This window comes from Ovis canadensis, chromosome 21, assembly GCF_042477335.2.
Source record: "Ovis canadensis isolate MfBH-ARS-UI-01 breed Bighorn chromosome 21, ARS-UI_OviCan_v2, whole genome shotgun sequence".
Classification (NCBI taxonomy): Eukaryota; Metazoa; Chordata; class Mammalia; order Artiodactyla; family Bovidae; genus Ovis; species Ovis canadensis.
Window position 1 is genome coordinate 58,124,634 of NC_091265.1, and position 51,626 is coordinate 58,176,259.

The window sequence follows — 51,626 nt, forward strand, 5'->3', positions numbered from 1 at the left end:
GTCAATGAAGCAGATTTTTTTTCTGGAATTCTCTTGCTTTTTCTATGATCCAATAGATCTTGGCAATTTGATCTCTGGTTCTCTTGCCTTTTCTAAATCCAGCTTGTACATCTGGAAGTTCTCAGTTCGGGGGCTGTGGAAACCTAGCTTGAAGGATTTTGAACATTACCTTGCTAGCATGTGAAATTAATGCAATTGTGTGGTAGTCTGAAAATTCTTTGGTACTGCCCTTCTTTAGGATTGGAATGAAAACGGACCTTTTCCAGTCCTGTGGCCACTGCTGAGTTTTCTAATTTTGCTGGCATATTGAGTGCAGGACTTTCACAGCATCATCATTTAGGATCTGAAATAGCTCAGCTGGAATTCCATCACCTCCGCTAGCTTTGTTTGTAATAATGCTTCCTAAGGCCCACTTGACTTCACACTCCAGGATTACCTACCTGTGTTTGGAAGATGATAGCTCAACCACACCAAATATCCTTTCCACACTTTTCTTAATATTAATATCTGGCTGGGTCCTCCTGTTTGGTGTCTGGGTAATGCTCTTAGACAAGCTCCACCCCAGCCCCACCCTTCCAGAGACCAGCCTTGCAGATTAGAAATCCTGAGTGTGAGCCCCTAAAAGGTAATTTCTTCACTGTTGGAATGCTGTTTTCCTATTGCCCTGTGAAGTCCCAGGGCTGCCCTGGCCAGCCACCCACCAAGCACAGACATATGGAAGAACAGAACCCTCAGTGTCTGCATGTGAGCAAGATATACTGAAACTTCTTGCTTTATCCCTGAGCCTAGATGGCAGTGAAGCCTGCTCCTGATACAGTGTGCCAGAATGGGCTCCCTGAGACTCCAGAGCACCCAGGCAAGCTCTGCCACAGCCACAGGGAGTCAGGCGAGGGGCAAGGGGCGGTGGCCGGGGTGGGGTGGGTGGCGGGCGGGGTGGCATGTGACTCTGCGCAGCATCAATCCTGAATTTGCATCAAAGAGGTACAAAAAGAAAAGATTAACTTTTCTCCCACCACTTCCCAGTAGATAGGACACACTTTGTTGCTTCAACCCTGAGACAGATACTGTCCATCTCCGTATCCTGCAGGGACTTCCTGTCCAAAGGTATCATGCCTGTGTACTTAGTCACTCAGTCACGTCCGACTCTTTGCGACGCTATGGACTGTGGCCTTCCAGGCTCCTCTGTCCATGGGATTCTCCAGGCAAGAATACTGGAGTGGATAACCATTCCCTTCTCCAAGGCATCTTCCCAACCCAGGAATCTAACCTACGTCTCCTGCATTGCAGGTGGATTCTTTACGGGCTGAGCCACCAAGGAAGCCCAAAGTTACCATAGATCAGCTCAAAAATGTATCCTACTCATGAATATCTGTGAATATTCATCCAACAGCCAAAGTCCGATATAAAGATTATGCGCAATTGATTTTGCCTTTGCAGTGGATGAGGAACCCTTTGTCCCTGCCCCACATAGGCTTTTTCATTATGCATCTTCTGGCCTTAATTACCCTCTTCCCGCATTTCATTATAATGCAGCTCTTGATCTCAAAGTCCTTATTTTGCCAAGTGGAGACATTACTGCTATAAACATTTACCCACTTAAAGGACTGGGCAAAGCTGGGTGAGTGGGTGCAACCTGTTCACGGTGGGCACAGAGTCTGTGACGGAGATAATGAACACATAGAGCCACGGGGTCACTGATGGTCATCAAGAGGCCAGGATTAACAGATACACAGCACTATATATAAAATAACAAGTACTTACTATACAGCACAGGGGAACTCTACTCAATATTCTGTAATAACCTATATGGGAAAAGAAGCTGAAAAAGAATGTGTGTATTAAATCACATCAGTCACGTCTGCCTCTTTGCAACCCTATAGATGGTAACCTGCCAGGCTCCTCTGTCCATAGGATTCTCCAGGCAAGAATACTGGAGTGAATTGCCATTCCTTCCTCCAAGGGATCTTCCCAACCCAGGGATCGAACCCGAGTCTCATGTCGCCTGCATTGGCAGGCGGGTTCTTTACCACTTGTGCCACCTGGGAAGCCCTGAAAAAGAATAGATAACATGTATTTTATATAAGGGAATCACGGTGCTATACACCTGAAACACAACACTAGAAATCAACTATACCCCCAAATTAAATTAAAATTAAAATTAAATTCACTCTAATAAAAAAAAAAAAAAAAAAAACAGTGCCTGGAACAGGGTGAGCACTCTGCTGTCACTATCATTAATTTACTCCCATGAACTGTTGGGAGCCTGTCCCTGAAGGCTTCGGGTCTAGCACACGCCCTCCCCCAAGACTAGCCGGTCGTGAAGTTTTGGACTCTGCTTCACCCACAGCTGCTCCATTTTTCCTGTTTCTGGCATTGGGCAGTTTCATGATATTCTGCCTGCAGGGAGGGTTCCGCTGCTCAGGCAAAGCTTGGAAAGCACTCCTCTGGAAAATCCCCTGAAGACAGACCTCCCTTGTTTTTCCAGCTCGGACTGTCTCCCCACCACCTTGGTCACAGCTCACAGGCTCACCCAAAGGTCGGGCGAGCCCTCCTGCATCGATATGGAAAGGCCAGGAACCTGTGGCCTCGATCAAATTTTTTTTTTCTCAGTCGATTGTCTTTTTCAAACACCCTTCTTTTGAAACACAACTGGAAGAATCCAAAATTACTCATTTACAAGGCATCCCCCCACACTGCTACAAACTCACATAGGCTTTACCTTTTAAGTTGAACTTGAAGCAATTTTTCTGAAAACATAAAAATTATCTTTTTTATATTTAACCTAGAAAGCTGAATGTTTTTTAATATCCACCACCATAATTTAACAAATTTTAAAAAATGAACCACTTTCTCTGCACCAAGAAACATCACCGGCACGGTCAACAAATAGCTGCCTTCTCATTAAAGCGTCTGCTCAGATGGCTGACAACCGGCTGGCTGGCTTCAAAAGCAAGGGAACAGACCCTTCCAGAGAACAGAACTTTGAGTTTGAACTCAGCCTTCTTAGAGTTTGTTTAACCGTGTATTGTTCTGCTACAGCGTTAACAGAAGTTTCAGTAGGAACAGCCTGGGGTCAGACTGTATCCAGCACCCCTTCTCCTTATGTTGTGCTTGACTATGTGCGATATAAAAATCCAAAATAAACAGATAAAAATCCCAGTCCTGCAGAATTGAGTCAACTTTCCCTTTAAAATCTTTACTTTTTTGAATGAGCTCCCCTCCCACAGGCCGGCAGGAAATCTGGTTCTGTCCCACAGTATTCCAGAGGACCCCCACGGAATCTCTGGTCAGCTTGCTTCTGATGCACTCCCTCTGGGGGTCCCTGAGACTCTTCTTCCCTTAGCTGCAGCCCTCTCAGGTGCTACAAACCATGCACACCGGCGCCTTCCTGTATGTGCCATACCCAGCAAAGACAAGGCTTGCGGATAACAATAAGTGATTATAGGCATAAGACAAAAACTTAAAACCTGGGAGCAGCTTATCTCTATTCCCACTATCACTCGGGGGGTCCCTTCCATTTCTCCCCTCAGGCTCTGGCCTGCTGCCCCAGTGGTGGGGATTCATTCCCATTGCGTCAGTTTGCAGCCTGACTGGCATATTTCCCCTCCTATCTCCCAATGCCTGGCCAGCAAAACCAGATTCCTTTGTTGTCACAGTAATCTCTGCAGAGGTTATTTGGGGTTTCCCAAAGTCCGTCTCTCCTCCGTCACTAAGCAAAATATCTGGGTTGTGCCTAGGAGCTGCCAGCCTATGAGTTGCTTAGAATGGGCCTCCCCACCATTAACAACACAGCACATTCGTGTTTTTTGTTCCATGTGATAGGCCAAACGAACCAATGCCATCACTGTTCCCACTTGCCCACGCCTGCCAAAGCAAAAAAGAACAGACTCTAAAAAAAAAAAAGAACACAAACCAATAGTTAACATCTCAGAAATATTTGCATTCATATGGCTTTTTCTTGGGATCTCCTCTTCAATTATGGGTATGTGTTTTATATCTACAAGACTAAATAGGCTCACCCAAGTGCTTTCCAGGTGGTACTAGTAGTAAATAATCCACCTGCCAAGGCAGGAGACGCCAGAGATGCAGGTTCGATCCCTGAGTTGGGAAGATGCCTAGAGAAGGAAATGGTAACCCACTCCAGTATTCTTGCCTGGAGAATCCCATGGACAGAAGAGCCTAGCAGGCTATAGTCAAATGGGGTTGCAAAGAGTTGGACACAACTGAGCGCTCACACACACACACACACACACACACACACACACACACATGGGGGGGAGGGGTCCCACTCAAACCAGAGTTCTTTTTACCCTAGAATGCAGCAACTGCTACAAGTTTTTAATGACACTTTAAGAAACCCTCCCCTCCTCATCTGCAAAGTGTGAGGAGTGCCTCCTAGAGCTCACGACTTTATGGACAGCTTGGAAGCAGGGGGAGCCCACTGTCCAGTAGGTGGTCTCTAACCCATGCTCCACTGTGCCTTGCATCCCTCCAACCATCTCAGAACTACTCACTGCCATCCCAGACCACCACTCCTGGGTTCAGACAAAGGTGGGCAGAGCCAGGGCTTGACACATGGCAGACATTCCAACATGTTTGTTGGATGAACTGAGGAACATAAGCCCTGAAGAGACTTCTGAGGGTCTCTGCCCCACCTAGTACAAACCAGAAAGGACCCAGGGAAGTGTCTTTCTGTTTCAAACGTAAGCAAGAAATAGATAAGTGCCTTATTTCAAAGTTACTAAATACATCCTGGCGTGAGAGAGTTGTTTGTTAATCAAACAACACCCTGTTTCCTCGATTAATGATTAATATGGTCTGTGAGTTCAAAGTGACCTTCAGATCAAAAGGTTTACTAATCTATCACTGAGTTCGTTCAAAGCTAAAATCTATAAAGTATAACCCTGACACTTGGGTTCTCCTCTAAAGGAAGTCTCCAACCTCGACCATATCATGAATAAAGAGACTGAAGGGAGGGATACTGGGAACTCCAGTGATGCTGGGGAGCAGGGAGGAGGAGATGGCAGCAGGGGCAACAACTTTATCCTAGTCATGATTCACAGAGATGGGGGCGAGCGCCACTCACCAGCACCTGAAACTGTTGTGCAAAGCAGAGAGAGAGGCACTTCAGGCAGGGCAGAGGGGAATCAATCAAAGACACACATCCAGACTCCAAAATCTAGGAGACAGGAAGAGTCAGTGAAGCTTGGATGGCTAAGAACAAAACAGAGCAGGGGAAACTGAATGGTTTCACCGCAGGTCTATTTCTTCCAAACGGGAGAAAGACTCACAGAAGATCTTAACGGACCTGATCTGAGATGCTCTGGGGGCTCCATTCCCCTCTCTTCCAAACTCTCATGCTTCCTAGGCATTTTCAGAGTCCTTCTCTGGCTTTCTGGGGTGGCTTCAACTCTCTGCTAGCACTGACGATCTCCAGCCATCATTTTAGCTTTACAGGCATGGCCGCATTCTTCAAAGCACAAAAATCACTCCTTTCTCTCCCTCATTCACACCAAAGTCCATTGATTAAATTATTTTAAATATTCCTCTGAAATTGGTGAAGATGGAAATTTCTAAATTTTCTGGTGCTTATGAGGCAGAAAAAGCAAGATAAATGGTCTCGTCAAATTAAACTTTACATTGGGACACTTTTTAGACAATAAAGAATAAAGATGATGTATAATTTTTAAAAGAAAATATTTCTTGGGATATTTCTGTGGCTTCTGGATGAAGGCACAGTTGGCCCTAAGCAACGAGTTACAGGTTTCCTTAAAGGCTTTCTCCCCTGAACTGCTCTGGCAGTGGGGTGGGGGGGGGGGGGAGGGGGGGGTGCGGGGAGGGTGTCTGAAAAGGGCAGTAAAGAGAACTTCTGAAAAGAGTTCTTTGCTCCTAGGAACATTCAGCAGATCTTCCAAGATGTTAAAAAGCATCACAGACTAGGTTCATCATAAGAAGCAAGTAAGTTCCCTTTCCTACAAAAAAAAAGTTAAGATGAGTATGTGAAATGCTTAGCTCAGTGCCTGGTGCCTAATAGATAACATAACAAATATTAGGTTCTTCCCACCCTGAGAGTCCAGGGGCCTATGAGCACATATATTGGATGTATTTCTGGAGGGGCAATTGGGTACATTCTAGATTCTTCCAGAAGCTCACAATTTTCTTATAAGGGGCCATGGAGAGAGGAAGGCAGGGGAGGGAAGGAGGCCTGGGTTCTCTCTGCCAGCTCGGCTGCTCTTCCTCTGCCTGGGGTTTTCAGCACCTTCAGGCCGTCGCTGGTTTGGGTCTTATGCTGTCCACCACGGCTGAGAGCACCGCCCCTGCCGCCTTCGCTCCCTCCATCAGCACGTGCTCCACCTGCAAAGGAGACCAGCTCACAGGACCCTCGGTGAGGCTCCTAGGACCCCGCCCTGCCCCACCCCTACCTCACCACCCTCTTCAGGAACTGGCCTGCCTAGGAGGAAGCAGCCCAAAGATGCTAGAGCCGCGAGAGACCTGGACAAGCCAGGATTGTCCAAGATGGACATCAGAGGCAGGAGGCAACCTGGGCTCCTAGTTCTCTTCCTCCCCCAGAGCCATTCAGCCCACGGTCTGCCTGTAGTGTGGCAGTCAGAAGGGCACAGCCACTGAGTCCCTTATTCTATGTACAGGGAGTCTGAGAGGTGGGGAGGGGAGCTCCCTAGGACACGGTCACACAGGGATCAGTTTCACAGAGACCTGGGCTTAGGTCTCCTGAACGCCCAGCCCAGGCTCCTTGGGAGGACCTCCTATCACCCCCTTGCTCCCTGGCGTCTTCTTTTCACATGCAAATGCTCGTGAGACAGGAGACCCCTCACACCAGGGCCCACCGAGCCTGCAGCACTAGAGCTAGGACTCCCGAGAGTGGAATGCCACACCTGCTGGCTCCTGGGCACGCCGTATCTCAGGTCGTTGACAAAGTGCTCGCAGTTCCCCTCGATCAGGCTGTACTGCACAATCTTGTTGATCATCTTCTTTGTCCGCTGGATGATCTTGTCCACAGGCAGGGGCAGGTACGTCCCATCCAGCTTGTTGTTCACCTTCCAGGAGCAGCCGTGCAGCACGTCCTCCAGACGACTATATTTCACCACTGCCCGGTTGCTGAAGACAGAAGTGATGCTGCCAGCCTCAAATTCCTCACCTGGCAGCCAAAGACAAGCCAGAGTTGGGAGCTGCAAAAGGCCACGGTACAGAGCCCCCAGCTCACTCCAGGGGCTGGGTGAATGGCTTCTCTTAGGGCCCCAGTTTCACTGTCTCTAACAGGCACAGAGAATGGGAGTGGGGCTAAATGAGACGCAAAGGGCCAGCTTCCCCAAGAAACCTTCTGCCCTGTTTTCTGCACTCCCCACTTTCAACCCTCACAGCAATCTCTTTCTCACCAAGCTCTGGAAGCACCTTATGGTGTGGTCCCAGATTCCATTCTGTGTACTGACTCGACCAAGTCCTAGGACTTGCTTTCCTTACCAGAACCCAGGGTGACAAGCACCCTTACATGTAAGAGTCATTGGCTCCTGGGGGAAGGATTATGGCTTCCTGCCAGGCCTTCCCCTGCCGCCCCTGCAGGGGCGCAGGTGAAGCCAAGAGGCCATGCCTCAAGAAGCCAAGAGGACTCTAGATGGGACCCATTCCAACTAGCTTCCACCAAAGCCATTCTCCCTTTCCACTCAAGCATTAGGATTCTCCTTGATAGTTTATTTAAAAACAGGGTTCCACAGCTTTGAAGAAAGAAACATTTGAAGCTGCTGTATTATCATACCCAGTCCTTAGAGGAGAGCCTCAGAGAGGGTCAGAAACCCACTCAAGGCCAGGTAAGTGGCAGTTTAATACAGGACTGTTTTCCTGCTACAACCATATGGATATTTAAACATGGGAACCCTCCCCGCTGTAAGTTATGTGAGTGCAAGAAATGTCCCATTTTCTTTGCGAAGCATTTGAAGTCTATCTGCTGACTTCACAAAAGCTGGCAGTAGGCAATTCAGCTTTGGGGAACAAAAATGGCAGAATTCATTTTTAGAAGAAGATCTGACGGGGAGGGTAGGGACATAACTGTTAACTTATCCCTATAACAACTCTGGTTGTACCAGAAGTTTCCTGGATTTAGCCTGGAAAGGAGAGGGGAGATGAATGCGATGTGAAATGATTTTCCATTTTTCACATAGGCATCCAGACAAGAAGTGGGACAGGCAGTCGGATGAGTGGGGAAGCAAAGCAGGAGAGAGGGACTCTGCTCTGCGGGAAGGTCCCAGCCAGGTGAGAGGCTGGGCCAACCGAAGGGGACAGGACATGGGCAGGAGAGCCAGTAGCTCAGTCATGTCCGACTCTTTGCGACCTCATGGACTGCAGCACACCAGGACTCCCTGTCCATCACCAACTCCTGGAATCCACTCAAACTCATGTCCATTGAGTCGGTGTGATGAAGGTGTGCCCACAGGCATTTGGTATCAGTGCCCTTTTGTAATCTCAACTTGAACAGGCAGTACTTGCGCAGGAGGCAAAATGCCAGAGGCGCCAAAGATTACACAGTGGAGCCCCAGGCCTCTCCATCTCCAGCTCCCCCAGGTACCATCTCCTGAGGACACCATGTGACCAATGGTTCTAGATGTCCAGTTTTAAGCTGTTTCACATTCCGTGCTGTAATCTTCTACTATTACCATTTCCACCCCCATCAAACCTCAACTAAAATTTAATTAGTCACCTGTTTAATCTCAGCCCTGTGCTCATGCTGAAATGAAAGGAGAGCAGTGTCCACACTGAGGGTGAAGCCACCTGGGATGGGTCGGAAAAGCAGGGAGATCCAGTGAGGGTGGAGCTGCCAAAGGTGACCAGGAAGCCGGAGGCGGCATTTGGGGACAACGGGAAGGAAGTGGGCAATCAGAAGGCATAAACATCTGCACCCCTCCCGGGGAATCCTCAGAAATAGAGGAAGATCTTGAACTAAGCTGTGTCTGACTTTGCGACCCCATGGACTAGAAGCCCCCAGGCTCCTCTGTCCATGAGATTTTTCAGGCAAGATTACTGGAGTGGGGTGCTATTTCCTTCTCTGAAGGATCTTCCTTGCATCTCCTGCTGGGCATACGGGCTCTTTACTACTGAGCCACCTGACATCTCTATTTTAAAAGAAAAGGTGGTCTAGGTGGTCAGGGAACTTAGGGATGTTCTTCACACTTGCATCTGTCTTAGGGCTGGACACTCAGTGGTTTTTGATGGACAGAGACCAAGCTCAATCACACAGTAAATTAAGGTCCAGTCATGCTTCTGGTGTTTTATTGCTGAAGTAAGGTAGCAGCTGAAGGACACCATAATTAACTGTCCCTTTTATGCTGCTAACTTCAATATCAATATTTCAATAGAGCAGTGGTCCCCAGCCTTTTTGGTATCAGGGACCATTCTCATGGAAGACAACTTTTCCATGGGTCAGGACAGGATGGCTTCGGGATGATTCAAGCACATTAAATTTATTGTACACTTTATTTCTGTTATTATCACATTGTGACAATTTGGAAACGTGAGCAATGGGGAGCCACTGTAGATACAGATGAAGCTTTACTCATTGGCCCCCACTCACCTCCTACCATACTGCCCAGTTCCTAACAGGCCACGGACCTGAATCAGTCCATGACCCAGGGGATCACTGCAATAGAGCATCCGCACTTACTTGGGGGAGCCAGATGAACCACACAATCGTCTTCCACATAGATGGCCCAGTGCTCATAGCCAATCCGAAAAATCTCAATCAGGTCTCCAGGTCTGGGTTTTGGTTTATCCTATGATGGAAAAACAAAATAAAATGAGACTTCACGTGCCCAGGGAACTGCAGAGATCCTGTTTGGGGATCAGCTACAACTCCGTGTGAAGACACTGCCTTTCATCACATTACAGAAACCCAGGCTGTAAGAGGATATCTCCACACGAATGACTGAAGGACCCACCCACTCCTGCCACCATCTTAAAGCCACAGAGGCTGACAGTGCCAGCTCCAAATGCACGCACGGCCTTCAGTACCTGATGGAACTCTTGCACACTTTCTCCTTGACGCTGAGCATCATGCAAACTTTTTCAATAGAGGGCGCTAGAGACACTGCAAGAGGAAGGAGATCTCCTGCAGGTTCTGGCTTTGTTACTGCTGCTGCTGCTAAGACGCTTCAGTCATGTCCGACTCTGTGCGACCCCATAGACGGCAACTCACCAGGCTCCCCCGTCCCTGGGATTCTCCAGGCAAGAACACTGGAATAGATTGCCATTTCCTTCCCCAATGCATAAAAGTGAAAAGTGAAAGTGAAGTCTCTCAATCGTGTCCGACCCTTAGCGACCCCATGGACTGCAGCCTACCAGGCTCCTCCGTCCATAGGATTTTCCAGGCAAGAGTACTGGAGTGGGGTGCCATCGCCTTCTCCCAAACTCTTAATTCTTGGGATAAATCTCACTCAGTAATGATGTATAATCCTTGGCATCACCGACTCGATGCACATGAGTTTGGGTGAACTTCGGGAGTTGGTGATGGACAGGGAGGCCTGGCGTGCTGCTATTCATGGGGTCACAAAGAGTCCGACAGGACTGAGTGACTGAACTGAACTGAACTTTTCTTTGCCTGATTTTAGTATCAGGGTACTTTCGTATTGGATAACACTGACCTCAGAATGAGTTGGGAAGCATTCCCTCCTCTATTTTTTAGAGTTTATGAGGAATTGGTAACTTTTCTTTTTTAGAGGTATAGTAGAATTCTCAAGTCAAGCCATCTGGGCCTGAGTTTTTCCTTGTGAAAAGATCTTTTATTTACAAATTCAATTTACTTGTAGGTCTGTTCAGATTTTCGAGTTATTCCTGAGCTAGTTTTGTAATCTGTGTCTTTCTAGGAGTTTGTTCATTTCATGTCTGTTTTCTAATTTGTTAGTATAAAGTTGTCCATAGTATTCCTTTACTATCCTTTTAATTTCTGCAAGATTGGTAACAAGCTCCCTCTTTCAGTTTTGATTTTGGTAATTTGAGTTTTCTCTCTTTTTTTCTTGGTCAATGAATGTAGCAAAAGTTTTGCCCATTTTATCATCTCAGAGAACCAACATATGGCTTCCTTCTACTTGCTTTGAGTTTAGCTAGCTTTCCTTTTTCTAGTTTATCAAGGTAAGAACTTGGATTCTTGATCTGATATCTCTATTCTTTTTTAATATAGGCATTTATAGCTTATATAAAGCACTGCTTTAACTGCATCTAATAAAATTTGATAGGCTGCGTTCATTTTTAACTGAAAATGTCTTCTAATTTGTATATTTTTATTTCACCCATGGATTATTTAGAAGTATGTTTTTTAGTTTCCAAATGCATATTTCCCAAATTTCATTGTTATTGATTTATAGTTTAATTTCAGGTGAACAAAGAAATATTTTGTATGATATCAATCCCTTTAAATTTGCTGAGACTTGCTTTATGGCCTAGAATATGATCTCTCTTGGGGAATATTCAAGTCTGCTTAAGAAGAATATGTGTTCTATTTTTGAGCAGACTATTCCGTAAAAGTCAGTTAGGTAAAGTTGATTAATATCATTGTTCAAATCTTCTATATGCTCACTGATTTTCTGTCCAGTTATTCCATCCAGTATCAAGAGTAGAGTATCTAAGTCCCAAAATATTATTTCTGAATTGCCTATTTCTCTCTTCAATTCTGTTAGCTTTTCTTCATGAATTCGGGGCTTATATTGTTAAATGTATATGTGTTTACAATTGTTATATCTTCCTGATGAATTAATCTTTTATCATCAAAACTGTTCCTCTCCTTAATAAAATTTCTTAAAAGTCTGTTTTTTTATATTAATATAACCACTCCAGCTGTGGTTCTGCTTGCATCCTTCTACATCCAACCTATTTATGATCTTGAATATAAAGAGTGCCTCCTGGGAATTGCCTGGTGGTCCACTGGTTAGGACTCAGCACTTTCACTGCCATGGCCCCAGGTGTAATTCCCGATCAGGGAACTAAGATCCTGTAAGCCATGCAGCCAAAATAATAAATAAATAGTTTGTCTCCTGTAGGTGGCCTGTAACTGGATCTTGTATTGGCAAGTCAGACGATCCTTTTTTGGACTGTTTGAGTCACAAACTGCTGTGAAACTGTGGATTCAAATTCCCATCTGGAGTCCTTGATCCAATATAAGCTCCATGACTTTAAAATTAGTTAGAATAAAAGCTAAAATATATATTTATATTCCTTTACAATAATAACCTATGTAATTGCCTTTACTGGTGCTTTGTATTTCTTCATGTAGATTAGTCACTGTCTGGTGTGACTTCCTTTCAGCCTGAAGAACTTTCTTTGCTGCTCCCTTTCAGGTAAGTCCTCTAGCAACACTTTCTACCAGTCTTCACTTATCTGAGACTTCACTTTATTCCACCTTTATTTTTGAAAGATAGTTTATCAGACATAGGATTTCTGGTTGACAGCTTTTTTTTTTTTCCTTTTGTCAATTTTCATACACCATCCCACTGCTTTCTGGCCTCCGTCATTTCTGACCAAAACAACAGCTATCAGTTTTATTGTGGTTCCTTTGTACACGATGAGTCTTTTTTTTTTCTCTCTCTCTCTCGTGGCTTCAAGATGTTTCAACTGTTTTGATTCTGATTCCCCCAGAGCTGGCGGTTGCTGCTACTTGTTTGTTTAGAGGCCTGCCTGGGTTAATTCTGCAAAGTCTGTTTCCCTCACAGTATTCAACCCCTGGTGCACCTGCTCCAGTTTTGTTTTGTTTTCTTGCTTTTATTTTTAAGTCTGACATGGGCAGTAACTGGTCAGAGGCTGACACACCTCTTGGGCCAATAGGGCATCACGTTTTTTCCTATGGAGCTTGGTGTGGTTTGGAGAATTCATTCAAGGTTCTAAAGTTGAAAAGTCTGTGAGCTGTTATGTAACACTTTCTGCATTCACAAGGCCTCATGCTCCTCCAGGAATGGAAGGACAGGCCCCTCCAGTGTCTGCTGACTGTATGTGCAGCCTGTGCAGCCTATGCAGCCCTTCCAGACCAGCAGCTTTTCTAGGCCCTCTTTAACTGTCTCAGTACCTGCATGTCTGTATTAAATTTCTGGCTGGTCTGTTAATCTATCGCTTGTCCCAACAAACACTGCAACCTCAAGCTAGCTGCAATTTTGGCCTTCCATGATGTTTGTCACTTAGGTAACTATTCTTTTCAACAACATCCCTGGGCATGGAATTTTCCACATTCTGTTTCAAATAAAGTTTCCCTCTGTGGCCACTGCCAGTCCTCCTGGCATGTCCCACCCACTTTCCCACCACAGAGCCGGGGAAGGTAGGGGATGGAGGGCATACAAAGACACTACGGATCTCCATTGCTCTGAGATTCCAGGATTCAGTAGACTTTCTGGATTTAATGTGTATCAACTTACTGTATGCTCTTGGTCAAATTCCAGAATTTTATTTATTTATTGGTTGTGCTGGGTCTTTGTTGCTGCACAGGCTTTTCTCTAGTTGTAGCAAGCAGGGGCCACTCCTCCTTGCGGTGTACAGGCTTCTCATTGTGGTGGCTTCTCTTGTTGCTGAGCATGGGCTCTAGGGAGTGTGGCTTCAGTAGCTGCTGTTCCCAGGCTCTGGAGCACAGGCTCAACAGCTGTAGCACATGGGCTTAGATGCTCCATAGCATGTGGGGTCCTCCGGGACCAGGGATTGAGCATGCCTCTCCTGCATTGGCAGGTGAGTTCTTTACCACTGGGCCATCAGGGAAGCCCCAGAGTCTTTAAATCATTGTATTTGACAGTTTCATCCAGCTTTATTTTTGCTATTTGGGGAGATTTTCTGAGATCCTCAGCCATTTCAGAAGTCCTGCCCACTTGAGGGAATAAATTTTTATGGGCACAAACCAGACCATTGACTCAGCAATACTACATGGAAGAAATTGTGGCCAAGAAAGATGAAGTGCTTTGCCAAAGTCATTTGCAAGTCACCTGGCAGAGCTAGGACCAAAACCAGGTTTCTACCCCCTGATCAAACCAACTGAAAGAGAAAATACAATAGCAACTGAGTTCCCACTAGAGGGCGCCCCAAACCAGCCTTCCCGTGTGGACCATGAAATCACTATCCTTGCTGAGTTTTCCTGGAATAGCTGCCATTAAGACAGAACAATTTATTCTGATGCTAGTCTAAGCCAGAAAAAAAAAAAATCAAAAGAAATCCACATGCTGGCCATCAAGGATGTTTAACAAGCTTGGTACAAGAAACAGAAAGTTTCAGCACTGAGGGAAGTGGATTTTAGAATTTTAACCCACCTGCAACATTGCCACTGGATAAAGGTTGTTGTTGTTCAGTTGCTAATTTGTGTCTGACTCTTTGCCACCCCATGGACTGCAGCACTCCAGGCTTCCCTGTCCTTTCCTATTTCCCTGAGTTTGCTCAAATTCATGTCCATTGAATTAGTGACACCATTCAACTAATTCATCCTCTGTCACCCCCTTCACCTCCTGCCCTCAATCTTCCCCAGGGTCAGGTCTTGTCCCCAGCATCAGATGGCCAAAGGATTGTAGTTTCAGCTTCAGCACCAGTTCTTTCAATGAATATTCAGGGTTGAATATTCTGAATGAATTGACTGGTTTGATTTCCTTGCAGTCCAAGGGACTCTCAAGAGTCTTCTCCAGCACCACAGTTTGAAAGCGTCAATTCTTTGGCACTCAGCCTTCTTTACAGTCCAACTCTCATATCTGTCCTTGAGTACTGGAAAAACTATAGCTTTGACTATACAGACCTTTGTTGGCAAAATGATGCCTCTGCTTCTTAATATGCTGTCTAGGTTTGTCATAGCTTTTCTTCCAAGGAGCAAGTGTCTTTTAATTTCATGGCTGCAGTCACTGTCCACAGTGATTTTGGAGCCCAAGAAAATTAAATGTCACTGTTTCCACATTTTCCCCATCTATTTGCCACGAAGTGATGGGACTGTATGCCATAATCTTTGATTTTTTGAATGTTGAGTTTTAATAGGGGTAGGAAGGTGAAAACTTGAATGGAATTTACAACAGACTTAATAGTCACCTGCTCTCTTGCTGAAGTTTCTCCCACTATAAACCGATTGTATTGAGCTTTGGGTCTCACCTTTGGCTGCACATGGAAATCCCCTGCAGAGCTCTTAAATATTAAGACTGATCTGGAGTATGGCCTGAGAACCAGAGTTTTAAGAGCTCCTTGGGTGATTCTAATGGCAGCCAAGGTTGTAGCCATACTGGAAGCTTTTCCAGGGTCTCATCCTCCCTTTATCCTTGACTTTACCCAGTCCCCAGCACTTCATGAACCTCAAGGAACCAGTCTATATCCTCCAGGTTGACCTCCAGTCCCAGCTGGTGCTCCAGTCTTCAAATCCAGATTAAGCTTTCTCTGCCCTTTAACTCTCTTTGAAATAAGCTGTCACTTCAAAATCTTCCATCCATCTTGTTATGTATTTCCTTTGCACAGGCTGGCAGCCCAGCCCTGGCCCTTCTCCCAGAGATAGGCATCTGTTTAGAAAAACCAGTCTTTCATAAGGCCCCTAGATGATAAAAGTTTCTGAAAGTCTTATAACTCTGAGGGGTGATACAAGGAAGTGGGTGGAGGGCTTATTCCTGCCTACAGCAGAGGCGAGGGTTCCCTGAGGCAGGCCCTTATGTATGGACAGTCTCTTTTTAGTGACCAAAAGCAATGGGAAACACAAGTTAAAGTCAAAGAAACAGATTCAATAGGAGTCAAAATTGGCTCTTTCCTGTAACAATCTGTACACATGTGTTCATAAGCAGCTTTATTTGCAACAGCCAAACACTAGAAACAACCCAAATGCCCATCAATGGGTGAGTGAATGAACAAATAGTGATCTATCCATATAATGAAATACTACTTAGTAATAAAAAGAAATAAACTATTGATAACATGCAGCAACATAGATATAACTTGGAATAATTATATGAAATTATGTGAAAGGAGAGAGACACAAAAAAGCCCATACAATATGGTTCCATTTATGCAATCCTCTAGAAAATGCTGACTAATGCATAGCAACAGAAAGCACATCAGTTGTTGCATGGGGATGTGAGTGGAAGAGGGAGGGGTTTACAGAGGGGGACAAAGAAAGCTGTGGGAGTGATGCAGATGTCTGTGCCCCCTCCAGGGATTGAACCTGCACCCTTAGCACTGAAAGCACAGAGTCCTATCCATTGGCCTGCCTGGGAATTCCTGGTTATTCGTTTTCTTGATGGTGGTGATGATTTCATGGGTGAATACACATGTCAAATCATACCCAATTGTATACTCTGAATATATGCAGTTTATCATATGTTGGTTATACCTCAACAATGCTCAATAAACAGATCCATAAAGCTGTTTCTAAACAATTTAAAGGCATCAGTTCAGTTCAGTCGCTCAGTCGTGTCCGACTCTTTGTGACCCCATGAATCACAGCACGCCAGGCCTCCCTGTCCACCACCAACTCTCAGAGTTCACCCAAACTAATGTGCATCGAATCAGTGATGCCATTCAGCCATCTCATCCTCTGTCGTCCCCTTATCTTCCTTCCCCCGATCCCTCCCAGCATCAGGGTCTTTTCCAATGAGTCAGCTCTTCGCATGAGGTGGCCAAAGTATTGGAGTTTCAGTCTCAGCATCAGTCCTTCCAATGAACACCCAGGACTGACCTCTTTTAGGTTGGACTGGTTGGATCTCCTTGCAGTCCAAGGGACTCTCAAGAGTCTTCTCCAGTACCACAGTTCAAAAGCATCAATTCTTCGGCGTTCAGCTTTCTTCACAGTCCAACTCTCACATCCGTACATGACCACTGGAAAAACCATAGCCTTGACTAGAAGGACCTTTGTTGGCAAAGTAATGTCTCTGCTTTTGAATATGCTATCTAGGTTGGTCATAACTTTCCTTCCAAGGAGTAAGCGTCTTTTAATTTCATGGCTGCAATCACCATCTGCAGTGATTTGGGAGCCCAAAAAAATAAAGTCAGCCACTGTTTCCACTGTTTCCCCATCTATTTCCCATGAAGTGATGGGACCAGATGCCATGATCTTCATTTTCTGAATGCTGAGCTTTAGGGCAACTTTTTCACTCTCCACTTTCACTTTCATCAAGAGGCTTTTTAGTTCCTCTTCACTTTCTGCCATAAGGGTGGTGTCATCTGCATATCTGAGGTTATTGATATTTCTGCTGGCAATCTTGAGATTCCAGCTTGGGCTTCTTCCAGCCCAGCGTTTCTCATGATGTACTCTGCATACACGTTAAATAAGCAGGGTGACAATATATAGCCTTGACATACTCCTTTTCCTATTTGAAACCAGTCTGTTGTTCCATGTCCAGCTCTAACTGTTGCTTCCTGACCTGCATACAGATTTCTCAAGAGGCAGGTCAGGTGGTCTGGTATTCCCATCTCCTTTAGAATTTTCCACAGTTTATTGTGATCCACACAGTCAAAGGCTTTGGCATAGTCAATGAAGCAGAAATAGATGTTTTTCTGGAACTCTCTCTTGCTTTTTCCATGATCCAGCGGATGTTGGCAATTTGATCTCTGGTTCCTCTGCCTTTTCTAAAACCAGCTTGAACATCAGGAAGTTCACGGTTCATGTATTGCTGAAGCCTGTCTTGGAGAATTTTGAGCATTACTTTACTAGCATGTGAGATGAGTGCAATTGTGCAGTAGTTTGAGCATTCTTTTGCATTGCCTTTCTTTGGGATTGGAATGAAAACTGACCTTTTCCAGTCCCGTGGCCACTGCTGAGTTTTCCAAATTTGCTGGCACATTAAAAGTGGTCAAACAGGAGATGGTAAGAGTGAACGTCAACATTCTAGGAATCAGCGAACTAAAATGGACTGGAATCAGTGAATTTGGCTCACATGACCATTATATCTACCACTGTGGGCAAGAATCCCTTAGAAGAATTGGAGTAACCATCAAAGTCAACAAGAGCCCAAAATGCAGTACTTGGATACAGTCTCAAAAACGACAGAATAACCTCTGTTCGTTTCCAAGGCAAACTATTCAATATCACAGTAATCTAAGTCCATGCCCCAACCAGTAACCCTGAAGAAGCGGAAGTTAAATGGTTCTGTGAAGACCTACAAGACCTTTTAGAATTAACACCCAAAAAAGATGTCCTTTTCATTATAGGGGACTAGAATGCAAAAGTAGGAAGTCAAGAAACACCTGGAGTAATGGGCAAATTTGGCCTTGGAATACAGAATGAAGCAGGGCAAAGGCAGGAGAACGCACTAGTAATAGCAAACACCCTCTTCCAACAACACAAGAGAAGACTCTACACATGGACATCACCAGATGGTCAATACCGAAATCAGATTGATTATATTTTTTGCAGCCAAAGATGGAGAAGCTCTATACAGTCAGTAAAAACAAGACCAGGAGCTGACTGTGGCTCAGATCATGAACTCTTTATTGCCAAATTCAGACTTAAATTGAAGAGAGTACAGAAAACCACTAGACCATTCAGGTATGACCTAAATCAAATCCATTATGATTATACAGTGGAAGTGAGAAATAGATTTAAGGGACTAGATCTGATGGACAGAGTGCCTGATGAACTATGGATGCAGGTTTATGACATTGTGCAGCAGACAGGGATCAAGACCATTCCCAAGAAAAAGAAATGCAAAAAAGCAAAATGGCTGTCTGAGGAGGCCTTACAAATAGCTGTGAAAAGAAGGGAAGCAAAAAGCAAAGGAGAAAAGGAAAGACATAAGCATTTGAATGCAGAGTTCCAAAGAATAGTAAGGAGAGATAAGAAAGTTTTCCTCAGCAATCAATGCAAAGAAATAGAGGAAAACAACAGAATGGGAAAGACTAGAGATCTCTTCAAGAAAATTAGAGACACCAAGGGAACACTTCATGCAATGATGGGCTCAATAAAGGACAGAAATGGAATGAACCTAACAGAAGCAGAAGATATTAAGAAGAGGTGGCAAGAATATACAGAAGAACTATATAAAAAGATCGTCATGACCCAGATAACCACAATGGTGTGATCACTCACATAGAGCCAGACATCTGGAATGTGAAGTCAAGTGGGCCATAGGCAGCATCACTATGAACAAAGCTAGTGGAGCTGATGGAATTCCAGTTAAGTTATTTCAAATCCTAAAAGATGATGTTGTGAAAGTGCTGCACTCAATATGCCAGCAAATTTGGAAAACTCAGCAGTGGCCACAGGACTGGAAAAGGTCAGTTTTCATTCCAATCCCAAAGAAAGGCAATGCCAAAGAATGCTCAAACTACTACACAATTGCACTCATCTCACACGCTAGTAAAGTAATGCTCAAAATTCTCCAAGTCAGGCTTCAACAATACATGAACCGTGAACTTCCAGATGTTCAAGCTGGTTTTAGAAAAGGCAGAGGAACCAGAGATGAAATTTCCAACATCTCCTGGATCATTGAAAAAGCAAGAGAGTTCCAGAAAAACATCTATTTCTGCTTTGTTGACTATGCCAAAACCTTTGACTGTGTGGATCACAATAAATTGTGGAAAGTTCTGAAAGAGATGGGAATACCAGACCCCTTGACCTGCCTCTTGAGAAATCTGTATGCAGGTCAGGAAGCAACAGTTAGAGCTGGACATGGAACAACAGACTGGTTTCAAATAGGAAAAGGAGTACGTCAAGGCTGTATATTGTTACCCTGCTTATTTAACTTATATGCAGAGTACATCATGAGAAACGCTGGGCTGGAAGAAGCCCAAGCTGGAATCAAGATTGCCGGCAGAAATATCAATAACCTCAGATATGCAGATGACACCACCCTTATGGCAGAAAGTGAAGAGGAACTAAAAAGCCTCTTGATGAAAGTGAAAGAGGAAAGTGAAAAAGTTGGCTTGAAGCTCAACATTCAGAAAACTAAGATCATGGCATCTGGTCCCATCACTTCATGGGAAACAGATGGAGAAACAGTGGAAACAGTGGCTGACTTTATCTTTTCGGGCTCCAAAATTACTGCAGATGGTGATTGTAGCCATGAAATTAAGATGCTTGCTCCTTGGAACGGAGAAGGCAATGGCATCCCACTCCAGTACTCTTGCCTGGAAAATCCCATGGATGGAGGAGCCTGGTAGGCTGCAGTCCATGGGGTTGCTAAGAATCGGACACGACTGAGCGACTTCCCTTTCACTTTTCAGTTTCATGCACTGGAGAAGGAAATGGCAACCCACTCCAGTGTTCTTGCCTGGAGAATCCCAGGGATGGGGGAGCCTGGTGGGCTTCTGTCTATGGGGTTGCACAGAGTTGGACATGACTGAAGCGACTTAGCAGCAGCAGCAGCTCCTTGGAAGAAAAGTTATGACCAACCTAGATAGCATATTAAAAAGCAGAGACATTATTTTGCCCACTAAGGTTCATCTAGTCAAGGCTATTGTGTTTTTCAGTCATGTATGATGTGAGAGTTGGACTATAAAGAAAGCTGAGCGCTGAAGAATTGATGCTTTTGAACTGTGGTGTTGGAGAAGACTCTTGAGAGTTCCTTGGACTGCAAGGAGATCCAACCAGTCCATCCTAAAGGAGATCAGTCCTGAGTGTTCATTGGAAGGACTGATGTTGAAGCTAAAACTCCAATACTCTGGCCACCTGATGTGAAGAGTTGACTCATTTGAAAAGACCCTGATGCTGGGAAACATTGAAGGGAGGAGGAGAAGGGGATGACAGAGGATGAGATGGTTGGATGGCATCACCGACTAATGGACCTGAGTTTGGGTGAACGCTGGGAGTTGGTGATGGACTGGCATGCTGCAGTCCATGAGGCTTCAAAGAATTGGACACGACTGAGCAACTGAACTGAACTGAACTGAAAGCAACATCCCTAATCAGTGTGCAGTTCAACCTGCCACAATATAAATAAAGTAAAATAGCAGAGAAGTCTCTAGGAATTAAAGATATGCCTGGTCTGAGAATTCCCACAGTACCCACCTCTGCTGCTTGCTTCGTTAACCTGCCTGCAGTCCCAGGCTTCAGGGTTGAATTCCGCTCTGCTCTCTTCTGCTTGGGTGTGGACTCCAGGCTGACTACGGGCTTCTCCCTAAATGAATTTTGTGAGAGTATAGTTAATAGAAAAACCACTACTTCACAACTATTGGAAGTTCTGTATTACTTCAGAGTTACGACTTTAAGATATCTTTCAGTTTTGAGATTCTAGGAAACATTTTGCCTACGAAATTTGTTTCTGTGATGCCATTCTGTCCTGCAAAATAATGGCTGCTGTTTTCTGCTTTTCAGACAATTGTTTAAAATGCTAATGACAGCAATGAGTAGCTTTCAGGGGTGTTTCCCTCCCTTTAATAATTTTTTTTGATGTTTTAAAATATTTAGACATAGCTTTTTAAAAATAGTACACAATGACTTCTAAGGAAATTCAACAGGCCTCTCCTCCTTCCCTTCCCTCCCAGTCCTCCAGGCCAGAAGGGCCTCTCAACTGTTGGACTGTTTCTTCCAATAATTAGCTCCATATTTCTGAGAAAGCCTGTTGACAACACTATAACTGCCAGTACTGTGATAGAAATCAGTATATTTTGTCCCTTGAAGCAAAATGTTACAGGAGAGGACTGAAACTAAAGGCAAGGATATGATTTTGGGGGTAGAACAGTAGAGTGAAATATATGGGGCCACAAAGACCTGAGTTTGAATCCTGGCTCTCATATTTGCTGTGCAAGCTTGAGCTAGTAAACTAGTTTGTCTGAACCTCGGTTTGACTGTCTATAAACTAGAGATGCTAATATTGGTCTCACAGAGTTATCAAGTTGGTTAAATGGAAAAGCATATGTATACATCTGGCTTCCCTGGTGGCTCAGATGGTAAAGAATCTGCCTGCAGTGTAGGAGACCCAGGTTCGATCACTGGGTTCAGAATGACCACCCCCAAAATGGCTTTTTCCTTACCATCCCCAAATTTTAACTCTTCTCCAAAGGTATAGGGTATGGGAGTGATGGGGAGGAGGTGGGGTGTACTCCCCATTTTCAGTATTGTTCTTCTCCAAACTTTCAGCTCTCAGAATCTTAAACAGAGACAAATGTCATGTTTCTCAAGAAAGTCAACTGCAGAAACTGGAAGATGGTTGCATCATTCATTAGTTACTGAGAGCAACGGGCAATATTGTAAGCATTCTTGGGAAGCAATATGGTTCTCAGGGGTCTGCAGAATGGCTAGAAACTACTACAAGGTGGCCTCCGGCCTGGCCTGCAGGTCCCAGGACTGCCCTCCCGCTATTATCACCAGGAGCACACCAGGCTCCATTGCTGGCAGCCTGGTTCATGCAGACACCAGCTAAGGATTTGTATTACAGAAGTGTCATCAAAGTCAGTTCTTCAAAACCACCCAAAGACCCAGTCCTTCCACACAAAGAAAGAATCTTACCCCTGCTGGACACTGCTTCTGCCCTGTTCTATCGTGCCCTCCTGCGGCTTCTTGGGCAAAACCTGGTCCAATGCCTGAGATCCCACAGATTCTTCTAATTCGAAGGAAAAAAAAATCATGTTACTGAATATTTAAGCCACAACTGCCTTCTATGGGGAGTGTAACCCATGAAAGGAGGGTTGGAGCCAGGCCTCGACAGCGATGCGAAGGTGGGAGCTCTAGTCTAGCACTGAACCCAGCTCCCAGTTCAATTCAGTTCAGTTGCTCAGTCATGTCCAACTCTTTGCGACCCCATCAATCGCAGCACACCAGGCCTGCCTGTCCATCACCAACTCCCAGAGTTCACTAAAACTCATGTCCATCGAGTCGGTGATGCCATCCAGCCATCTCATCCTCTGTCGTCCCCTTCTCCTCCTGCCCCCAATCCCTCCCACCATCAGGGTCTTTTCCAATGAGTCAACTCTTCGCATGAGGTGGCCAAAGTATTGGAGTTTCACCTTCAGCATCAGTCCTTCCAATGAACACCCAGGACTGGTCTCCTTTAGGATGGACTGGTTGGATCTCCTTGCAGTCCAAGGGACTCTCAAGAGTCCCAACACCACAGTTCAAAAGCATCAATTCTTTCGCGCTCAGCTTTCTTCACAGTCCAACTCTCACATCCATACATGACCACTGGAAAAACCATAGCCTTGACTAGACGGACCTTTTTTAGCAAAGTAATATCTCTGCTTTTGAATATGCTATCTAGGTTGATCATAACTTTCCTTCCAAGGAGTAAGCGTTTTTTAATTTCATGGCTGCAATCACCATCTGCAGTGATTTGGGAGCCCAAAAAAATAAAGTCTGACATGGTTTCCACTGTTTCCCCATCTATTTTCCATGAAGTGATGGGACCAGATGTCATTTTTAGCCCTCAATAAATTTTGGTATAAAGGGAGCTGTGGGACCATCCTGAAAAGGGTTCCTCCTCCGGGAAAGAGAGATTTTGGAATTCCTGGGTATGGAATCGGGGAACGGTTGCCTCTATCCCAGATGGCAGAAGCTTCTATGGGGCCGGATTGGGGTTAAACCCAATGGCAGAAGCTTCTGTGGGGCTGGAGCCGTTCTGAACTCTACCTGCCGGGCAGCAGCCGCGTTTGTTTACTCGGTAAATACTCGCGAGGGTCGCTGGATGCCTGGCCCACTTTGATTAAATTAATAGCCAACGACCATTCCTAACTATTCACTTATTTCGGTTAACAAGCATCTCTGCTGCTACTGCTAAGTCGCTTCAGTCGTGTCCGACTCTGTGCGACCCCATAGACGGCAGCCCACCAGGCTCCCCTGTCCCTGGGATTCTCCAGGCAAGAACAATGGAGTGGGTTGCCATTTCCTTCTCCAATGCATGAAAGTGAAAAGTCAAAGTGAAGTCGCTCAGTCGTGCCCGACTCTTAGAGCCCCCATGGACTGCAGCCTACCAGGCTCCTTCGTCCATGGGATTTTCCAGGCAAGAGTACTGGAGTGGGTTGCCATTGCCTTCTCCGAACAAGCATCTCTAACAATGAACAAATATCTACGAGGAGAATTGAAGGAAACCACGGTGACCTTTCTGGAGGTCCGAGGGCCTGCTAGGACCTGGAGAACGACCTCGGAAGGCTCCAGGCCGGGTCGCGGCGGCTCGGTGGGGAGTAGCCCAACGCCCGCGGCGGCCTGACCGGGGCCCGGCTGGAAGTCCAGGAGTGGCCGGGGTGCCATTCGGCCCAGAACTCGCGGTTCTCAAGGCGGGCCGGACGCGGGACCGTGGGAACCTAGGGAGGCGGCGCCCGCCCTCGCCTCGGGCGGCGGGGCTCAGGCCCATCCCGCTGCTGCCGCCCCGCCGGTCCCCGGGCCTCGCAGGGGGCGACGCGCGGCCAGTCGGCGGCGCGCGGGGAGAGCGGAGGGGCGCGGAGCCGGCACGCGGGCGCGCAGCAAACGGCGGGGGCGCGCGGCCGGAGCGCGCGGGCGCGGTGAGCACGTGCCCGAACAGGGCGGTCACAGATCGCGCGCTCGGAGGCCCAGGAACTTGGAGGCGGAGGGATGTTGAGAGGAAAGGCCGGAAAGAGCAGCGTAGGCTATTGGGATGGAAAGTGACAACCGTTTGCATAGGACTCAGAGGTGGAATCTGATGTGGTTGGAGAAGCTGAAGGCCAACGGTACAGACAGGAGCGACAAATGGAGACAGGAGTTGAGGCCTGATTAGGTCTTGGAGAAGCATCTTCTTGTTTAGGACTTAAAATCTTGGGAGATTCAGACTAGGTAGATGGACAGATAATCTTTTATATGCTTTTAATTAAATTATATACACATGTTATATATATATGTACATATATGTATACACACAAAAAAATAATAATAATGGGATACGTATCGTTTTGAAACGATGACAAAGTTACCACCCATGAATGCACCATCCAGGGTTTCCCACCTGGCATCAGTGGTTAAAGAATCTGCCTGCCAATGCAGGAGATGCAAGAGACGCGGGTTCAGTCCTTGGGTTGGGAAGATCCCCTGGAGTAGGAAATGGCAACCCGCTCCAGTATTCTTGCCTGGAAAATTCCACGGACAGAGGAGCCTGCCGGGTTACAATCCTCGGGGCTACAGAGAGTCAGACACTGCTGAGCGACTAAGCGGCAGCAGCAATACACCATCGTTGGTAAGAACGCTGCAACACAGCGCTGCCTGGCGCAGATGCTCCTCCTGCCTGTGTGCTCGTCCCTATCCTGTCTCCTGGCCTTCTCCTCACCCCCGCCCCCAGCCCCAGAGGTTACCTCCCTCCTGTCTATCATGCTCTTGCTTTATAAAACATTGTTTAAATCTCTTCTTTGATTTCCTAACACGCTGTTTCATTTTGCTTAGTTGAAGCTCATAGCGCAATTTAATCACGCTGTATCATCTGCACTCTGCTTCTTTTAAAGTTGTCTCTGTAATGCATTCACATTGCTATACAAATCTGTAATTTGCTTCCCTTGCTGGAAAATATTCCATTATGTGACTAGACCCCAATTTATTGATCTGCTGATGAAACTACTTGGGGTTTTTTAATTTCTATTTGGATTTAGAAAAATATTGAAAACAACCCAAACTGTGTCCTGGTGTATGCATGCAAGAGAATCTATAGGATTTAATAGCTAGCAAGATATAAAAATATTCAACTTTACAGTAGAACACTAAAACATTTTCACTTCCACCAGCAGTGGGTAAGAATTCTTGTTGATTTACACCTTTGCAAACACATCGTACTATCTTAATTTTTCCAGGTGAGCGGATATAAAATAGTATTTCACTGAAGTTTTCATTTGCACATAACTGATCACTAATAGGGCTTCCCTGGTGGCGCAGACGGTAAAGCCTCTGCCTGCAATGCAGGAGACCTGGGTTTGATCCCTGGGTTGGGAAGATCTCCTGGAGAAGGGAATGGCAACCCATTCCTGTATTTTTGCCTGGGGAATCCCATGGACAGAGGAGCCTAGCAGCCTATAATCCTGTGCTGTGTGTAGTCGCCCAGTCATGTCTGACTCTTTACCACTGTAGACTGCCAAACTCCTCTGTCTATGGACATTCTTTGGGTAAGAATACTGGAATGAATTGCTGGCCCTCCTCCAGAGGATATTCCCAACCTAGGAATCGAACCCAGGTCTCCTGCACTGCTGGCAGATTCTTTACCATTTAAGCCACCAAGGAAGCCGAGGCTATAGTCCATGGGGTCTCAAAGAGCTATATATATCTGAGCAACTAAGCACAATCACTAATAACATCGAGATCTTTACATACATTTATTAGCCATTTAGACTTTCTCTTTTAAATGTGCCTGTTCATGTCTTCTGCCCATTTGTCTTTGGAGTTGCGCTCTTACTAATGTGTAGGTATTGTTTATATATTCTCGATATTCATCTTTAGCTAGTCATATTTGTTTGTACACATTTTCTTCCAGTTCCTGGCTTGTCTTTTTACTCTCTTTATGAAATCTTTTGAAGAGAAATTATGGACTTTAAGGAAGCAGAATTTACCAATTTTTTTCTTTTGAGGCCAGCTCCCTGTGTCTTTTCATGAAGTCTTACTTTGCCCTGAATTCAGAAAAATATTTGTCTACATTTTTTTGTAAAAGTTTTAACATGTTCATTTTCATTCTGTCAATCTGGAATTGATTTTTGTGTGCATGTGAGGCAGAGATCCAATGTGTGTTTCCCTCATATCATTTATCTCAGCATCACTTACTGGTAGTTTCTCCCTTCCTCCCAACCCCACCCCCACCCCCGACCCTCATGATGGGCAAGGCTACCTCTGTCACATGTCAGATTTTCGTGAATGAGCAGGAATATTGTTGGCTCTTATTCTACTCCACAGGCAAATGTATTTATCTTTGTGCTACTACTGTTAAGGGAAACACACTGACTGAAACCTCCCACCCTGGCCAGCTGCTGCTGCTGCTGCTAAGTCGCTTCAATCGTGTCCGACTCTGTGCGACCCCATAGCCCGCCAGGCTCCCCCATCCCTGGGATTCTCCAGGCAAGAACACTAGAGTGGGTTGCCATTGCTTTCTCCATAGTAACCATTTGTGTGAGTTATTTTATGACAGGAGGTCCTGGCAAGGAACACAGAACTAACAAACCATCACCAATGGGAGGAATCTGGGAAAGGTCAAAAGAAGATACCATGTGTCCTACCACCTCCCAGAATCCCTCTCACTGGCATCCATCTTGGCTAAGCAATGCATGTGCCACCAGGAAGGACCCTGAGTCAGAGTGACTGGCCAGAGAAAACCCGGAAACTAATCCCATCACCATAAAATTGGAAACTGCAAGCCACATGGCAGAGCAGGTCTCCTGGATTCCCTTACCCTACCTCTCTGCCTGGAAGTCCCTTCCCAATAAAGCCTCTTGCTTTGTCAGTATGTGTGTCTCCTTGGACAATCCATTTCTGAGTGTTAATCAAGAGCCCACTTACTCTTAGACCCTGGAAGGGATCCAACGATCTTATCATATGATCTTAATTACTGTACCTTTATGATAAATCTTAACATATGGATATTTTCATTTCAGTTCAGTTCAGTTTTGGGGAAGGAAATGGCAACCCCCTCCAGGACTCTTGCCTGGAGAATCCCATGGAGGGAGGAGCCTGGTAGGCTACAGTCCATGGGGTCGCAAAAGTCGGACTTTCTTTTACTTTACTTTTACTTCAGTTCAGTTTCTCAGTCGTGTCTGACTCTTTTCGACACCATGAATCGCAGCACGTCAGGCCTCCTTGTCCATCACCAACTCCCAGAGTTCACTCAGACTCATGACCATAGAGTCAATGATGCCATCCAGCCATCTCATCCTCTGTCATCCTCTTCTCCTCCTGCCCCCAATCCCTCCCAGCATCAGAGTCTTTTCCAATCAGTCAACTCTTCGCATGAGGCCAAAGTACTGGAGTTTCAGCTTTAGCATCATTCCCTCCAAAGAAATCCCATGGCTGATCTCCTTCAGAATGGACTGGTTGGATCTCCTTGCAGTCCAGGGGATTCTCAAGAGTCTTCTCCAGCACCACATTTCAAAAGCATCAATTCTTCCACGCTCAGCTGTCTTCACAGTCCAACTCTCACATCCATACATGACCACTGGAAAAACCATAGCCTTGACTAGATGGACCTTTGTTGGCCAAGTAATGTCTCTGCTTTTGAATATGCTATCTAGGTTGTTCATAACTTTCCTTCCAAGGAGTAAGCATCTTTTAATTTCATGGCTGCAGTCACCATCTGCAGTGATTTTGGAGCTCTCCAAAATAAAGTCTGACACTGTTTCCACTGTTTCCCCATCTATTTCCTATGAAGTGATGGGACCAGATGCCATGATCTTCGTTTTCTGAATGTTGAGCTTCAAGCCAACTTTTTCACTCTCCACTTTCACTTTCATCAAGAGGCTTTTTAGTTCCTCTTCACTTTCTGCCATAAGGGTGGTGTCATCTGCATATCTGAGGTTTTTGATATTTTTCCTGGCAATGTTGATTCCAGCTTGTGTTTCTTCCAGTCCAGCGTTTCTCATGATGTACTCTGCATATAAGTTAAATAAGCAGGGTGACAATATACAGCCTTGACATACTCCTTTTCCTATTTGGAACCAGTCTGTTGTTCCATGTCCAGTTCTAACTGTTGCTTCCTGACCTGCATACAGATTTCTCAAGAGGCAGGTCATATGGTCTGGTATTCCCATCTCTTTCAGAATTTCCCACAGTTTATTGTGATCCACACAGTCAAAGGCTTTGGCATACTCAATAAAGCAGAAGTAGATGTTTTTCTGGAACTCTCTCTTGCTTTTTCCATGATCCAGTGGATGTTGGCAATTTGATCTCTGGTTCCTCTGCCTTTTCTAAAACCAGCTTGAACATCTGGAAGTTCACAGTTCATGTATTACTGAAGTCCTGTGGCCACTGCTGAGTTTTCCAAATTTGCTGACATATTGAGTGCAGCACTTTCACTGCATCATCTTTTAGCATTTGAAATAGCTCCACTGGAATTCCATCACCTCCACTAGCTTTGTTTGTAGTGATGCTTTCTAAGGCCCACTTGACTTCACATTCCAGAATGTCTGGCTCTAGGTCAGTGATCACACCATCATGATTATCTGGGTCGTGAAGATCTTTTTTGTACAGTTCTTCTGTGTATTTTTGCCACCTCTTCTTAATATCTTCTGCTTCTGTTAGGTCCATACTATTTCTGTCCTTTATCAAGTCCATCTTTGCATGAAATGTTCCCTTGGTATCTCTAGTTTTCTTAAAGAAATCGCTAGTCTTTCCCATTCTGTTGTTGCCTCTATTTCTTTGCATTGATCACTTTCTTATCTCTTCTTGCTATTCTTTGGAACTCTGCATTCAGATGCTTATATCTTTCCTTTTCCCCTTTGCTTTTTGCTTCTCTTCTTTTCACAGCTATTTGTAAGGCCTCCTCAGACAGCCATTTTGGGGTTTTTTACATTTCTTTTCCATGGGGATGGTCTTGCTCCCTGTCTCCTGTACAATGTCATGAACCTCCATCCATAATTCACCAGGCACTGTATCTATCAGATCTAGCCCCTTAAATCTATTTCTCACTTCCACTGTATAATCATAATGGATTTGGTTTAGGTCATACCTGGATGGTGTAGTGGTTTCCCTACTTTCTTCAATTTAAGTCTGAATTTGGCAATAAGGAGTTCATAATCTGAGCCACAGTCAGCTCCTGGTGTTGTTTTTGTTGACTGTATAGAGTTCTGTATGTATTTTAGTTCTTCCCTTTTTTTAAAACCCCAAATTCACATTAGTAATGTTACTGTTATTACATTTTATATATATATATATATATATATATATATATATGCTTAGATTTGCCTATACATTTGCCACTCCATTTGTTTTCCATTCCTTCTCGCATTGCAAACCTTCCCTCTGAAGTCATCTTTCTTCTTCCTAAAATATAGCCTATATATTTATATTTATATATAGTTCCTATAGGAAACATCTGTGGGTGATTAACTCCTGGCTTGCTCCAGACACTTGCTCCTTGGAACAAAAGCTATGACCAACCTAGTCAGCATATTAAAAAGCAGAGACATTACTTTGCCAAAAAAGGTCCATCTAGTCAAAGCTGTGGTTTTTCCAGTAGTCATATATGGATGTGGACCATAAAGAAAGCTGAGCACCAAAGAATTGATGCTTTTGAACTGTGGTGTTGGAGAAGACTCTTGAGAGTCCCTTGGACTGCAAGCAGATCAAACCAATCAATCCTATAGGAAATCAGTCCTGAATATTCATTGGAAGGACTGATGCTGAAGCTGAAACTCCAATACTTTGGCCACCTGATGCGAAGAACTGACTCATTGGAAAAGACCCTGATGCTGGGAAAGATTGAAGGCAGGAGGAGAAGGGGATGGCAGAAGATGAGATGGTTGGATGGCATCATCGACTCAATAGACATGAATTTGAGCAAGCTCCGGGAGTTGGTGATGGATAGGGAGTCCTGGCGTGCTGCAGTCCAGAGAGCAGGAAATGACTAAGCAACTGATGGTGCCCAGATGAGGACCTCAGAGGTTCCTGGGGCATCATATGGAGAAGCAAGAGCCACAGGGCTGTTCAGGCAGCCAGGCGGGTTGGGAGGGCTGCAGGAGGACAGGCCCCTGCCTCTGAAAGGGCCCAAAGGGAGACCCAGGTGCCTCTCTGAGGGGCTCCTCCATGACAGAGAGTGCTGGAGTAAAAGAACTTTGTCTGTTCTATTTCTACACTATTTCTACTGAGGCCCCCAGCACCAGAACTGCCCAGAGCTAGGAGTGCCTGTGGGCCCCCATGGCTCTCCTCCCCCACCCCCACATTCCCCAGCCAGAGGAGTTTCCACCTCCCCTCCCATTCAGGGCACTGCAGTGGGAAGGTGCCCACGAGAGCAGACTGTGCTTCTGCTCTTCCAGGCCATTAAGCCTTGCATCTCTCCCCTAGAAAATAGGATAAGAGAGCAAAAGCTGAGCAAAAGCTGATTGAGTTATGGTTTGGGATTTTTGGATTCTTTGTTAGGTTGGTTCAGTAAGATATACATCAAAATATTAATAACAAGAAATGTCATGTTAGCCTACTGAGCCTATGAGTGTTGCTTGTTCTTTTCCCAATTTTATGATATTTCTATCCATCTCTTTGAGGGTGGGGGGAAGAGAAATAAAAACAGCTGGCTTTGTCCTATTGGTTCTCCCCTCCAAGAATATGTCTTCTCTCTCCAATTAGACTGGAGGCACCCTGAGAGCAAGATTGATTGCTGATCCCTTTAATGAATGCAGCATCCAGTTATTTAAAAAAAATTGCTGCAGTCACTAAAACTCACTTACAGGGCAGCATAGCCACCAAAAAAATTGAAACTGTTTACTCAAGAGTATACAAACCTGCTTTCAGACGATAGCACCTTCATTCCTTCAAACACACTAATTGAACATCCCCTGTGTCCAGGCTCCCCCTAAACTGATTCTTATACCCCCACCGCCTCCAAAATGATCTTGGCTGGAATTAACCAGCTTCCCACCCCCTCCAGATTATACCTCAGTCTTCCCTGTTTTTCCAGAATTTTCCCAATCATTTGATTCAAGATGTTGGAGTCCCTATTGGAGTCCTTTTTCCTTGTCTCCCTTATCCAGCCAGCTGTCAGGTTTTGTCAATTTTTCTTGCCTTGTCAATTCTTCTATCCTGCCACTATGTTTTAGGATGATGCAAAACTGGTTCCAAGAGAAAACGGATCCATGAACATTTTCAGTGACCTAGAAGGGAATCAGATAGAAGAAAGGGATAGAGACATAGACCGAAGTAGGTTAATCTATGCAGTAGCCCCTCCCTAGGCCCAGAGACTTATACCTAATCAGGAGCAGTGAAAGAGGCTGCTAGATCAACGAATGGGGGAAAGTGGGGCACCTTGAGATCCCTGAGCATGGATTATGTTTCCCAAACTATTAATTGGTAATCGACAAATATTGATTTTCTTTTTTAAATGCCTCAGTTACAATCTGTAGCTAGTTAGAAGAGTATGTGGGCTATTTTGCAGTTGGGCCATGATTCCACACCTGCTAAGGGAGAGATAGAGAAGAAGGCAGAGACTGGACAGGGGTTATAAACCGTCACCTGTCACAGTCACCCAGTCTATATCTTGAGCACTTTCCCTGTGTCAGGCATTTGCTTGGTACTCAGGTTGTAAGAATAAATCTGCCCTCATGGAACTTACAGGCGAGGAGTCGGGGGAGTAAGAGACAGACATTAAACAATTCTTCAATACATAATGGCAAGCTATGATAAATGCTCTGAGGAAAAGGTACAGGATGGAGGGCATGGGGGTGGGGTGGGAGAATGCCAGTCTGTGGCAGGGGAACCCCACCTGCCACCGTCAGGTCACCCTCAGCCCTTTCCTGAACCTCTCCCACAAGTGCCCCCTCACTCTGGCTCAGGAAGAGAAATTTACTCCACCACCCCATGCCACCCCTGGACAGACTAAGACCTTGTCTTACTCTGGAGCCTCTCAGATCAGATCCAGCAAGTCTGGATGTGTGCTTTAAACCAACCAGGTCCCCATCTGCCACCAGCTGTCAAAAGTTGGAGTCATCGGAAAAGAGAAATGACATGCACCAGCCCCCTTTCTTCGGCTGTCTCCTCCCTGCAGGCCCTCAGCAGCCTCCACTCCTGACTGTTGCAAAGAGAAACAGTTATAGCCACCTGGGGTTTCAGAACCGCTCTCTGGTTACGGGCTGAATTGTGTCCACCACCCCCAAATCATCTGTTGAGTCCTGACCCTATGTATGGCTTCCCTGCTGGCTCAGTGGGAAAGAATCCGTCTGCCAATGGAGGAGATGAAGCTTCAGCCCTGGGTTGGGAAGATCCCCTGGAGAAGGAAATGGCATCTCACTCCAGCATTCCTGCCTGGGAAATCCCATGAACAGAGAAGCCCCGTGGGCTACAGTCTATGGGGTCACCAAGAGCCGGGCACAACTTAGCTTCTAAACAACAAAACCACAGTATGTAGAATGTGAGGCGCGTTCTGTTTGGAGATAAGGCCTTTGAAAGGAAAAGGAAGGTAAAATGAGGTCAAGTGGGTGGACCCTAATCCAACATGACCGGTCTCCCTACCAGAAAAGATGAGGATGCAAACCAAGGAGAAAAACAACCCTGCTGACAGCTTGATCTGGGCTTCTAGCCTCCAGAACCGTGAGAAAATAAACATCTGTTGTTGCAGCCGCCCAGCCCACGGTGTTTTCTTATGCGGGCCCTAGTTCTCCATTCAGGGAGGAGGCACTGAGGCTGGACAGGGTGTGGGGGAGGGGCACCACTTGGGCACTGCCCTGGGGTGCAGGGCTCCCCATCCCTGCCCAGCTGGTTTCTCTACCTTTGGTTTCTGCCCCCCTGCTGTGTATATAGATTATTCTTCCTGAACGCACCTCAGATCCAATTTCCCCACACAGAATACCTTCAGCCGCCCAGCTCCCCCTACCCAGCAGGGTCTGAGCAAACAGCCCGGTTCTGTACCTGGAGCCCTGAGGGTTAGGATCTAAGTCAGTGTTTCTCAAACATTAAAATGTTGATTCCTGGGCTCTTTCACCCCAATATCTCTTGGGTGGGGCTCAAAAGTTTATATGTTTAGATCTTCCAGACCCAGGGACTGAGCCTGAGTCTCCTGCATTGCAAGCAGATTCTTTGCCATCTGACCCACCACGGAAGCCCAATAAGTTCCCAGGAGGTACTGATGCAGCCTCTTTCCCCGGGACCCCCCAAGGACTCACCCCTCAGAGCAGCTGCTTCCTTTCCTCTCCCCACCCCGCGCCCTTGAGCCTTTGCCCAGCTTCATCCTGCCAGGAATTCTCTGCTGCCAAGTCGACATGGTGGTCAGATCCTAGGGCTTCCCAACTCAGGATAAAGTTGAGAGGTTGTGCTGCTTTTTAAAGGAAAAGGCTTATTGGACTCTGAACCAGAACTGGAATGGTTCCAGTCCCAAGGATCATTTGTTGTTGTTCAGTTGCTAAGTCGTGTTTGACTTTGCGACCCCATGGACTGTAGCCCACCAGGCTCCTCTGTCCCTGGGATTCTCCAGGCAAAAATGCTGGGAGTGGGTTGCTATTTCCTTCTCTACCAGAGGAGAATAGGGTAGCTTAAAAAAAACACACAGAAATCTAGACCGACTCCCGGATACAGACCTCCCTGCAAGACAAAAGACAGGCTACTGTGATCACATTTTCTATATGTAATCGATCAAAAGGAGCGCCAGCGAGGGTAAGTGACTTGTCCTGGGGAACAGCACGTTATAGCAGAGGCTGAGCAAGAACCCAGGTCTCCTTTGGTGTAGCTGTGTGCTCCCCTCTGCTCACCTGCCTTTTCTGGGCCAAAGAGGGTCTCCTCTCACCCTGCCTGTTCTTACCTCTCTCCATCCCACTTCCTTGTGACCCAGCTGGGCCCTGGCATTTCCAGCCATTGCTGAAATGGAGCCCCAGAGGACTATAAAACTTGCCAAAAGGAGAAGAGTGGGGAAAGCGGCAGAAAAGGAGGGAGAGAGGTAGAAACCTTTTGCGGGGAGGGAAGGGGAAGCCCCCCATTGGTGGCCAGGAAGTTGGGGGCGGAGCTTCTCCTGGGACCTGCCCACATGTACCACCAACTCTGCCTCTGACCCCTGGAGGGTTCCGGCTGCCGCCCCGGAAACCACAACCCCCTGCTGGCTTCTAAGGAACCAGCTTCTGGCTTCCCTCTGCAACAGGCTGCGTGCTTCAGACCCTGAGGTTAGTTACTGCAGGCTTCGCACCCCTCGACCTGGACTTCTGCTGACACCCAATCCAGTCGGTGGGGCTGGAGCTGGGTTGGGGCACTGGGGGTAGACAGCGGACCCTGCCCGGTGCAGGTGAGACTGACAGCGGGGAGAACTGCCCCAGGCGCCCCACCCCACCCTCATGTCACCTGGAGAGAAACTGGACCCGCTTCCTGACACTTTCATCCTGCAGCCGCCGGTCTTCCACCCGGTGAGCAGCCGCTCAGGTCTGGAACCTCCTGGGTCTCAGGGCTCCCCTTTCCAGCTGGGCCCGGTCTCCCAGGTTGGCAGGGGGCTGGAGAGGCCCTGAGTCAAGGACCCTGTTTCCCCAGCCACTGCCCATGGCTCTTGGAAGGCCCTCCTGAGCTTAGAGTGACTGCCAGCTCATTTCCACTTGCTTGTCAATGAGCTCGTGGGGAGATTGCGTTTTAAAAGCAGTAGAGCCTGAGGACAGTGCTGTCTCCTATTCCGCAGTGGGTGGCTAAGAGGGCCTTGGTGGTGGGGCGGGGGAGGGAGGGTTGTAGTTTCGCTGGGGGACCCTGATCACTTAGGAAGGGCAGTCTCATCTCTAGCCTGGGAGTCGGGTCAGAACCTCCCAGTCAGTCAGGTTTCCTGGACTCCTCCTTTGGCCCAGTGCCCTGCAGATTTCCTGAAGCCTGACAGTGCATTATAGAAGATTAAACTCCCAGGAGACCCACCCTCCCACTAATGAGCACTAATTATCACTTTCTCTTTACTTGGTCCTCTCCTCTCAGGAGAACAGCTTCAGCTCAGTTAATTACAGGCCAAGCCCAGAGCTTGGGAAGTGGGAGGGACTGGCATGCTGAGCCCAGCTAAGCTGTGGGTGCTCTGATAGCCAGGGCCTCCTGATCCTCCCCAGGTTTGAGGGGCCCCTTGCTTTGCAAGCTGCAAGCTCCCACCTGGAAGGCAGACCTACTGGGTCTCAGCTCATCTCGGCAGTTTGGGCTTCTGAAAGCTGCTGGGAGTTGGAGAACACTGGGTAAGAGCCCATCTTGTGACGCTGCCCAGTGTGTACCTGGGCAAGTTCACATTTATTCTGCAGACACCCCTTTAGAGCCCACTCTGTGCCAGGCCAGGCACTGAGCCTGTAGAAGCTAAAGACAGGACTTTGGCTTTGAGGGGCTTGTGCCTCCCAGCCATAGGGCTCCGTCTAAGGCAGTCGGCCAAGGGCCTAACTAGCCATGGCGGCAGAGAGCACAGTGAGGGATGGGATAATTCAGGCACCAAAGTGGATGACCCTTGGAGAAGCAATCAGAGCCAGGGAAGTCAAGTCAGATTTCACAAGGTGGAGGGAGGGCTGAGGAAACAGTCCCAGAAAGGGCCAGAAGCGGTAAAAGTGTGCGTCGTCTTTTAGGAATACCAGGGGCAAAGGCGAGCTGAGAAGGTAGACTGCGTCACTATCAGGCATCCATGCCAGAATCTGTGCTCAGATCCCAGCGTGTCCATCCCTCTGCCTCCCAGTTCCCAGGCTCTGGCCTATAAGCAGTCGTCGGGGAGCCTGGACACCAGGCTGCTGGAGGCCAGGGTGGCAGCCAGGGGACTGCAAACCTCAGTGAGGTCACTACTGTGCCCTGGGAGCTGAGAGGAGGGCTGGGCTGGTGTTCCAAGGGGGCAGTGGAGCTGAATCTGGCTTCCCCCGTGCAGTGTGGCCTGGGTGTTGTGAAGGTCCAAGAAAGGAGAGGAAATGAAAGAGCACATTTCAGAGAAAACTTATTTTTTCCCATCAAGACTTTTTCTGTTTGGGGTGGTACAGTTATCTTGTTCTTCTTCCCTCCCCATCCCACCCTCAACACAGGGGTCCCTAGTCCCTATCTCCAACCTGGTATGGATGAGTTTCTTCTTTGTTCAGGTAATTCCTTATGTCACAACAATTTTTGGTGGCCTGCGAGCAGGCAAGATGGTCATGCTCCAGGGAGCGGTCCCTCTAAATGCACGCAGGTAAGGGGAGTGCTCCACGGGGCTTCCTCTCTGCCTTCAGGGTCTCTGGGAGTCTCTGACCAGAGGTGCCCTTTGAGAGCCTCACTGCCCCGCCAGGTTCCAGGTGGACTTCCAGTGCGGCTGCAGCCTGCACCCCCGGCCAGATATCGCCATCCACTTCAACCCTCGCTTCCACACCACCAAACCTCACGTCATCTGCAACACCCTGTACCGTGGGCGCTGGCAAGTTGAGGCCCGGTGGCCCCACGTGGCCCTGCAGAGAGGGGCCAGCTTCCTCATCCTCTTTCTCTTTGGAAATGAGGAGATGAAGGTGAGCAGGAGGGGACACCAGGGCTTCCCAGGTGGCATTCGTGGTAAAGAACCTGCCTGCCAACGCAGGAGATGCAAGAGACGACCCCTGGGTCGGGAAAATCCCCTGGAGGACATGGCAACCCACTCCAGTATTCTTGCCTGGAGAATTCCATAGACAGGAGCCTGGAGGGCTGCAGTCCATAGGGTTGCAAAGAGTCGGACACGACGGAAGCGACTTAGCACGCACGGGAGGGGACATCACGGAGTCCAGAACTCGTGTCCTTCTGCTTCCCTTTCCTTCAGCCATTCCCCTTGTCACTGTGTTAAGGGGTATTTGGAGGGATGGAGCACAGAGTCCAGTACTCAGAGGACCAAGGAGCTGCCAAGCCCGGTTCCAAGCTGCTCTGGGCTCACCTGGCCCGGCACACATGGCGGTATTCAGCAGACGCCATGGTGCTGCCGCTGTCACCGGGGGCATCTAGAGAGCGCTGCAGATGCCGGGCGCTGTTCTCAGCTCACTGACTCCTCACAACCACCCATGAGGAAGGAACTGTCATTCTCCCCCTCACACAGAAGAATGGGGAGGGAAGGGAGAGAGAAACCTGGCCTCAAGGCTTTCACTGCTGATGCAAACTCCTGCCAGAAGGATCTTCAGACTTCTCCAGGGCGGAGGGAGCTGGTGCCAGCCAGCACTGCAGGGAGGGACAGCGGTCCCAGAGCCCCTGAGTCTCCTCTCCTGTGCATGGGGCAGGCGGAGGGCTGCTGCGGCTGCTGGCAGGTCAGCTGAGAGGCTAAAGGGGGCCAGTGTGGTGTGTCAGGGGCCAGGTGGGGCATTGAACGTGCTCTGCCTGCCAGTTCCACAACCTTGGGGAGGCTACTTAAGTTCCCCCAAGCCTTGGGCACCTGTCTGTAAAACATACTTGCCTCCTAGAGTTGGTTTGAAGTTAAAAGAGGAAAATTCCAGTAAGAGACTCAATGGACGTCTGGCACGTCAGTATGGTCTCAGCCTCGTCTGTCTCTCCAGGTGAGTGTAAATGGACAGCACTTCCTCCACTACCGCTACCGGCTCCCGCTGTCTCGGGTAGACACCCTGGGCATATTTGGCGACATCTCGGTGACGGCTGTTGGATTCCTGAACATCAACGTAAGTTCCTCTGGGGCCAAGGCCTGGGTGGCAGCAGCCTCTGACTTCCCCTGATGCCTGGACAAGCCTGGGACCCCCTTCCATCCCAGACAAGTCCTGACACCAATTAAAGCCAAGGTGGAGGGCATCCATCCAGGTGTTGGACATGGCGGGGGCGAGGGACGAGGTGACCACAGAAGAGGGGCCCAAGAGCCTGGGGCAGAAGTCTGTCCTGGACGTGAAAGTGAAAGTCGCTCAGTTATGTCTGACTGTTTGCAACCCCATGGACTGTAGCCTGCCAGGCTGTTCAGTCCATGGAGTTCTCCAGGCAAGAATACTGGAATGGGAAATTGTTCCTTTATCCAAGGGATCATCCCAGCTCAGGAATCAAACCCAGGTCTTCCACATTGCAGGCAGATTCTTTACCATCTGAGCCACCAGGGAAGCCCATGAATACTGGAATGGATAGCCTATCCCTTCTCCAGGGGATCTTCCCGACCCAGGAATCAAACCAGGGTCCCTTGCATTGCAGGCAGATTCTTTACCAACTGAGCTGCCATTTGAGCTCTCCTGGGCGTGGAGTCTGGTCAATGTGGAGCAGTGGCCAGAAGGCAAATGACTTGGAGTCTTGGAGCTGTGGGACCCAAACATAGCACTGGCTGTATCATTCCCAGCTGAGGAGCTGATTTAAAAGTGCAGATTTCTGGGACCCACCACCAGAGATCCTGATTTAGTAAGTCAGAGGTAGGGCCCAGGAATCAGCTGGATCAACATGCCAGGTTTAAGAAGCCCTGACAAGGCCTCTGGGGAGAGGAGGAGCTACCAAGGCCACAGCCGGCCTCTGCCCTCCTTCCCAGGCACAGCAGGGCAGGCAGGAGGCAAATCAATAAAGCTCTAGACTTGCAGCGGTCCTGAATCCTGCCTGTTGCTTTTTCTCTCTCCCGACAGCCATTTGCAGAGGGTGGCAGCGAGTATCCGGTTGGACACGTGAGTCTTGGGAGCTGGGTTAGCCTTTGCTGTCCCAGCCATCCCAGCTGAGCCAGTACCCCGCCCTCTGCCCCCAGCGGGACCTGCCACTCGCTGGACTGCTGCTCACAGTGCACAAGGCCCAGCTGCCCCCTCCCTCACTGCACAGTCACCATGGTTACAGCTGGCCCTGCCTCAGCCCATGGGAGCCTGGATTTGCCTCTCCCTGGTGCCAGGGCCAGCTAGGGAGGACGGATGTGGTGGGCGACTTCCTGGAGGGGGCAGGGCCCAGCCTTTCTACCAGATCCATCTCAGATGGAGCTTCAGCAACCCTGCAAGGTAGCAGGTTGGCCTGCAGGGCAGAAGGGAGATGAGACCCAGGGACTCAGCCAGGGTCACACAGTGAGTGAATGACAGACTCTCCATCCAGTTCTTCCCCGTTATTCCAGAGCCAGTGTCCACCTGAATTCAAGAGGGCCCCACTGGAGGGCCAGTCATTTTCCTGTATTATCTCTGAGAGAAGCAAACCCCCGGTATCCCCAACTTTTAAGGATCCCTTTCCTTGAGCGAGCACCACGTGGCCTCCATGTCCCCTCTTTCTTTCCTTGACAGCCCTTCCTGCTGAGGAGCCCGGAGCTGGTGAGTGACCTCTGCTCCTGCGTCTGGTGGAGGGACAGTCCCTCACCTGCTCTATCAGGGCTGGGAGGGCGCCCCCACCTGGCGGGAAATGGCCCCCAGCACCAGGATTTCCCCTTGAATTGCAAGTTGTGGGTGAACCGGCAACTTCAGGCTGAAGCTCCAGGTTCATTTTGCCTATTCTCCACTTATTCAGCACACGATTTTCTGATAGTCATCCCTGCTAGGCCCAGCACCGGGCTGTAGGGTGGAGGTACGTATCAGCTGCACCTCTCCAGCCGTTTACAGGCTGGTGGGGAGGCAGACCAAGGAATGAGCCATTCCCATTTGGAGCACAGCATTAGGGGCTCATAGCACAGGGGGCAGGCGAAGAGATGGGGAGGCCAGGGAGAGCAGAGTACAGGAGGCCGGCCTGCAGTAGGTGTATAGTAACTGAGCAGAGCTGTTTCCTCCTGGCTGCAGGCGCAGAGGCAGAGATTTACCTGCCTCAGTGCTCCCTGGCCCCTAAGGACAGCCCAGGAAGCAGCTCCTCGGGGCAGTAGCCCTCCCCAACCCTTTCTGTGAGATCCCCCCCCCTCCCCAGCCCTCGCCTCTCAGTCATCTCCTGTGTTCCTTCAGGAGGTGCCCTGCTCGCATGCCCTTCCCCAGGGTCTCTGGCCTGGACAGGTCATCATAGTGCGGGGACTGGTCTTACCGGAGCCAAAGGAGTAAGTATGCAGAATTGGGGGTGGGAGTGGGGGACAGGATGCATCTGTGCCAGGCACGAGCTTCAGAAGCATCACCTCTTCGATCTCCAGCACTACTGCTTAGTCCCCACCTTCCCGGTGAGGAGACAGAGGAGCAGAGAGCAGAAGTAAGTTGCCCAAGGTCACAGAGCCTGTGGAAGTCTGACCTGGGATTGGTTCCAGGGCTCAGGTGGCTTTGTGGCACCAGCAGCTCCAATTCTGGGAGTGTCTTCCCTGCCTGGACGTGTGGTCAGGCCAGCCAGCCTCTCACCACAGGTCCCACATGCAGCCTCGGGAAAGTTCCTTTAAAGACACAGGCTGGGATTTCCACGGCAGCCCAGTGGTTAGGACTCTGCGCTTGCAGTGAAGGGGCATAGGTTTGCTCTCTGGTCAGGAAACTAAGATTCCCTCAATGCCTCTCAGCCAAAAAAATAAAAACTAGAGAATAAAAGTGTACAACTCGAGAAGTCGCAAACAGATGAGAGGACCTGATCTCCCACAGTGCCCTGGTTTAGGAAACACCGCCAGGGGAGCCCAGAAAGGAGGCCCTGCGCTGGGAGGTGAGGACTTAGAGGAACTCTAGTCAAATGGATGCTGCCTGACTTCTCCTACAGGGGGCGCTACTACTTCATTCCTCAAATATGCAGGCTCCAGTAAGACAAGTATCTTTCTTTTCTTTCCTTCTTCCTCATCATCCTTCCTTCTCTCCTTCTTTCCTTCTTTCTGGAACTGCACTGGATCTCATGATGTTTCTGGACCCGATTTCCTGGGTTTCACTTCTGTTGCATGCGTGCGTGCTAAGTCACTTCAGTCGTGTCCGATTCTGGGCAACCCTACGGACTGTAGCCTGCCAGACTTCTCTGTCCATGGAATTCTCCAGGCAATAATACTGGAGTGGGTCATCATTTCTTTCTCCAGGGGATCTTCCCGACCCAGGAATCAAACTCAAATCTCTTATGTCTCCTGCATTGGTAGGTGGGTTCTTTACAACTAGCGCCACCTGGGAAGCCCTTGACTTCTGTTGAGGACACTTCAAATCTGAGCAGCTTCACAGCAGTGACCTTTCCTTTCTGTGCCTTAGTTTCCTTGTCTGTAAAAGGGGGTAAAAACAGTCCAGCTTTAGGGATTATGCCAGGCATATAGCAAGTGGTCCACAAATGTGGTGGAGGAGCAGGGGAGTAAGGAAAATGCCATGTATTTTCCCTGGCCTATCCCCTTCGGTTTTGTTCTTCTTTTTTAAGTCACTGACCTGATTAAACCCTTGCCCTGCACGCTCATGATCAGGTCTGTGAATTCTAGGCAGGCTTGCAGCACAGCACTCAGCAGCATGGGCCTCAAAAACCAGGCCTGACTGGGTTGGATTCCTGGTTTTGCCTTTTATAAACTGCGGTCTTAGGCAAGCCACTCCACCCCCTCTGAGCCCTGAGTTCCCCCATTGGAAAAAAAGGAGAAAGATAATCCCACCTGAACAGGGAAGATGAAAAAGTTTCCAGTGAACAAAAGAACCCCCGCTCCTTCCCAAATTTGGAGACAGGAAGCCAGATCTTAGCTCAGAGTCACATGGTTATTAGTAGTTGACACACAGATCATTTTACTGCTCTCTCTCAAGGGCCATGAATTCACATGTCCTCAGAGGCCAGGCAGGTCATGTAAACAGTGAGGCACCAGGTTGGGAATGTGGTGAAGTGGAAAGAATATTTCTATAGATCTTCTGATGCCAGATCTTCTGAATTTTTTTTAAAAAAGAAGCCAAAAGTTTCGAACACCTTCTCAGTTTTAGAAAATGGTAACACTTTAAAGTTGAACAATACTGGGGACCAGCCAGAACATTTCTTTAGGTTAGGTCAGCCCTGGGCCACTGACCTCAAGGCTTAGCACAGCTGCTGCTGCTGCTAAGTCGCGTCAGTCATGTTCGACTCTGTGCGACCCCATAGACAGCAGCCCACCAGGCTCCCCCATCCCTGGGATTCTCCAGGCAAGAACACTGGAGCGGGTTGCCATTTCCTTCTCCAATGCATGAAAGTGAAAAGTGAAAGTGAAGTCACTCAGTTGTGTCCGATTCTTAGCAACCCCATCGACTGCAGCCTATCAGGCTCCTCCATCCATGGGGTTGTCCAGGCAAGAGTACTGGAGTGGGGTACCATCGCCCTCTCTGCTTAGCACAGCACCTGGTGTTTACTTAGCAAGCCCACAAACACCTTCTCCGACCCCTTCCCACAGCTTCACGCTCAGTCTGCGAGACGAGGCTGCCCATGTTCCAGTGATGCTCAGGGCGTCCTTTGCAGACAGAACTCTGGCCTGGGTCTCCCGCTGGGGCCGGAAGAAGCTGATCTTGGCCCCTTTCCTCTTCTACCCCCAGCGATTCTTCGAGGTGGGTCAGAGCCCAGATCCCTGGTCCCTCTGGGGTGGAGCGCAGAGCTGCACTCCCATCCAGGAGAGTGGGGGTACGTCCAGGAAGTGGGGGTGCAGTTTGTGGAGCCAGAGCCACTAGAAGACAGGAAATCAGTGGGGCTAATCTCACACCCTGAAATACTAATGTAATTAATCAAAGTGGGCCCTGGTCTCAGCATTATTTAAAAGCCCTGCTAATGGCTCCAATGCAGCTGAGGTTGAGACCACTTCTCCAGGGGCAGCAACCCCTGTTACAGATGGTGAAACAGAGGCCAAGTCCTGGGCAGATCCTTGTGGAAGGGCTGATGACAACCTGGGCCCCTCCGTCATCCCGTCTTTTTCTCTACTGGGTGCCCCGTGGGTCCATTCCTTGTGTCCTTTGATGGAAGGAGAAGCCACTGGGTGGGGCATCAGGCAGGCAAGGGAGGGTCTGGAAGCCTGCAGCACCCCATGCCCTTCTGCACCAGGTGCTGCTCCTGTGCCAGGAGGGAGGCCTGAAGCTGGCGCTCAACGGGCAGGGCGTGGGGGCCACCAGCCTGGGCCAGCAGGTCCTGGAGCAGCTACGGGAGCTGCGAATCAGTGGCAGCGTCCAGCTCTACTGTGTCCACTACTGAGGAGGGAGCCAGAGGGTCCAGCCAGAGAAGAGGACCTGCCTATACCGAGGGCCCCACCAGCTGACCCCACTCTCCTCCCCTTGTTAAAAGTGTCCCCACGATGTCAGGCCTGGCTCACCTCCGAAACCAGGAGCCTGAGTCTGCAGATGCTTTGGGCCCCACAGCAGAAGGTGGGCACAAGAATGTGAAGGCTCCGGAAACTCTGCAGCTCCCTCTTCTGAGAGCCTGGGATTTGGCTCTGCCGTCATTCAGGGGCCTCTAAAAGGAGGTAGATACTCCAAATGAAGCCTAACAAGGGTACCCCAAAGTATAGCACCTTTAAAAATTGAGATATTTATTTCCTTCTCACATAAACAGAAAATGGTTCAGGTCAGTGGGTAAGTCTGCTCCCTGTGGACCTTCTGGGTCATCCCACCAACCCCAGAGCATCAGCATCACCTGCGTGGCTGAAGCATGGTCACCACTGAATCTAGATTTCAACCGCTGAGAAGGCAAATAGAGAGCATGGAAAAGGGCCCCCTGATGTCATAAGCCCAGGCCTGGGATTGGCACACGCTATTTGCTCTCACGTCTCATTGGCAAATACTCAGTTACACGGCCACACTGTCTACAAGGGAGGCCGGAAGTGTTCTGTGAGATAACCATGTGCCTGGTCACAGGTCCACAACTATGATTCCTGGTATATTTGATATTATTTGAATGATCTTATTTTGTGTGTTCTACTTACTATTGCTATTTTGTCCTTATATTTTCAGCTTTCATACTTACTGTTGGATTGATAAAGTCTCTTTTATCACCCTCCCATTTTTTCTTAAGCTAATTTGGAAGGTATGAATTCCATTTTATATACTTCTAGTGTTTATCCATACTTTTTATTTTATTTTTTAATTAATGTGTAACATTGACTTTCCTGATGACCACCAATACAATCAGGATATATAACTCCCATCATTCCAAAAAATTCCTTGGTGTTGCTTCTGTGTAATCATACCTTCTCCACCCCCTCCTTGCTGGTGCTGCTGCTGCTAAGTCGCTTCAGTCGTGTCCGACTCTGTGCGACCCCATAGACGGCAGCCCACCAGGCTCCCCCATCCCTGGGATTCTCCAGGCAAGAACACTGGAGTGGGTTGCCATTTCCTTCTCCAATGCATGAAAATGAAAAGTGAAAGTGAAGTTGTTCAGTCATGTCCAACTCTTAGCGACCCCATGGACTACAGCCTACCAGGCTCCTCCGTCCATGGGATTTTCCAGGCAAGAGTACTGGAGTGGTGTGCCATTTCCTTCTCTGATCCCCTCCCTTAACCCCCAGCAACTCACTGATCTGCTCTCCATTACTGTAGTTTGCATTTTGAGAATGTCCTATGAATGGAATTGGGTAGGATGTGACCCTTTGAAACTGGTTTGTTTCAATTAGCAGTACCTTGGGTACTGATCTAAGTTGCTGTGTGGTAACACTGAGCCATTTCTATTTATTATTAACACTCAGTATGATTCTATTGTACCGCCATATATCTGTTGACCCACTGAAGAACATTTGAGTGGTTTTCAGTTTTTGACAATTATGAATAAAGCTGCTAAAAACATTTGCATACAAGTCTTTGTATGAATGTAACTTTTCATTTCTCTTGGTTTAATACTTACCAGTGGGCTTGATGGATTATGTGGTAAATGCATGTTTAATCTGATAAGAAACTATCAAACTATTTTCCAGAGTTATTTCAGAGTAGCTTTGGGAATTTCACATTTCCACCAGCAGTCTATGAAATTTCCAGTTGTTCTGCATGCTCATCAATACTTGTTATTTTCAGGATTTTATATGTTAGCCATGCTTGATATGTAGAGGTATCTCATTGCGGCTTTAATTTGTATTTCCCTAGCAGCTAAAGCAAAGAAGGGAATGGCACCCCACTCCAGTACTCTTGCCTGGACAACCCCAAGGACAGAGGAGCCTGGAAGTCTATAGTCCATGGGGTCACTGAGGGTTGGACATGACTGAGCGACTTCACTTTCACTTTTCACTTTCATGCATTGGAGAAGGAAATGGCAGCCCACTCCAGTGTTTTTGCCTGGAGAATCCCAGGGACGGAGGGGGCCTGGTGGGCTGCCGTCTATGGGTTCGCACAGAGTCGGACACGACTGACATGACTTAGCAGCAGCAGCAGCAGCAGCAGCTAAAGATATTGAGCATCTTTTCATGAGCTAATTTTCCATCTGTGTATCCTCTCAGAAGTGCTGTCCCCTTCTTTATTTTCTGGAATTTTGTAAAAATTGGGACTGTTTCTTTAAACTGTTCATGAAATTTGCTGGGGAAGCTATCTAGACCTGGATATTTCCATTTGGAAGATTTTCTAATTAAAAATTCAATTCCTTTAATAGGACACAGGAATAGACTGTGTATTTTATATTGGGTTGGTTTTGTTAGTTTGCTTTTCAAGAAATTGGTCCATGTAATCTAGATTCCATATAGATGCATGACTATGCAGTATTTGATTTGCTCTTTCTGACTACTTTACTCTGTATAACAGGTTCTAGGTTCATCCACCTCACTACAACTGACTCAAATTCGTTCCTTCTCATGGCTGAGTAATATTCCATTGTGCCTATGTACCCTATCTTCTTTATCCATTCATCTACCAAGGTATATCTAGGTTGCTTCCATGTCCTGGCTATTATAAATGGTGCTGCAGTGAACACTGGGGTGCATGTGTCTTTTTGAATTGTGGTTTTCTCAGAGCATATGCCCAGTAGTGGGGTTGTTGGGTCATATGGTAATTTTATCCCTAATTTGGTAAGGGATCTTCACACTGTTCCCCATAGCGGCTGTACCAATCTACATTCAATCTTGGTCGTCAAATGTAACGCATACACAGAGTGCATCATATGATTTTCTTATCTCTTCAATGTCTGTGGGGTCTTTAGTGAAAACCCTTCTTTCATTTCTGATATTGGTCATTTGAATCTTTTCCCCTTTTTTCCTTTGTCCATCTCACTAGAGCTTTACCAATTTAATTGGTATTTTCAGAAAAATAGCTTTGACCCTATTGATTTTCTCTACTATTTTCTGTTTCCAACTTTATAGATTTCTGCCTTTATCTTCTTTATTTCCTTCTTTTTACTTGCTTTGGTTTATTTTGCTCTTTTTTTCTATTTCTTCAGTTGAAAGCTCAGAGTACTTAAACTTTTCTTCTTTTCTAATATAAGCATTTAAGATAATACATTTTTTCTCAGCACTTTACCCATACCGCACAAATTTTGATATTTTGTGTTTGCATTTTTGTTCACTTTAGAATATTTGCTGGGGTGGTCCTAAGATGGCAGAGGAATGTGATGGGGAGACCACTTTCTCCCCCACAAATTCATCAAAAGAACATTTGAATGCTGAGTTAATTCCACAAAACGACTTCTGGATGCCAGCAGAGGACATCAGGCACCCAGAAAAGCAGCCCATTGTCTTTGAAAGGAGGTAGGGAAAAATATAAAAGATAAAAAGAGAGACAAAAGAGGTAGGGAAGGAGCTCCATCCCAGGAAGGGAGTCTTAGAAAGAGAGAAGTTTCCAAACACCAGGAAACACCCTCACTGCCGAGTCTCTGGTGAGCATTGGAACCACAAAGGGCAACATAACTGGGAGGAAAAATAAATAATTAAAACCCACAGATTACATGCCCAACAGTAACTCCCCCAGCGGAGAAGCAGCACAGACACCTGCATTCGCCACTAGCAAGCTGGGGCTGGGCAGGGAGGCACGGGCTGCATTGCTTAGAGTAAGGACCGGGCCTGAATGCGCCAAGGGCAATCTGAGGGAACTAACTTGGGATAGCAAACCAGACTGTGGGCTAACTACCACGTGAAAAGCCCTAACCTAAGACACTGCCAGGCCCACTCACAGAACAAAGGACTGAGCAGAGCAACCTGGCTGCAGACCGGCCCATCCCCCTCTGGTGACAGGCAGGCGAGGGCAGCCAGAGCCGGAAGGGGACAATCGCGGCCCCAGAGAGGCATTATCTACCAAACTGCAAGCAGGCTTCGTTGCGAACCAAGACCTCTTGGGATTCTGGACGGTCAACATCCGCCTGAGAAGGTGCACCGGTTGTACACCCAGAAAAGCGAGCGACAGAGACGTGGGAGGCAATAAGTTGCAGCAACCGTGCTCACCAAACACCTGGTCACCGGCACAAAACACAGGCCCAACCAAGTCTGCATGTCTGAGGACTACCCGAGTACCTGAACCTGAGCGGCTTAGACCGGGGAAGTGGATACAACCCAGGGCCGGCCTCAGACAGTTCCCGGCAGAGCAACCTAGAGCCTAAGCAGTGTAGACAGGGAAAGCACACATGCCGTGAGCCAGGGCAAACCCAGTGTGGATGAGACACTGTGAGCACATGCCAGAGTTATTTGTTTGCAGCCTCCCTCCCTCCCCACAGCACAACTGAACAAGTGAGCCTAAAAGAGTGTCCACCACCACCCCCTTGTGCCAAGGCAGAAATTAGACACTGAAGAGACCAGAAAACAGACTCATCAAGAAACAAAGGGAGAAAAATCAAATCAATAAAATTAGAAATGAAAACGGAGAGACAAAAACAGACAACACAGAAATACAAAGGATCATAAGACACTACTATCAGCAACTATATGCCAATAAAATGGACAATGTGGAAGAAATGGACAAATTCTTAGAAAAGTACAACTTTCCAAAACTGAACCAGAAAGAAATAGAATATCTTAACAGACCCATCACAAGCATGGAAATTGAAACTGTAATCAGAAATCTCCCAGCAAACAAAAGCCCAGGTCCAGACAGCTTCACAGATGAATTCTACCAAAAATTTAGAGAAGAGCTAACACCTATCCTAATCAAACTCCTCCAGAAAATTGCAGAGGAAGGTAAACTTCCAAACTCATCTCATGAGGCCACCATGACTCTAATACCAAAACCTGACAAAGATGCCACAGAAAAAGAAAACTACAGGCCAATATCACTGATGAGCATAGATGCAAAAATCCTTAACAAAATTCTAGCAATCAGAATCCAACAACACATTAAAAAGATCACACCTCATGACCCAGTGGGCTCTATCCCAGGGATGCAGGATTCTTCAATATCCGCAAATCAATCAATGTAATACACCACATTAACAAATTGAAAAATAAAAGCCATATGATTATCTCAATAGACTCAGAGAAAGCGTTTGACAAAATTCAACATCCATTTAGGATAAAAAAAACTCTTCAGAAAGCAAAAATAGAAGGAAAATACCTCAACATAATAAAAGCTATATATGACAAACCCACAGCAAATATTATCCTCAATGGTGAAAAATTGAAAGTATTTCCCCTAAAATCAGGAATAAGACAAGCGTGCCCACTTTCACCTCTACTATTCAACATAGTTTTGGAAGTTTTTGCCACAGCAATCGGAGCAGAAAAAGAAATAAAAGGAATCCAAATTGGAAAAGAAGAAGTAAAACTCTCACTGTTTGCAGATGACATGATCCTTTACATAGAAAACCCTAAAGATACAATCAGAAAATTACTAGAGCTAATCAATGAATATAGAAAAGTTGCAGGATATAAAATCAACACAGAAAACCCTTGCATTCCTATACATTAATAATGAGAAAATAGAAAGAGAAATTAAGGAAAAAATTCCATTCACCATTGCAACGAAAAGGATAAAATACTTAGGAATATATCTACCTAAAGAAACTAAAGACCTATATATAGAAAACTATAAAACACTGATGAAAGAAATCAAAGAGGACACTAATAGATGGAGAAATATACCATGTTCGTGGATTGGAAGAATCAATATACTGAAAATCAGCATACTACCCAAAGCAATCTACAGATTCAATGCAATCCCTATCAAGCTACCAGCGGTATTTTTCACAGAGCTAGAACAAATAATTTCACAATTTGTATGCAAATACAAAAAAACCTCGAATAGCCAGAGCAATCTTGAGAAAGAAGAATGGAACTGGAGGCATCAACCTGCCTGACTTCAGGCTCTACTACAAAGCCACAGTCATCAAGACAGTGTGGTACTGGCACAAGACAGAAATATAGATCAGTGGAACAAAATAGCCCAGAGATAAATCCACACACCTATGGACACCTTATCTTTGACAAAGGAGGCAAGAATATACAATGGAAAAAAGATTTTCTCTTTAACAAGTGGTGCTGGGAAAACTGGTCAACCACTTGTAAAAGAATGCAACTAGAACACTTTCTAACACCAAACACAAAAATAAACTCAAAATAGATTAAAGATCTAAACGTAATACCAGAAACTATAAAACTCCTAGAGGAGAACATAGGCAAAACACTCTCCGACATAAATCACAGCAGCATCTTCTATGACCCACCTTCCATAATATCGGAAATAAAAGCAAAAAAAAAAAAAAAATGGGACCTAATTAAAATTAAAAGCTTCTGCACACAAAGGAAACTATAAACAAGGTGAAAAGACAGCCTTCTGAATGGGAGAACAAAATAGCAAATGAAGCAACTGACAAACAACTAATCTCAAAAATATACAGGCAACTCCTGCAGCTCAATTCCAGGAAAATAAACAACCCAATCAAAAAACGGGCCAAAGAACTAAATAGACATTTCTCCAAAGAAGACACACAGATGGCTAACAAACACATGAAAAGGTGCTCAACATCACTCATTATCAGAGAAAAGCAAATCAAAACCACAATGAGGTACCATTTCATGCCAATCAGAATGGCTGCAATCCAAAAGCCTACAAGAAATAAATGCTGGAGAGGGTGTGGAGAAAAGGGAACCCTCTTACCTTGTTGGTGGGAATGCAAACTAGTACAGCCACTATGGAGAACAGTGTGGAGATTCCTTTAAAAACTGGAAATAGAACTGCCTTATGACCCAGCAATCGCACTGCTGGGCATACACACCGAGGAAACCAGAATTGACAGAGACACGTGTACCCCAGTGTTCATCGCAGCACTGTTTATAATAGCCAGGACATGGAAGCAACCTAGATGTCCATCAGCAGACGACCGGATAAGAAAGCTGTGGTACATATACACAATGGAGTATTACGCAGCCATTAAAAAGAATACATTTGAATCAGTTCTAATGAGGTGGATGAAACTGGAGCCGATTATACCGAGTGAAGTAAGCCAGAAAGAAAAACACCAATACAGTGTACTAAGGCATATATATGGAATTTAGAAAGATGGCAACAATAACCCTGTATGTGAGACAGCAAAAGAGACACAGATGTATAGAACAGTCTTATAGACTCTGTGGGAGAGAGGGAGGGTGGGATATTTTGAGAGAATGGAATTGAAACATGTATAATATCATATGTGAAACGAATTGCGGGTCCAGGTTCAATGCAGGATACAGGATGCTTGGGGCTGGTGCACTGGGATGACCTAGAGGGATGGTATGGGGAGGGAGGTGGGAGGGGGGGTCCAGGACGGGGAACACATGTACACCCTTGGTGGATTAATGTTGATGTATGGCAAAACCAATACAATATTTTAAAGTAATTAGCCTCCAATTAAAATAAATAAATTTATATTAAAAAATAAAACAGAAAAAAAGTAAAATATTTGCTAATGTCCATTGAGACTTCCTCTTTCATGGGTGGATTATTTAAAAGTGTGTTATTTAATTCCCAGTGTTGTCAATCATTCTGATATCTTTCTGTTATTGAGTTATAGTTTAACTCCATTATGGTCAGGAACACACTTTGTATAATTTCAATTATTTTAAAATTTTCAAGATTTTCTCATGATCCAGAATATAAATTTCAAGTGCCTGTGGGCACTTGAATGTGTACTCTGATGTTAATTGTTCAATAAATGTCAGTTAGATCCAATTTGTTGATAGTATTGTTCAGCTTTTCTGTATTCTTGCTGGTTTTCCATCTACAGGTCCTGTCAGGTTTTCAGAGAGGAATGTTAAAGTCTTCAGCTATAATTACATGTTTGTCTGTTTTTACTTTCAGTTCTATCTGGTTTTGCTTTCTTTATTTTGAAGTTCTGTTTTTTGGTGCATATTAAAGTGCTTTAGATATGATACTGTTTCTCATGGTTAGATAGCATTACCAACTTAATGTACATGAATTTGAGCAAACTCTGGGAGATACTGGAGGACAGAGGAGCCTGGCATGCTTCAGTCCATGGGGTCACAAAAAGTTGGACACAATACAGTTATACCGCCAAATGTCCAGGGTGGTAGGGGGTGGGGTTTTAAATTTCCCCAGCTGAAAACCGCTGGTCTATTATATTTAATTTCTGTTGTTCT

The 51,626-nt window shown here is 46.8% G+C and overlaps 2 protein-coding genes across 10 annotated transcripts; one reads left to right on the plus strand and one right to left on the minus strand.

The window, feature by feature from the left end:
• Positions 1-6,081: 6,081 nt before the first annotated feature.
• On the minus strand, positions 6,082-34,991 carry PLAAT5 (phospholipase A and acyltransferase 5). Of its 3 annotated transcripts, none has more exons than XM_069566048.1 (6): positions 34,793-34,991; positions 22,367-22,460; positions 20,927-21,035; positions 9,671-9,779; positions 6,894-7,156; positions 6,082-6,354 (listed from the first exon to the last, which is right to left on the minus strand). In XM_069566048.1, exons 1-6 carry the CDS (start codon positions 34,827-34,829, stop codon positions 6,262-6,264), a joined length of 705 nt encoding a protein of 234 aa, XP_069422149.1. In that variant the 5' UTR covers positions 34,830-34,991; the 3' UTR covers positions 6,082-6,261. The 3 variants fall into 3 exon arrangements, with proteins under 3 accessions (XP_069422149.1, XP_069422150.1, XP_069422148.1); XM_069566049.1 differs by lacking the exon at positions 34,793-34,991 and adding an exon at positions 24,179-24,247; XM_069566047.1 differs by lacking the exon at positions 34,793-34,991 and adding an exon at positions 23,951-24,229.
• LGALS12 (galectin 12) lies at positions 34,553-48,589 on the plus strand. Of its 7 annotated transcripts, XM_069566046.1 has the most exons (10): positions 34,594-34,854; positions 35,524-35,643; positions 36,514-36,602; positions 36,699-36,912; positions 37,918-38,037; positions 38,965-39,003; positions 39,595-39,621; positions 40,237-40,325; positions 42,564-42,714; positions 43,202-44,942. In XM_069566046.1, exons 3-10 carry the CDS (start codon positions 36,562-36,564, stop codon positions 43,346-43,348), a joined length of 828 nt encoding a protein of 275 aa, XP_069422147.1. In that variant the 5' UTR covers positions 34,594-34,854; positions 35,524-35,643; positions 36,514-36,561; the 3' UTR covers positions 43,349-44,942. The 7 variants fall into 7 exon arrangements, 6 of the variants coding, with proteins under 6 accessions (XP_069422143.1, XP_069422146.1, XP_069422145.1 ...); XM_069566042.1 differs by lacking the exon at positions 35,524-35,643 and having other exon boundaries at positions 34,553-34,854; XM_069566045.1 differs by lacking the exon at positions 35,524-35,643 and having other exon boundaries at positions 34,562-34,617.
• The last annotated feature ends 3,037 nt before the right edge of the window (positions 48,590-51,626 follow it).

Coding starts and splice junctions, on each gene's coding strand:
- LGALS12 (XM_069566040.1), top strand. CDS start 36,349: ATGAAAGAGCACATTTCAGAGAAAACTTATTTTTTCCCATCAAGACTT. Junction 36,913..37,917: donor TTGGAAATGAGGAGATGAAG/GTGAGCAGGAGG, acceptor CTGTCTCTCCAG/GTGAGTGTAAATGGACAGCA. Junction 39,004..39,594: donor GCGAGTATCCGGTTGGACAC/GTGAGTCTTGGG, acceptor TTTCCTTGACAG/CCCTTCCTGCTGAGGAGCCC.
- PLAAT5 (XM_069566047.1), bottom strand. CDS start 24,203: ATGGGCCTGAGCCCCGCCGCCCGAGGCGAGGGCGGGCGCCGCCTCCCT. Junction 9,780..20,926: donor TAACGAAGCAAGCAGCAGAG/GTGGGTACTGTG, acceptor TTTCCATCATAG/GATAAACCAAAACCCAGACC. Junction 7,157..9,670: donor GGTTCATCTGGCTCCCCCAA/GTAAGTGCGGAT, acceptor TTTGGCTGCCAG/GTGAGGAATTTGAGGCTGGC.